This window comes from Schistocerca nitens, chromosome 4 (assembly GCF_023898315.1).
Source record: "Schistocerca nitens isolate TAMUIC-IGC-003100 chromosome 4, iqSchNite1.1, whole genome shotgun sequence".
Taxonomy (NCBI): Eukaryota; Metazoa; Arthropoda; class Insecta; order Orthoptera; family Acrididae; genus Schistocerca; species Schistocerca nitens.
In genome coordinates, this window is record NC_064617.1 from 873,550,004 (window position 1) to 873,622,092 (window position 72,089).

At 40.7% G+C, this 72,089-nt stretch overlaps 1 protein-coding gene across 1 annotated transcript; it reads left to right on the forward strand.

The window, feature by feature from the left end:
• The first annotated feature begins 7,583 nt into the window (after window positions 1–7,583).
• Window positions 7,584–34,544, forward strand: LOC126252630 (putative ankyrin repeat protein RF_0381). The gene is made up of 5 exons (XM_049953531.1): window positions 7,584–7,695; window positions 16,310–16,494; window positions 26,103–26,303; window positions 33,430–33,724; window positions 34,387–34,544. The coding sequence occupies exons 1-5, from the start codon at window positions 7,584–7,586 to the stop codon at window positions 34,542–34,544; spliced, it is 951 nt and encodes a 316-aa protein (XP_049809488.1).
• Window positions 34,545–72,089: the final 37,545 nt, after the last annotated feature.

The following is a 72,089-nucleotide window of genomic DNA, read 5'->3' on the forward strand; positions in this document are numbered from 1 at the left end:
CTGACTGTTTCTGGGTCTCTTCAATTGGTTATCTTGCCGGACTTGGGTCGGTCCTTTCCTGGTGCAGGGATGTCAGTTAGCCAGTGGGCTTGTTTCCTCTGCACGGTTGGGTCCGAGCTAGTATTTCCGCTGTTGTGTGTTTGGCATTCAGTTGGGAGATCAGTCAGGACACAGAAGTCAGTTGGAGATGGAGCAGCAGTGTAGTCTTGACACAGCAGCAGTGAAGTTGGGGGACGGAGTGCCAGTGAGACACCGACAACCAGCGCTTGCCGAACGCTGGCAACACACATGAACTGTCCGATGGAGGGAGATTGGAGCAGGACAACCGTTGGTTGTTTATTTGTTTGGTCATCTCATCAGCCGACGTATATTTGGTCCTTTCACCGTTTCCGAGCCTGAGCAGTTGGTCGATTGGCGTGGAACAGCGAGGAAACCTCCACGGCACATAGTTTGGCCGGGCCCACTGGCAGCCTTTATGCGGTCAGAGTTTGTGGTGCTGTTCTCACTGCTATGAGGTTCATGGCTCACTGATCCTGGACATGAAAGTTGAGTTTTGACTTTATCAACCAGCAAGTCACGACTGCTCACATTGTGTCGTTTGGAGTTCATTATTGGCTGTTGGGATATCCCCGCAAGCAACAACGTGTGTTTTCCAGTTGGCAGACTTTAGCCACCCTCCTGTGGAGTTTAACTGTACTTGGTTATTTGAACTGAAGTGCACCAGCGGAACCTTCTGCCTTGTGGCCACTAACATTCCAGTTACCTGCCCTGGCCATTGACGTAAATTCAGGCAGTGTATTTTCCTCATCATGTTGTCACTGTCTGGCACAGTGTGTAGTTTGACAGCTAAATGTGTAATCTGTTGTTGACGCTGATACCTTTTGCATTGTTCCATTGAACTCCCTGTTGCGTGCTGGTCGAGTGGAGTGGAAGTTATCCTGTTGCTTGGTCCGTTGACTGTCTGTCGGTTGGGTTGTCGTCAGATCGACAATGGTTGGGCCAACTGCCTGTCTCACCTAAGCGAGCATTAGTGTTTGAATTCCACGCCGACCTTCGGAACTTCTGAGCGCCCTTGGGTGTACTGTCTTTTCTTGTTGTTTGTACTTGTATGGCTTCTAGCCGATTTTTAGATGAAGGTTGTTTTGCCCTTAAGGCATCAGATGGTTTGGGCCTTCAGCCTAATTTAAGAACTGTTTTACGTAAAGCCTTTGGCATTTTTAAAATTAATGTTATTGAGTATTAAGTGTTGTGCTTTCAGCCGATTCTGAATTTAAGTTGTTTGCTCTTAAAGTGTCAGTTTCTTTGGGGCTTCAGCCGATTTTAAATTAAAGTTGTTCTGCTCTTAAGGTGTTAGATGGTTTGGGCCTTCAGCCTAATTTAAGAACTGTTTTACGTAAAGCCTTTGGCATTTTTAAAATTAATGTTATTGAGTATTAAGTGTTGTGCTTTCAGCTGATTTTGAATTTAAGTTATTTGCACTTAAAGTGTTAGATTCTTTGGGCTTTCAGCCTAATTAAGGAACTGTTTTAAGATGAGGCCTTGCCTTTTAAATTTCTGGTTTTGGTTGAGCTTTAAGTTATTGGCTTTCAGCGATTTTTAAATTGAAGTGGTCTTGCCCTTAAGGCATCAGATTGTACGGTGCATTCAGCCTCTAATTAAGATCCAAAACTAAAGCTGTGTTTTTTTTTCATTAAAAAAAACACACACACAAAAAAAAAACATCTTTTTCTTGGCTCTTGTAATGTTTGATCAAATAAAAGGTTGTATGTTCGAGTGTAGCTGACAGTCGCTCATTTTGGCCCCTTTCCACAACATAAACTATCTGACCTGTCCTGCAATTTTAGCAGGGCATTTTACACACTTTCCTAAAATTCTCCCAATAAACCGAAGTTGACCATTCACCTTCTCTCCTACAGTTCTCACACGTTCGTCGCATTTCATATCACTTTGCACATAACACCCAGATATTTAAATGAAGTGACTGTCTCAAGAAGGACACTATTAATGCTGTTTTCAAACTTTATGGGTTTGTTTTTACTGCTCATTCAAGTTAACTTACATTTTTCTACATTTAAATGTACTGCCACTCATCACACCACCTAGAAACTTTGTCTTTGTATCCAGCTACAGTCACTCAACAATGACACCCTCCTGTGCACAACAGCACCATCAGCAAACAACAGCAGATTGCTGCCTTCCTATCCATGAGATCATTGATGTATACAGAAAATGACAATGGTCTCATCACACTATCCTGGGGCAGGCCTGACCATACCCTTGTCTCTGATGAACACTCACAGTTGAAGACAACATACTGGGTTCTGTTAGTTAAGAAGTCTTTGAGCCACTCACATACCTGTGAATCTATTCCATATGCTTGTATCTTCATTAATATTTGGCAGTTCGGCATCTTGTCAAATGCTTTACAGAAATCTGGGAATATGGAATCTGCCTGTCGCCCTTTTTCTATTGTTTGTAGGATCTCACATGAGAAAAGCGCAAGCTGAGTTTAGCACAAGTGATGCTTTCGAAAACCATGCTGATTTGTGGACAGAAGGCTTTCCCTATCGAGGAAATTTATTATATTTGAACTTACAATATTTTCAAGAATTCTGAAGCAAACCCGTGTTAGAAATCAATCTGTCATTGCAGTCCATGTGGCTAAAGGAACATCATCAAAGTGTTCAGCAAATGAATCTTCCAGAAAATGCAAGTAATTCCATCCTGTCATTTGTTCATCTGAAATGACTAGATCTGTCAACATGTTACCGATCATGTCAATCCAAGCATTGATTGAAAACTGAACTTGGAAATTGGTTTCAGCTGTAGTGAATGGATTTTCCTGCCACCATAGTTGATTACTACAAGTGTTGTTGATTCCAATCCACATAAATGTGGCTTCATCGGTGAACAATATTAATGGAAACAAATTTCAATTATCATTTAAGTTGTGTGGCATCATAGGTGATGTGAAAATTAGGGACACACTGTATGTGAGATGGGTACAAGTTTTCCACATCTAATGTTAACCATATATGTGTTTGTGGGCACTGATATATGCAGAAGGTCACTGTGTGCTGGTAGTATGACTATGCTGCCCCATTTCAGTAATGTGTTGCTATTCCTGTACAGACTGTTGAACTACATGTTCAGAAGAAAAATGGGACCATGAAAGGATACCTGTCCCACACAATGTCTCAAAAGCTCTATTAAACTTTCTACGATCAGAAATTTGACGCATCAAAAAGTGCTAATGGTATTCTTCTACAACAGCAGGAGCACTACCATTGCAGAAGTTGTAAATATACACCATATTCACATATTCTTCATTAGTGTAGATGTGTGCATTTTAGCCAACACATGTACAAACATATTCTTCATTAGTGTAGATGTGTGGCATTTTAGGCAGCTTGTGTATAAACATAATTAATGAATGCTTCCTTCTGATACATTCTGTCTCTCATCCCACTTCAGTCACAACTTACCATGGACAATTCCATACTCAGCGGGCTAATTCAATGGCAGAAAGACGTACCAAGTGAAGAAGTTGAAAGCAATGAGGTGGGTTGGGATAGAATAAAACGTTGAACAGACTGAGTGGATAAGGCACATGCATCTATGCCAATAGCCCAAAAACCAAATGCACATTAAATGTGTCCTATCTCAGAAACCATTTGGAATAGAGCATCCATACAAAGTGGATGATCACTCATTCCGGGACACACTGTACATAGGACATACAATTCATGAGAATGCACATAAAAAAGTAACAGGAAGAGCACCATTTGCTGTGGTAGGCTAATCAAAACCCAGCATATGATGCCATACAATAGTTAGTTTTAGTTTGTAGGGAGAGGGAGGGGGGGTTGGAAGTGAGCTAGGCTTTGGGGTATAGAGTATTTTGGAAGATGAACGGTGACTTGAAGTAGCCATAAAAAAATCTTCAGTTTTGATCTGTTAAAAGCTTGCATAAAAATACCAACTTTTAAATAATTTTCTTGAAATAAAAACACCTATCTACACTAATTTGCCTGAAAGCTGAGGTGCACGAGAGGGGGGGAGGGGGATGGCAGCCTTCTTGCCTGCCCTTGGTACCCAGCAACATCAAACAAAGAAATCCATATCCTCCCCAATCTCAGTGGATAACTACAAGTGAACAAATGAAAAACAACCTAATTCTCCAGCAACTTGCTCCAGCCATACCCGAGTATTAGACTTAGTGCAACTGATCAGCTCACTTCAGTTTCTCTAAAACCGATGGCAAAAGTTGTCCAGAGCATAATGCAATGGCATGTGGGTAATTTAGATCCTATAAAGTCTCACCTGCTACATCCAAATACAGGATTTCTCAGTCTGTGCCATCCCTGAAGCATATCTCCAGCCAATGGAGGACTTCAATTTCCCAGATTACTATGTCAATAGAAGCTACAGAAACAATGGGTATAGAGGAGTAGCTACATTTGTCAAAGAAAATATTCCTTACAATAGTATTCAACAAAGCTGCACCAACCAACACATAGAAACCACAGAAATATCCACGCAAAACTTGGAATCCGACCTGAATGCTTTTGCTTCTACAGGCCACCTAATACTCTCATTTTTGGCACCAATATGACATTTCTGTCACAACAATTTGGCCATCCACTGCATGTGCTGGGAGACTTCACGTGCATTACACATCATGGGGATGCAAGAATGCCAATTGCAATGGTGGACTATAAATGACCATTGTAGAAGATGAAAACCTAGTGCTGCTGAATGATAGAGCCACTGCAAGCATAACACCACAGTTACAGACAAGATCAGCGACAGACCTCAGCTTTGCATTACCTCATCTGGCACTAATAACCATTTGGGAAGTAAAAGTAAATTCCTTAGGATCTGATCACCTGCCTTTTGTTCCAACTTTACCTGGCACAAAGAAAGAACCATGCTGGATCAGCCCTTCAGATGGAAAATAGAGGAAGCTGACTGGAATAAATATGTTTACAGAGTAAAAGAGAGCCTTCCACTGTCAGAGAGAGCTCACATAAATATCTCTTTGTTTCAACAACCAGTCTCTGCAGACTTTTCTGTCATCTTCTGGTCTTCAAAAGTTTTTGTTACAAAACATGTTCATTGTGGATTGGAAACTCATGCCTCTAATATGACAACTTCGCATGAGATTCCAACTCCCAATGAACACGTTTAGTAACAAAACTTTTTAAAGACCAGGAAATGACAGTGAATTCTGTTAAAACTGGCTGTCAAAAATAAAGAGGTATTTATATGATCTTGGCTAAAAAAAGTTTTTTACCAGTTCCCAACTAACACAATGCATTGCTGAGGCCACCGTACAGGCAGTTCCTAAACAGGACCCATTTTGCATTAGAAACAGAACCATTCCTGTGTGGGCTGGCCGGAGTGGCCGAGCGGTTCTAGGCGCTACAGTCTGGAACCGCGCGACCGCTATGGTCGCAGGTTCGAATCCTGCCTCGGGCATGGATGTTTGTGTGATGTCCTTAGGTTAGTTAGATTTCAGTAGTTCTAAGTTCTAGGGGACTGATGACCTCAGAAGTTAGGTCCCATAGTGCTCAGAGCCATTTGAACCATTCCTGTGTGGTGGGATACCAAATATCAGAGAGCCATCAATGAACATTATGTGCAAGATGGCCTGCCATTCTGAGGATATTTATGGATTTATTTCAAAAAAATTTATTTCAAAATGTAATCCCTATATTTCACATCTTCTCCCAGTAGAACTTCACATGTGCCTGCCTGTTTAGGTCAGAGGCAGTTCCATCTAGTAAAAGTTGTTGGCTATGACATCACACTACTTTTATGGTGTCTCTACTGAATAAAATTGTGATTCCACACCACAGTTTAGCCAGTAGGGAACATGGGAGGCACAGTGCTTGCATGATCGTTGGAGGGTCTTGGGACACAGAGAGCAGTTGTTTGTCTCTCTTTTGGTTTTCAGCACTCGAATGGAGCAGACGTCTTCTGACTAGCCTTTGTCAAGGGTAGACGGCTTCAAGCTGTTGGCCTCTGACTTTCTGCTCACTAGGAGTGGCCACTAGCTGCATAGACATGAACCACCACCTCTGCCATGCCTTATTTGTCATTATTTAGTCCCCAATTCTAGACTGGTAGTCACTCTTCATCTTGTCCCTTGTGGTAAGCCTCTGCAGTATACCACAAGTGCAGAATATACCATGCATTTCCTTTAGTTCCCTCACTCAGTTTCAAACCAGCCTCCCTTCTGTCACTCACAAACCATTCTGCTCTGCATTCTGTACAGTAAGGCAGCACTGAAGAAATATAAGACCCAGAATACCCAACAAAACTACACCAGCTTGAAAAAAATACATGTGGGAACCTAGAGGTTTTTTGAAAAATAAGAAGACAGGTTGGAAAAACCTCTCCAATTCTGTACTAAGGACACTAAAATGTTATATGTGTGTGGAAGAAGGTGGAGAGCTTCAAGAAATTGTCGACACCTCACCACTAAAATCTGCTGCCTACAAATTGTGTTGCGGAATAGTCATTAAAAAAGTAGACACCTCCTTCCATCAAACACCAACCTAGCACAGAGAGTCCAAACCACTGTGAAAGTCACCCACTTCTACAGCACTCTCAATGTCAAGTTGCAGAGAGCTTTTGTCATTGTAAAAAGAGTGCCCCATATCTGAGATAATATCCCCTACAGTGCTCTGTCATTTCTGTCATATGAAGGACAATAGTGTCTACTCCATATTCAAAATAAAGTGTGGTATGAACATTACAATATTGAGCCCTTAAACACAGTCAGGATGATTCCTGTGCTCAAACTAGAGAAGGATCCTGGTTCGGTGGCATCATTCCAGGTAATAATGTTACTGCAATGTCTCTACAAAATGTTGGAAAGAATGGTCAAATGCTGGTTACAGTGGTAGTCTGAATACCATGACCTGCTCTCAAGTAATCAGGCAGGTTTTCGCAAATGGAATGGTACTGAAGATATTCTCATGCATTTGGTGAGTAACATACAGCTCTGTTTCAGCTGAAATGTGCATCTAACAGGTATGGCAGTGAAACAGGTGATTTGACAACCTTGGAAATAGCACATTACATTAGGAATGAGAAAACAGGGAGTGGTACCATCTGGATAACAAATCTGTGCCATTGATTCTGGTATCGATATTCAATCAAGATGGCATTGACTGGTGAATAACGCACTGTTGCCATGAAGGCACCGAGCGAGGTGGCGCAGTGGTTAGACACTGGACTCACATTCGGGAGGGCGACGGTTCAATCCCGCGTCCAGCCATCCTGATTTAGGTTTTCCGTGATTTCCCTAAATCACTCCAGGCAAATGCCAGGATGGTTCCTCTGAAAGGGCATGGCCGACTTCCTTCCCCATCCTTCCCTAATCCGATGAGACCGATGATCACGCTGTCTGGTCTCCTTCCCCAAAACAACCAACCAACCATGAAGGCATTATACAAGAACAATGACAGCTGCGTGGCCACAAGTCTGTATGTCATGGTCATTACAAACTCACACATGATGTCCCAGTCCTGTTGGAACATGTTATGAAAGTGTGGGCACAGAACTTTGAGGAAATGGGTGATACAGTACAGAAGAGGGGTGGAAATGCAAAATGCATGGCGCACCACAGAATGTTGCAAGAGTGGAAGAAGCCTTCGGCCCAAGCCTCAAGCATTCTGCATGCAAGTATGTCATGCAACTTGACATATTTGATCACACTGTGCAGTGAATATTGCACGAAGAACTGTAATACCACCCTCACAAAATTCAGATAGTGCAAAAACTAAATGTGGATGATCTCCCAAAGAGATTACGCTTTTGCCGAGAGTGGTTGGAATTCATGAACAACAACACAGGCCTGTGCAAAAATCTGATCATGAGCAACACAGCCAGTTTTTATGTATCAGGCTTTGTTAACAAGCAAAACTTTAGATACTGGCCATGTGCAAATCATGAAATACTTCATGAAATGTCACTTCACAGTCATAAAGTGGTATTGTGGTGCGGTGTATCATCATTTGGAATCATAGGGCCTTATTTTTTTTAAGATGATCACACTAATGCTGTTATTATCAATACAGAAGATTATGTTGACATGCTGAACTATTTCGTAGTGTGACAACTTGCTGATATCCCTGTAACTACAAACACATTCTTCCAACAAGGCAGGACCACATACCCTACTTCACAACATACCGTGAAAACACTACAGAAAATCTTTCCTGATCATCTCATCTTCAAAACTGGGATATTTCCTGTCCTTCAAGACCCATTGACCTTTTAATGTGTGATTTATTTCTTTGCAGTCATTTGAAATCTCAGATCTTCCAGTGTGAACCATCAGAAACCATCCAGGAACTGAAGGATTAAATTCTGGAGGAACTTAATCGAATTCCAGTGCTTGCCCTACAAGATGTGGTAACTACTTTCTTGTAAAAGGCTTGAAATGTGTGTGAAGGAAAATGGTGGCAACCTATGTGATGTCATTTTCAAGTGATAGGCATTGTAAATTGCAAGCATTGCAAATTCATGTTGTATTTCTTTTATATTGTTGTGAATGAATTTTGTATTACTTGTGGAGGTTTCAAAATTGTAGTTTCATTGCCACACCTGTTACTAGGCTTTTTATCTAAACAGTACCAGTGATAACACATTACACCCAGTGCTAGCCACAAAACTAAAGGAGCAATGCATATCCACACATTTGCAGAACACGTGTTATGTTTTCTGTCTGAATGAGTGCTACTAGTTGTATGTGAAGGATGTGTGATAGGACCATGAACTACGAGTATAGCACTGTCAAAAGGATTTGTTTTGGCACCTCTTCTGTTTAATATCCATGCCATTGACCTACGTAGGATATTCCCAGAAAGGTGAAACTTGTGCAACACACAGCCAATATATGTATTTACATGGAAAGAATGTTCTGAGAGGACTACAAGTCACAACTGACAATCGCAAAGTCTGTACTCTAACAGTGGCTCAAGATAAATGGACTGGATATACACCAAAGAACCAAAGAAACTGCTACACCTGCCTTAGATTGTGAAGGGCCCCTGTGAATATGCAGAAGTGCTGCAACATGATGTGACATGGACTCGACTAATGTCTGAAGTAGTGCTGGATGGAACTGACACCATGGATCCTGCAGGGCTGTCCATAAATCCATAAGAGTATGAGGGGGTGGAGATCTCTTCTGAACAGCAAGCTGCAAGGCATCCCAGATATGCTCAATAATGTTCATGTCTGGGGAGTTTGTTGGCCAGCAGAAGTGTTTAAACTCAGAAGAGTGCTCCTGGAGCTACTCTGTAGCAATTCTGGACATATGGGCTGTCACATTGTCCTGCTGGAATTGCTCAAGTCTGTCAGAATGCACAATGGACATGAATGGATGCAGGTGATCAGACAGGATGCTTACGTATGTGTCATCTGTCAAAGTCATATCTAGACATATCAGGGATTCCATGTCACTCCAACTGCACACAACCTGCATCATTACAGAGTCTCCAACAGCTTGAACAGCCCCTGCTGGCATGCAGGGTCCATAGATTCATGAGGTTGCCTCTATACCCATACACGTCCATCTGCTCGATACAATTTTAAACAAGACTCGTCCGACCAGGCAACATGTTTCCAGTCATGAGCAGTCCCATGTCAGTGTTGATGGACCCAGGTGAGGCCTAAAGCTTTGTGTCATGCAGTCATCAAGGGTACATGAGTGGGCCTGGCTCTGAGAGCCCATATGGATGATGTTTCATTGAATGGTTCACACACTGACACCTGTTAATGGCTCAGCATTGAAATCTGGAGCAATTTGTGGGAGGATTGCACTTATGCCACGTTGCATGTTCCTCTTCAGTTGTCATTGGTTGTTGCAGGATCTTTTCCAGATGCAGCTATGTCTGAAATTTGATGTTTTACTGGATTACTGATATTCCGGTATGCGCTTGAAATGGTCATACGGGAAAGTCCCCACTTCATCGCTACCTCAGTGATGCTGTGTCTTATCACTCGTGCGCTGACTATAATGCCACGTCAGACTCACTTAAACCCTGATTCCTTCCATTGTTGCAGCAGTAACTGATCTAACAACTGTGCCAGACACTTGTTGTGTTGTATAGGCGTTGCTGACTGCAGCACCATATTCTGCCTGTTTACATGTCTCTGTACTTGAATATGCATGCCTATACCAGTTCCTTTGGTGCTTCAGTGTATATCCACGTCTAAGTTAAAACACATTAGTGTTTTGAAGACACAGAGTGAATCTGCCAGATGTAATAGCACTAGGCTCATACAACTTCCCTTTGAAGATGCAAGTCCAATACCTGGGACTAGAGATGGTTCGTTTGTGAACTAACAGGTCCAAAGGAACGGTTCATCAAGATGAACAGAACAAGTAAGGAACGAATTCTAAGGAACAGTCTTTCATAGTTCACTTCGGTCACGGCTTTCTACTTATAGTTCCCGGGAACGGGAAACGATCGGTCTCGTTCCCGCAACAGCATGTCAGCTGGTCTCATTTCAGCCTTGGTCCTGTTTCCATTTGTCTCAGTCTCGGTCATGGCTTTCTACTTATCATCCCTCGGAATGGGAAACATTGGTCTTGTTTCCAGAACAGACTTGGTCCCGTTCCCTTCTGTCTCAGTCTCGGTCTCGCTTGGGCGGACTCATCATTCTTCGCGTGGACACTCATCACATTTCCAATGCCGACTGCTCATAGTTAGTTCAGTACATTTCGTTCACTGAACATGCCCATTCTAGATCTGTTTCAAACCGTTTTTGAACTCTGAACTTCTGGTTCTTTTCGTATTCTATTCAGCAGCCATGACCAGTATTTAAAATGTATTTTATAATTACATAAATTACATAAAAATTACGTGCTATGTAATACATACGTCTTTTCAGGTAACAAAACAGCTTATCAACTTACTTCACTATTTCGATGAACAGCAGAAGAAATATCTGTAAAAAGGCTAAGTTTTTTGTTGTTACACATGCAAAGGAAGTCAGCAGGGCACACATGAGTGGCCATTTTCTGTGGTTTTTTTTTATCCTAGGTAAAAGAGCATGTTCATTGTTATGGAAGGCAGACCGACTTACAACTGAATGAAGCCCGCCCTCCATAATTGAGAGTCTGGTGTCACATTTTGTAAAGAAAATATGATAACTTCTACAACATTATTTCAGTGGTACAGGGTGGCACACCAAAAATCTGCCCCGAGTACTAGACTGCTCATTGTCACCCACCAATCATCATCTATTGTTTTGAAGTTATTGTTTGCATTAGCTTATTTCTTATTTCTTCAATGCCTAATTATTACATGTTTATCTATTCTGTGTGTAGCAGTCAACAAATCATGTGTAATTGGCGAGCAGTGTGTACTCAGAGCTGGTTTTTCATGCACCACCTTACATTATTTCACTGTGATCAGCCACATAATGCTACAGTTGCCTAAACGAGAGGTTTTACAGAATCACAAAAATTACAAGTGTGTGAGAATTTTGTTATGAATAAAAACTCTGTACTTGAGGGGAGAGGCAAGTGCCCCTTCGTGGCGCCTTCCATCTACCAAACACAAATGAATGGTGAATGAGTAAAAATGAACGGTTCCCAAAAAAAGAGTGATCACCAGTGAACTAATTGCCAAGGATGAATGAGTTTGCCCATCCCTACCTTGGCGAAGAAGTATGAGATGGCTGTCAGTATAAACAGAGCTATGAGAGGATGCAAGTGAGGCTTGAACATCAGTACAGTACTAACACTTTACTGTACATGGTATGTTCAGTTATTGATTATGGGAGTGCTTGTTGTGAGCCTGCAACTGATGGTCTACAGAATTAATCAATGCAAATATAAAGCACTGAGAACTTTTTCATGAGCAATGTGCTCCACCCCTTCCAGTGCATTCCTGGTTGAAGCACAAGAACCTCCAATCTATCTATGCCAGCAGTATCTCTGCGCCAAATTCTTTCTTAAAAGGAACCAGTAAGAATCCAGCAAAGTGAAACCTTTCACCTCAGATGTAACCATAAAGTGCTTTACCAGATGTTTCTGGATCACTAGAACGTCCTCCTCTAGTTCAAGGATATGTAGATTCTTGGGAGATTTCATGGAAGATCACTTAGTCAGAGAAGCTACTGTGACATGGCATACCAACTGGGCTGCAATCCGTAGTATGGGCTACTGATATGCCCTCCACAGATGCATGTCAGAAGACCAGTAACAGGAATGGAAGAAAGCAACAGCATACAGAGGTAGGATGTACACATCATCTCTCCCATTGGTTATTTATTCCATGAAATCTGATACAAATTCAATGCCTAGGCCCTTCGCCTCTCTAATAGCTAGTCTCAGATTTAACCATGGATGTTTCTGTAAAACTCTTCACAGGATGGGCATCATGGAGCCACCCTCCTGCTCTTGTGGAGTATAAGAGGACACAGGTAATCTTTTCCTTGGGTGCCCCAGACTATGTGGAAGTACGACAATCATTTTACAAGAACTTGTGAAGCTTGGCCACCCATTGCCAACCGGTGTGATGGCTTTGTTAGCTACATAGAATCATAGACTTTCCCTGCAGTGCACAAATTCATTGTTGCCACACATCTCTGCATCTGCAACAAACAGTTACTGACAATGATCTTCACAAAAGTGCTTTGTAAGATTTTACTGTGATTGTACAGTACTAGTCTGTCTGTAACTAATAGGATGTGCAGAAAAGTAATGATTTTAAAATAAACCAACATTATTAACATTCCACATCTTTGTTCTTCATGTCTACATATTTGAAGCCCTGTGCTGTTAGAGGACTCTTCTCCATCAGCATGATAATGCTAGACAACAAACAAGTGCAATGATATCTGCAACAAATTGACAGCTTGGGTTCACTGTTGTGTGTCATTCTCCATACAGTAATGACTTGGCCCCATCCGATGTTCATCTATTTTCAGAACTTAAAGAATACCTTCAACGATTTCATTTTGACAGTGATGAATGAGTGCAAGCAGAGGTGAGGCTGTGGCTCTGGCAATGAAGTCAGACATTCTAGTTGATGGTATCAACAAATTGGCCTTTTGTTTGGAGGAATCTGTTTGTCACTGGGATGACTATGCTGAGAAATAAATATGCAGACATGAAAAATGACAATAACATTTGTTTTATTTAAAAAGCTTTGAGAATTTTCACATAAAAATTTTTCGATGGCATTACTTTCCAGCATGCCTTAGTATGTAAGTGCATCCATGCAAACAAATAAATATTTGAACACTAATTTTCTATCAGTAACTGTATATTTTATGTAAGTATGAGCTGGCTGTATGCTGTAAGCTGAAGGCCAATAAATTAAATAAAGAAGTGTGCTGAATGGAATCCAGTGAAACACTTGTGCCTACTCTGTCACCAGATTTGCAACAGATTGCCACCTATTCAGCTTTATAGCATGTGAAAGCCTCCATCTTCCATGTTCTATCATTAGGTGTTGATGTCCAACACTGTGTTGCTTGGTCATGGTTTCACCATCATTCAATCACTCTCCATAAATACTCTCAACATCAACATGCGAACAGCGAAAGAGCTCCGCCACTTCTGAGATGCTCGGTCCCAGGTGCCAGGCCATAACAACCTGCCCTTGGTCAGAGTCATTTATGTCACTGGGTTTCCTCATTTTCAGCTCGTATTGCTGCTCTAATGATTGCCCATTTGTCTCTGCTCTGCTTAACTGAGCAACATCCCAACAACACCATCAGATGGCATTGTCTTGCAGTGGGCAGTGGTCATAATGTTTTGGCTCATCAGTGTGTGACAGTCTTTGTAGTGAGAGTGCACTGTGTTTGGTCCATCATATGATGGGTCTCATAGCATTTGTTGCGTGTCCTTCAATACTTAGATGTTAGAAGCCTTCAGTAGGAGAACTGCACAATTGCTGCTTCAGTCACTAAATAAGAATCCACCATCTGATAAAGCAATGACTTTACTTAATGCATTTTGGGTAGAATACATCCTCAGATTGTAATGAATGTCTTGGTGACCAGAAATATAAAGACAATAAATAACATACAAAGCTGTCATGGCAAACAACTGCATGATCTTCCATGGCAGCTTTGTTTCTTAAATACTGTCTTTATTTATCTGATCACCAAGATGTTTATGACAATTTGAGAATTGGTTCTACCCAAAACACGTCAGATAAAGTCATTAGTTTATCAGATGGTGGCTTCTTATTTAGTGACCATTACAGCAACTGTGCAGTACTCTGTTGATTTGCAATATGGTAGCATTTTTCCTGCATGAGTTTATGTTGCAATTACAAGCTCTTGATGTATTGATTATGGGGACTTGACTAAACACACTTACATTTTGAATTAGTAGTGCCATCTTGTAAGATTCATTTTCTTTATCTGCTGATGACACTATGCACAACACATACGTCAGGCACATTGCAGCGAGCTCAGTCCCAGCAGTCCAGACAACGTAGGACTTTGCAATCCCCGTGACTCAGTGGCCAGGCCAGCAGAGGGCATCAACCATGCTCTGTCGGGCCACCAGAAAGCATACATGATGACAATAGAGGTCGCTGACAAACTGCATCTCTTCATGTATCTCCTGTGTCATGTGCAGAAACTAGGCCCACAAGTGTCCATCCGTGAGGCAGCTATTTAGGCCAGTGTATGAGCTCAAGACAGCAGCTCCATTGCAGCCAGCAACCAGAAGACCTTCACCTATGCTAGGCCAAGGACTCAGCTGCTGCCATGAACAGCATTCCACCTCAATGACCCTGGGACTTTGTGTTCAGCAAAGTGTCATTTGGGGAATGTATCATTTTTACTGTTGTTCCACTGACTGACAAGGCAGTATCAGTCTCACAATTTTCTGTCCGTTTCAGACTTATAAATTTCTGTTACTGTTGGACTGTTGATGCTTCAGCAAGTGAAGTACCTATATGAGATTTCATCAAGTGTTTGTTCTTTCTATAAACTGAAGTTGGTTGCAGACTTGTGTACTAAAACAGAGGTGAGGAAAGCTTTTTTCTGTTCAAGTTTAAGTTCTGAATATTGCTTAGTTTTGGTTTCTTAAAGTGATTGACTGTCTCAAGCAATGTGTAATTTAATTATTTATTTTGTGAGCTTGGTGCTTTAAATTAATTTCTATGTTGAAGAACTTTCATTTGTTTTGTTTTTGGAGTCTTTTGTGCTAATCAGACTTACAGAAACTTCAGAGGCCTTGGAACAGTGTTTATCAATAAATTTGCGTGATTGTGATTACTTGTCTTATATTGTGGATGTATCCCTAGAATTGGACACATCACTGTGTTTAGTTTGTTTGATGTCTTTATTTTTAACTGTTCCTCAAACCATTGTTCTGTTGTTATTTAATGATCTCACATTTCACTGTAAAAGAACATTAGTCTTGTTTTATTGATGAGCGGAGGTTAGTTGGTAGGGATGTCATGACTGCCTTCTCTAATTTACATCTACATATACATCAATGCTCTGCAATCCAGATGGTGATGTGTGGTGCAGGGTACTTCTGGTACCAATAACTGATCTCCTCCTTTCCATGTAAAGAATGATTGTCTGTAAGCCTCTGTATTAGCTCTAATTTCTCAAATTTTCTAGTTGTAGTCATTCATGAGACGTATTTGGGAGGAAGTAATATGTTGCCCACCTCATCCGGGAAAGCACTCTCTTGAATTTTCAGTGGTAAAAGTCTCTGTGATGTGCAATGCCTGTCTGTCAATTGAGTTTATTGAGCATCTTTGTAATACTCTCACACAACTAAATGATCCCATGATGAAATACACTGCTCGTCATAGGATCTTCTCTATCTTTTCTATCAGTCGTACCTAAGGGTCCCAGAGTAATGAATAATACTCAAGAATCAGTCAAACAAGGGCTTTTTAAGCCACTTCTTTAGTGGATAAGTTATATTCCTGTAAGATTCTGCCTGTGAATCTGAGTCTGACATACGCTTTTCCTACTATTTCTTGTGTATAGACATTCTGCTTAAGGTTGATCTGGACAGATAAATTCAGTGATGATATAAGGAAGAAATTTTGTTGTAAAAGTAAGTTTGTCCTGGTGTTCTTGTGGTGAGATGAAAACTTACCATCCCAATATTTACATATCTCTGAACAATAAAATGCTTTGCTGAAACAGGAGATAACTTGATTAAATTCATTTGTCTTTCGGAAGTTTTGGTTGAAATACGGAGGAATCTACATCTGAGTAAATCATGCATATTGGGAAATAGAGACATGTTCATGTAATGTAAGCTATTTGTAATATATTTTGTTTGTTTCAGAAAGAGACAAACCATATTTTATGTTCTATTGGTCTCTTGTTTGGCTTTCATGTATTTTCCTTGCTTCACACTTATTTTCACTATTTTTTGGATCAGGTACTCCACTCTGCACAAAAGAGGAAATGACTCAAGAGGAAATCAGTGTAAGAGCTATGCGGCAGGCAGTATATAATGGAGATGTTGATGTGAGTACTCAGTTTTTCTTGGCGTTCATGGGGTAGGCAAATATAAGTTAAGTTTTTTGCAAGTTGTGCTTCACATTCATGAATTCCATTTTGAGAATGAACAAAAGCTGCAATTTATCTTTATTCCTTTGAATAGGTTTGACCAATGGCCATCATTGAACTGATGCGTTGCACTAGTATATAAATGTAATAAGCTAAAAATAATGAAATGAAATGCATCAAAAACATAAAGTTTTACAAAGGATCTTTGAAAATAAATTTGATGTGTACCTGTACGCAGACCAATATTAAAGTTTGCCAGATAATGGTTGCTGATGAAAACTATCTGCAGAACTAATTAATAATATAAAATATCAATGTCTAATGGTTCGCAAAATGTCATTAATGAATTATTAGGTGTTAATATGGTTTAAACTATTGAACCTTACCTGCTGGACAGTATGAACTGAATCCCCTGAAAACTGTTTTCTTTGTTCTTATTTGTCTTACTCACATAACAGGTTGCAATGGAACAGACCTGGTTTTCAAAATTGCTGGTACCAGACTCGATCACAACTAAGCTGAAAATCTAATTGTATGTGCGATGTGTAACAAAGCAGGTGGATCCATTTCAGATGTTGTGTTTTTCATGCCCCCAAAACTATTTTTATTTTTGTCAAATTCTCGGAGATCTCCAATAATATTTTCTAAGACATGCACAGTACTTAAAATCCCAAATATTGACCCAGGGCTTATCCAACTTAACTTTATAATCTGTTATATTCCTTTGGCTTGTCTAAAGACAATGCTAATTATGAAATATTAGAAATCTCAAACTTCATTATAATAATAATTTCTTAGGCTTTCCTTGCGATTTTATGACATCTCGTTGAATGAGGTGTACTGCCAGTGGTCTGTGTTTTTCTAACACAATATTTTGGCATCATACCTCGGCGTCTTCATCAGGTGCTTCCTGTGACCGAACAACAGGCTGACCATGACCCATATTTATGTCTGGACGGTGTCTGGTGTTCCCTACGCCGTCCGGTCGTACTGCAACCATGTCGGTTGGTCACTGGATGTTCCGTCTTCCGTCCATGCCCACTTCCACTGTTTTCCCCAGTGGTGGCCGTTTCATGTCATTCCCTACTAGGGCGCACTCCTCGCACTGTCGACAGGCTGTGTTTGCTGTTGGTGACCATTCCGACTTTCTCCAGTGCCCCTGTCATTCTCCTAGTCTTGTGTTTTCTTCCATTGTTTTTGTAATAGATCCAAGGCTGGATTCCACTCCATGCTGAGTTGGTATCCAGCTTCCTGGTTTATCAAGTTCTCTGTCATCATGATTTTGATCGATTCAGTGATGATGATATCCCAAAATATGGGGGTCTGAGATAAAATTCTGGTTTTATCATATATAATCGTGTGTTCAAGTCCCAAGCAATGTTCTACTATTGCCGATTTAGTGGCTTGTCGTAGCCTGGTATGCCTTTGGTGCTTTTTACATCTTATGTCCATGGTCCTGGTGGTTTGGCCAATCTAAGGCATACCGCACTCACATGGTATATGGTAGATACCAGGTTTTCTCAATCCCAGATCATCCTTAACCATTCCAAGAAGCGCCCTGATCTTGTTTAGTGGGCAGAACACACTCTTGATATTGTGCTTTTTCAGTATTCTGCTGATCTTAGCAGGTATAGGTCCTGCATATGGTAGAAAGGCTACCCTCCTGGTCTCTTCTTCTTGTTCTTCTCCCTCAGTATCAGGTTGTCTGGAGGAATGTAGCACCTTGTGGAAGTCCCCTGTTGAGTATCCATTGTCTGCGAACACTTTATGTAGGTGTTGTAACTCTGCTGCCAAGCTGTCTGAGTTGGACAGTGTTTTGGCTCAGTGAACAAGTGTTCTCAGAACCCCATTCTTCTGTGCCGGTTGATGGCAGCTGTCAGCTTGTAGATAGAAGTCGGTGTGTGTAGGTTTTCTATACACACTATACCTAATGTGCTGTCTGTCGTCCTTTTCGCAAGGACATCCAGGAAAGGAAGTTGACCATTATTTTCTAGTTACATTTTGAACTTAATGCTGGGGTGTCTCAAGTTCAGATGGTCAAGAAACTCGTGCAGTTTTTCCCAACCATGTAGCCAGATGACAAACGTGTCATCAATGTACCTAAAGAAACAGGTTGGCTTGTAGGCAGTGGTCATAAGTGCCTCATCCTTGAATCTCTCCATAAACAGATTTGCCACTACCAGAGATAAGGGATTACCTATCGCCACTCCTTCAGTCTGTTCATAAAATACCTACAAGTTGACAGCTGCCATCATCCAATACAGAAGAATGGGGTGCTGAGAACACTTGTTCACCAAGCCAAAACACTGTCCGACTGAGACAACTTGGCAGTACAGCAAGTGTTTGCAGACAATGGATAGTCAACAGGGGACATCCACAAGGCACTACATCCCTCCAGATGAACTGATACTGAGGGAGAAGAACAAGAAGAAGAGACCAGGAGGGTAGCTTTCTACCACATGCACCTATATCTGCTAAGATCAGCAGAATACTGAAAAAGCACAATATCAAGAGTGTGTTCTGCCCACCAAACAAGATCAGGGCACTTCTTGGAATGGTTAAGGATGACCTGGGATTGAGAAAACTTGGTATCTACCATATACCATGTGAATGCAGTATGTCTTAAATTGGCCAAACCACCTGGACCAAGGACATAAGATGTAAAGAGCACCAAAGGCATACCAGGCTACAACAAGCCACTAAATCGGTAATAGTAGAACGTTGCTTGGAACTTGAGCACACCATTATATATGATAAAACCAGGATCTTATCTCAGACCCCCAAATTTTGGGATATCATCATCACTGAATCGATCAAAATCAAGATGACAGAGAACTTGATAAACCGGGAAGCTGGATACCAACTCAGCACGGCGTGGAACCTGGCTTTGGACCTATTACAAAAACAACAGAAGAAAACACAAGACTAGGAGAATGACAGGGCACTGGAGAAAGTCAGAATGGTCACCAACAGCAAACGCAGCCTGTCGACAGTGCGAGGAACGTGCGTGGTGGGCACGGACCTAGTAGGGTACACCATGAAACGGCCACCACCGGGGAAAACAGTGGAAGTGGACACGGACAGATGATGGAACATCCGGTGACCAACTGACAAGGTTGCAGCAGGAGTGGACAGCGTAGGGAACGCCAGACACCATCCAGACATAAATATGGGACACGGTCAGCCGGTCATTCAGTCACAGGAAGCACCCGATGAAGACACCGAGGTACAACGTTGAAATATTGTGTTAGAAAGATGCAGACCACCTACTGTACACCTGATTCAATGAGAGGTCTGTTATCATTGTTCATATGTAAACATATACCAACTGCCAACTTCCTGACAAAATCTTTAATTGTAATTTACGAAACTTTAGTGAATAACGATAACAAACCTCAGTTTAATTGTTGTAAATTTACTAGCTTAAATTTATTGTACACTTATTAGAAGAAAATTTGAGTCAATCTGTTCAAAATGGTTCAAATGGCTCTGAGCACTATGGGACTTAACATTTGTGGTCATCAGTCCCCTAGAACTTAGAACTACTTAAACCTAACTAACCTAAGGACATTACACACATCCATGCCCGAGGCAGGATTCAAACCTGCGACCGTAGCAGTCGCGCGGTTCCGGACTGAGTGCCTGAGTCAATCTGTGGTGAGTTTGAAAGTCGCAAGACCTATGTCAAAAAATATGGGATAGTGTACTGCAGACAATGTAATACAAATTACAATTTATAAAATGTACTGCATTTTATCTAAATTTCATGGCTGGAAGTTTGATAATTCAGTGATTGCAATGATTAATTGGACAGAGAATGTGTAATTGTTGTCATGGACTGTGTTATTCCATATTACATTACTGATCAAAAATATGCAATATACAGGGTGAGTCACTTGACTTATCTTCATTCACCTTGCTGAACTGAATATGGTGCATCTTTCTGAAATCAAGACTGAGGCCATTTGCAGAAAACAATCAATAATACTTTTAAGAATATTGTTTAATATTTCTTCTGTTGCTGTTTGTAAGTTGGAATTGATTACAATGATTTCTCTCCACTTAGAAAAATTTCCTCGGTTTACGTTTGTTGAAATAGTAAATATAGACTTCTGCATAATTTTTGTTAGATATGACATTAAATGCTGGTGGGCTATGCTGCTGATTCCATAAAACCTCCATTTATGTATGAGGACATTTTGATTCACATAGTCAATAGCCTTAGGTCACAGAAAATACCACCCAGTGTTATTTTGTTATTTAAAGCTCATAAAATTTGGTGAGTGAACGTGTAAATGGCATTCTCAGATGATCAACGCTTCTGAGTTCCAAAGGGTTGGCCTGCATCAACTTCTCAAAGATTTTGGAAAGTGATGTCAGTAGGGAAATGGGTGAGCTCTTATTGAAATTGATGGGTTTAACAATGGCATATTTCAAATATATCTGGAAAAATGATCAGAGTTAGTGATGCATTACATATTTCAGGAAATAGAGGAGTTATTATGTGGAAACAAGTCTTTACTGCTCTGTTGGAAACATCATAATATCAGGAAGAGCTCTTATTTTTGACAGAAAATACAATTTTCTTAATTTCATAAGGGGAAGTGGGTAAATGTAATCAAATTTTATGGGAGTTGCTTTTTTTAACATGCTGCTTTGATTACTATCTTGAATTGCTTGGTCCTATATTTTGTAGTACAGTCAAGAAATGATTATTAAACATATCTGTTAGCTGTGACTGATCGTTTATAGCTCTACCATGCAAAACAATCATGATTTTATCATGTTCTTGTCAAATTATTGATTTCTGACATAATGTGCATGTTCCTTGATGTTTTAATATCTTTCTTGGTAATTTTGTGCAGTTTTTGTAATGAGCAACTAGTGCAAAATCTTTACTTGCTCTTGCCAACAGATACACTTTCCTTTTGTTTCACAAGATACTATAATCCCTCTACTGACCCATGACTTTTTACATGACTGTGTAAAGTCTTTTCTGATCAACTGATGAGGAAAGTTATTTTCATATATTGATAAGAATTTATCATGGAACAGATTAAGTTTTATGTCAGCATTTGAGGAGCCCAGATGCAAAAGCCGTGAAATGAATTTTTTGTCAATTTTGAGTTGAGTTCTCTGCCATATAAATTTTTTCCAGCACCTATATGATGGAATAAGTTTCAGACTGCAAAACCCACTATAAACCATAGAAAGTAGCTTTAGAAAATCATGTTCAGTTGCAAAAACTGCCATCTGCATGTTCTCTTTGGGTGCAAAGCCCACTAAATGTCCAGTGTTTGCAAAACCCGCCAAGTTCAAAATGCCATATCAGGATGCAAAGCACCCCAACTGACATCAGACTTACCAATCTAGACATTTTAAGCTAAATTTCAGTTTGTTAGGATTAGAAGGGATATTTTTCTTAGTCAGAGTTAGGTTAGCTGCGCTGTAGTGAACACTTATGCAACAGTGAGCCTCTTACTGCTGACGCAGTTTCGAAATAGATGCCGGTAAGCACAGCTCGGGTGATCAGCTGTATGTGTGTTGAAGTATTTGCATGAGTGTTTTGAATAAAATAAGTGATTTAATGGGCAGTTTAAATGCAGAAGATATTAGAAATGAAGTGGGAGTAATTGAAATGTAGGAATTCTGCAAGAAATAGAATCTGTAGTGGTAGTAGTTGAAAATGACGAGAACAGTACCAAGAGCAACACCTCCCAGAAAAGGAAGTGGTGTTCTGATCAATGGAAAACAAGTGTTTCCAAAAAAGGAAGGTAAGAACATGAAAAGTATTATTAAAGCAATGTTATCCAATGAAAACCGTGGTGACACTAATTGTTATGACATATGCGGAAGGCTTAGTGAAAGTGACTTGTAACTGGCATTTCCACATTCAAAAAGCAAAAAAATTCATATTCATGAAAAGCAAAAACAAGAATATTTGACTTGTTCATGGAGAGCCCTTCAACAGTTTTGAAGCTGGACATGGTAAGAGTGTCCTGACAAGAGGAAAAAATTTCAGCAAAGGAAATGGCCCAACACCAATCACAGCAGGTACACAACTTTCAGAAGGCAAATTTGGAGACCTCAAAAAGCTGTTGTAGCTCTACTTTCGTGTGAACCCTGTTGGTTCACTATAAATTTTGTCTCAGGCCATCTTACGTAAACTATTACTAAACATATATCCTAGAGTCATTAATTATTGTAACTTACTTCCAGTGCGGGGAATATATCTGTAAGGCTCTATCTTATTTATCCTAATTAATTGTGCTTCATTGTCTGAGAGAGAATTTCTTATTGGGTATACAGTTATTTTCTTGCTTTGGGTTTCATCAAAGAAAACATTATCGATCAGAGTTATATTGTCTTCATCCACTTGTGTTTATGAGTTAACTTCTGAGAACAAATTGTAGGATGCAAAACAAGTTGCCAGAGCATTTTCCATATCAGAATCATTTAGAAAATCTATGACGAAACCACCACAGACTGTTAACTGCTTGTTGTTATCAAATAGATAGCACAGTAAGGACTCCATGTGACTCATACACTTTAGGATTTCCCAGTTGTGACAGGTATACAGTTACAATTAAAAGTGAATATTTTTCAGTATTAATTCACAAGCACACATTCTATGTGCTTTTCTCTACAAAATCTCTTTGTTTCAATGTTTTTGAACTAATGTTCTGTGTTTATATACTGCCTGGCAAAATCGTCCTCAAGCTACAACACTATACATACACACGCATTAACTTCCTGCACCTTTGACCCAGTCATCGGGTCACTTTCATAACACATTTTATGCCAGTCACATGGAAGAAGACGATTTCTCAATTTGTGCATGCATGTTCCTTTCTGACATTCTCACAGCCTAACTGCCAGCACTACCTCAGTGTACCTGAGAGCCCGCGGCCCACCGAACATTGGTTGGGGTGAGGAAGCACGCTTCTGATGTTTGAGCTAAGTACAGCTATTGACATGGTACACACGTACCATTTATTTTACATTTTATGTGAGTCTTTTGCCCTTTTGGGCATTCTGTATTAATGTTGGACCATGCCTCTTTAGGCATTAGTGTGTTCCAAAGAAGGGGTGGTTATCTGCCCTGAAACCTAGGTTAACACCAGGTTTCTATTTGCAATCAAGGTGGATTCTTTATAATCATTAAATTATTCGCGATTTCTGACATGCTGCAATGTTAAAAGCTTACACCTGATGTCTTCCCACAACATCACTGTGACTCTCCAGTGTTGAATATTTATGGCTGATGATCATCCAGGATAATGCAATGCCCAGAGTCACCACTGCACACAATTTGATGCCATTCATCAGCAGCCCATGCTTCCTAGCCATGATATCACTCCAAACACAGCCATTTGCGTTGTGTTAATGGCAGTCTATGCATGGGACAGTAATTCCCTAGTCTGGCTACTGCTAGTCTACAACAAATGGTGCACAAAAACATAGAATGTTGCAGGGAACCCATTACTTGTTCTCAGATGGGGGGGTGCAGATGCCAAGAGGTTACGATGTGCTTGGCACACAGTATGGTGATCTCCCCTTGTGGATTTAATTGACCAGAACTTTGACAACAAGTATGCCTGCCCTCACACTCCTGTGCAGTCCAGCATCAGGCCATTGTTTATCTGAATGCTCCACAAATATGGATATGCAGCTGGCTAGGTGGACACCCACAATGACACTCATTTATAACACTGTCAGGTGCTGATAATGCTGTCTCAAATGGGTATGCAGCATCTCCATGTCCTTCACAGTGATCTGTCAATATCTGATGTTGCTCAAGCACCTTATATACCCTACCAGTCCTGGTAACATTAAAAAGCACAAACAACTCTAATGCATCCTGGTAACTGGTCTACCTGTCACAGAGAACGGCAACTCTGATCATTTTTGTAGCCTCCGACAGTGTGCATATGTACAAAGTTACACCAGCACCCAGCCATATTTTCTGAGTACTAAATTTTTTTGTCAGGCAGTGTGTATGTGATGACTCATGGTTTTCATGTAATAATTCCCAGTGAGAAAGATAGTAGAATGTAATCAAATAACTTCTCTAACCATCTAGCTCTGTGGTGCTCTGATAGGCACAGGATGTGTAAGTTATCTTTCCAGAGTTCTTTAAAGTTTCCAGACAAACAAACTCTTCTGTTTTATTACTCAGTCCCCTGATATTCTGATGAAATAAGCTAACCTTACTTTTTTGTTCATTCTTAATCATTCATGAGCCTTTTCTATTTTTGTAACTTGTATCACAAGAGGCTGCCTGAAATCTGACACCAACCTAAAAAAGAATAATAATATACGAATATTAACAATATGAAAAGGATAGACAGCTACTCATCACATACAGGAGGCACTGAGTCACATGAGCTAGGCACAAATGCAGGAACAGTGTGTGGTACTGGATTCTGGCTAATGATAGAGAGACTTTTCTGTATTGGTGCAGATGGAAGGAGCAAGGATCCATAGTGTAGGTGTAAAAAACCATAAAAATATGTGGGGAAAATCACAGAAAGGATGAAATGGATGAGGTATGGGGAAAAAAGGTGAAACCTGAGGGAGTAGGGTCTATAGTGAAAGGCAAAAACAAACTAAAATCTATGTGAAAGCATTATGAGATCAAACAGAAAACAAACAGAAAGATAATAATAATGGGACGCAGACAGGAGGTGTGCTGTGTGAAGAGAGGGGCAGCAGGTGTAACTGGAGTAGGTGAGTTCACTACGTGTGTCCTGTAACAATAGAACAGAGAGGGAGAGACGGGGAGAGAGAGAGAGAGAGAGAGAGAGAGATAGAGAGAGAGAGAGAGAGAGAGAGAGAGAGAGAGAGGGGAGGGGGCAGTTGTTAGGTATGGGGTTCAGCAAGGTACATGTGGCACAGGAAGATATAGAAAATCAGAGGAAAATACATCTGAGGTAGGAAGGGTGGTCAATTTGGAGGTCCAGGAATAATAGCATCACCGAGTATAATGTGGGACATGGAACACTGGGCTAGCAGTCCATGATGTCACGAAGCTGTGTGTTGCATTTGGATGATATCATTGACACATGGTGACTCAAAATTCAAATTGTTTGTGGTTTGGAAGGTGACAGTTGGTTTCTGTCTCTTCAACGTAAGTGCTGGCCAACTATTATGTCTCATTTTAACAATAACATGCAGTTTTTTCCTTCACTCAGAGAACTATTTCAATCAACTGATCAACTAAAGTATTTATTATTATTATTATTATTAACTCTGTCCATGGAATTTTAAATTTTAAGAAAGTGAAGCATACAATACACGGGAATAATCAAGCTCTGCGAACTGTTATATCCTTCTATCCTTATTTTTGTGGCGAAAATCACTGACTGTAGCACTAGTCAACAAATGAGATAAGGTAACGGTAATGGTAATGGTAATTGTGTTGTCCTTCTCTTTTTTTTAACTACCATCATTTCTTGTAAATACAGCTTATGTTAATAATTTTGCAATGATTGTCATTTTTACAGCATTTTAAGACTCATTTATTATTTATTTACTGTGGCCTTTGTTGGTTTTTGCATGTATAGGCATTAAAAGAACTGATATCAAAAGGTGCCAATTCAAATGCAGAAGTTCGCAGTGATGAGCCACTGCTGTTATGTGCTGCTGTCTACAATGAAGTGGAAATCATCAGATATCTGCTGAAAGATGCCCAAGTTCCAATAGAATCACGTAATAAACGTGGTCACACAGCGTTTTTGACTGCAGCATCATGTGGAAGTCTGGATGTGAGTTCAATTAGAAATGATATATGTTATCATCTTTGATATGGGTTTATTTATTTTTTATTTATGAGGTTAAGTTAATAAGTATCTGGACTTCTGTTCTAAACATCTTTAGGTGGGCAGTACTGCTTAGCAGTACTGCTAGATGTCACCATTCTCTTCACTTGTGGCTGTTCCAGTATTGTCACATTAATTTGTTTTGTCCTTATGTGAAATAATGTGACTGTGCCACCCTTATTTGCACTGATGAAGAAAAATGTTATATAATCAGTTTTTTTGTGGTTGGAATGTATACCAGAAGCTGAAACCTATGGAAGACGTACAGTACAATAAGGGAGGGGGGCAATATTTTATTGTGGGCAAGTTTTATCAGTGGACTGAACAATTTAAAAGTCACATATAGGATGGGGAAAGAGCAGGGAGTCCAGTAATATCCACTACTGATGCCAATATCAAGCAGGCCCCTTCCATTTTTTTGAATAATCTATGAGTGACTGTTGATGAAATGGCACCAAACGTAAATTAGTCATGGTGCTTCAAATGACATCGTCCATTACAGGTTAAATCATCATAAAGTCTGAACGAGACTCAATAAAGAGTGTAAACATAAGTGTGTGAGAATCTGACAGTAACTATTGGACTGTCATGCTACTGAAGATAAAATGTTTTTATAAAGAATCAGCACAGAGAATGAAACATGGACTTTTGCATTTGAACCAGAGAGTGAACATCAGAGCATGGACTAAAATGCTCCAGATTTCCAGTCAAAATGAAACCTATGAGTCAAACCTGTGCAGGAAATGTGATGTTCACAGTTTCTTGTTGTGCACAAGAGCCTATTACCTGGAAAAGGGATTAACAGTAAATGGTGAACATTACAGTGATATAGTTTACAGTGAGTTGAAACCTAGATTTTGAAATGATTGCTGTGATTTATTGTTTGTTGGAATTAATACGTGCATCCTCATACCACCACCCACACCATTCATTGTCTTCAGAATTTGCATTTTTAGGTGTACTGCCTACAATTAGGAGGTAACCCCATTAGATATTCATTTTTCTAGTGTGCTAGAAGATGCAGCTGATTCACTTCTGAAGAAAAAGTGCAGGAGGTGGTGCATAAGTGGCTGGTATACTTCTGATTTTTTAAAATGATAATGATGTTGGAAAGCTTGTGCAATAATGGGCTAAGTGCATAAAAATTGGGATGACTATGTCAAAAACTTATGTCACTGTAAATTTTGTAGTACTGTTGTAATAAATTAGAAAAATGATGTGCAGAACTTTGTGACTTTCCTTCGTATGACTTAGCTGGGTAAGTGCAAGAGACTGTTGTATTTGCATTGCAATGCATTGCTTCACAACCCTTCAGCAGATTCCAACTACATGACCCTAACCTGTCCTTTACAGAACTCTAGGCCCTCTGTTCCCTAAAAGCTGATGACCACATCATTATCCACCCATCAGACAAGGGAACTACGTTTGTGCTACACGACCAGTGCGAGTACGTAAGAAAGGGGCTACACCAGCTGTCTGACACCTCTACATACGTCATCTGCCATCAGGATCCCATCCCTGTGATACAAACTGATGTGCAGTCCCTCGTTAAAATCTCTGGCCCCTCACAAAGACTAACCGAGCAATCTGTAGGACTTCTTTCCCCACGCAATCCCAGCAACACCATCTTTTACTTTATTCCTAAGATCCACAAACCCTATCACTCTGTGCCAATATTGTTATGGGTCACTTGGAGGGGGCTTTCCTAGGATCCATAAGCCTTCAGCCCCTTGTTTGGTTTAGATACCTATGGACTCATGGTGAGGCTGACATGATAAAGTTCTTGGAACTTCTAAATATGTTCTCGTAATTAAATTTCACAAGCTCCTACTCCAAATTCCATGCCACTTTCCTTGATGTTGACCTCATCCTCACCAAATATCAGCTGTACTCTTCTATTCACATTAAAAATACTAACAAATAACAGTTCTTACATTTTGACAGTTGCCTTCCTTCCCATGTCAAACATTTTCTCTCATACAGCCTTGGCATTTGAAGCTAATGTTCTTGTTCAGATGCAGACTCTTTACACCAGTACACCACCTCAGCCTTCACTGGACATAATTACCTCCCAGCCCAGTTCAAAATCAGATTTTCCAGCCCATCACATCCTATCCTGAAAAAAACAAAGGAGTACACCTCTTGTCACTGAGTATTATCCTGGTCTTAAATGTATTAATCAGCTTCTTCAAGACTCAGACATCCTAAAATTATGCCCTGAAATGAGGTCCATTCTGTGTAACGTATCGCCCACGACACCTAGAGTAGGTTTACGTTACCCTCCAATCTCCACAATATCCTTGTCCAACACCGTGCTCTTTCTGCACTCATATCCCTATCCTATGGCTACTATCCTGTCATCATCCCTGTAGCAAGATTTGCCGTATGCACCCTCCTACCAATACCTCTGCCAGCCCTGTAACAGGCAAAACATATACTATCAAAGGGAGAGCCACCTGTGAAACAACACGTCATCTACCAGCTGTTCAGCCTTTTACATTGGCATGACTAGCACCGAGTGATCAGTTAGGATGGATGGGCATAGGCAGAGGGTGTATACTGGCAACATACAGTATCCTGTCTCAGAGCATCCTCTACAACATGATAGTTGTGACAGTGGTGCCTGTTTCACTACACGTGCAATCTTTATTCTTACTTTGGACACCAGTTTCTCAGAACTCCTCAGCTGGGATCTGACATTACAACATGTCCTTGGTTCTCGCCACCCACCTAGGCTTAATTTATGTTAGTTTCTTTAGTCTCAGCATTTCTTCACACTAACTATTGATTTCTTCAGTGCCTTTTAGTTTTATATGTCTTTCATTTTCTTACCTGTCTATTCCCACCCCCCCCCACCCCCTTTTCCCTCACTCCTCCCCCCCCCCCACCTCCCCCACCCACCTCTATCACATAAAATGCACTTAGCTTTCTGCTCTTATTAACTTGTGCACAAAGTTTTGGGAATAATGTCTGTCTTCCACCTTTGAGCTCTCAGGTTTTTGAAATTTTGTCTGGTACAGTCCCCAACAATCATTCTTTCCTTCTCAGCCCATCTGGTAAGTCTTTCCTGACTGAGGGTTCTGGGTGACTTTTCCAAACTCTCTCCATTTCCTAAACCTCAGCAGTCTTATTCCTTCACTCCTCTTCCTTTCCCTTCAAACCTTCTGCTAGAAGAAGGAGCCACTGACTCTGAAAGCATGGAAATTAAAATACCTTTATATGTGTGCTATCCTGCCACTACTCGGTGAGTAGATTTTTTATCTGTTCAATTACATTATATTTTCTTAATGCTGTCTGTTGCTCAATGTTTTTCTTTTTTTAATTTTTAAATTGGTTCAGAGGCTATTCAATGTCCATCACATGGTTGAAATATGACTTCCACAACACAGAGAAAGATTGGCAGTTGGTATCACAATGTCACTTCTATTTTGGGAGATGCACAAAATTTGTGCAGGTGGCCACCCCTAAGAGCAAGAGAGAGAGAGAGAGAGAGAGAGAGAGAGAGAGAGAGAGAGAGAGAGATGAGGCTTGTTCCCCCACCCTGTTCTTCTCTGCTTGGGTGGTTTAAACTTTTGTTTGTTTATGCTCATGGCAGATTGCCACATTATTGTCCTCAAACTTGACTGTGTTTTAAAGCTTCTAGCTTACACTGAGTGTTGTGTTCATTGTTATCCATTTTACATTGTTTTCTTTACTATTATGTATTATTTACTTTGTTTGGACTATGATGAAATTGGCTGCACGGATAGTGATAAAAGATGAATGAATAAACTGAAAACCATTTTAAAAGTATTTGGCGAATTTAAAAATATAGCTATTGTTGACAGTTTACTGTCCATCAGATTTAGTGAACTATTTAACCACTCATATATTGTTTAATATGTTGATTTTGCCTTTCTGAACCCAAGTTGATACGGCTGCATATCTGTCATAAATGGAAATCTGTGAGGACTTTCATCATTGTTTTCATGTGAGATTTTTTGCCACCAACATAAAATGTGATGCTAGTTGTTTTGACTGTACTGCCATTCTCACTGTCAGTATACAATCTTGGAAGAAAGAGTATCTAATCTTGAAAGTTTGTGTGGGTTCGTTGATTGCACAGTAAGGGTTAGGACAATATTGACATTCAGTTTACAGTAGTAAGGCTATAATTATGTCAGAAGACCAGATACAGTTAACCCTGCTAAATCAGTTTAAACAGTCAGGAGGCTATGTAAACAACAGTATTATAGAAAGGATAGATTACTGCTCACTATAAAGATGACACATTGAGTTGCTGACAGGCATACTGAAAAGCTTTCAGCAGTAGCTTTCTTCAGAAAAGAAAAATGCACACACATTCATACAGGCAAACACATCTCACACACATGGCACAGTTGTTCACCATCTCCAGCTGCTCCAGTGACACTCTGGCCAGAGTGGCCAGAGAAAGGTCATGTGTGTTGAGATGTGCTACCTTGTGTGAATTAACATGCCAGCTTGTTGCATACATTATCTATCAGGGAGACATCTGTGTATCTTGCTGGCCACAGGAGTACTTCATCATCACACAAGACAGTTAATAGAGACATGTTCCTCGTGTGGATGAGCATTTTCCTGTTGAAAAATGGCACCACAATACTGCTGCATGAGGGGTAACACAGGATGATGCAGGACACGCATGATGCATCTCTGTGCTGTCAGAGTTCCTTCAGTCATTGTCAGCCATGACCTGAAGTCATAGACAGTGGCTCCCCATACCGTGACATGAGGAGTAACGCTGCTGTGCCTGTACAAACCATTGAAAGTTGGGGCCTCTCCCCAGGTCACCACCATGTTCACTGATGATGGTTATCAGGAATAGTGCAGAACCATCATTCTTCACCAAACTCAATGCAATGCCCATCCATGCTTGCCATTCATAGTGCCATTCCAAACACAGCTGTTTACGTTGTAGTGTTAGCAGTAGCCTGTGTGGGGCACACTTCAGCTACTGCTGGTCCCCAAACAGTGGTGTGGGATGGCACAGAATGTTGCAGGGAGCCCGTTACTTGTTCTCTGATGGCAGGAATAGGTGTGAAGGTGTTACAATGTGCTTGTTGCATAATACAGCCATTCACCATTGTGGTGGACAGACGTGTTCAACTGAAACTTTGACAATGATTATGGCTGCTGTTATGTCTCCATGCAGTCCAACATTGTGCCACTGTCATATTAGACTCCTCCGCAAATCTGAATATTGGACAATTTGACCAGTTGATCAAATGAAGATCCTCAATGAAGCACCTTTCAACTCTGCTAGGCGCTGATAATGCTGTCTCAGATGAGTATGTGGCATCTCCATGCCCTGCATAGTCAACACTCAATGTCTGATGCTGTTCACATCCCTTATACACCCAATCAAGTCTGTTAACAACAGTAAACTGAACAACACTAATGCACTCTACGTGTTGCACACAATTGCAGTTCTAGTCACTTACATGCCTGCTGATGGTGTGTGTGTGTGTGTGTGTGTGTGTGTGTGTGTGTGTGTGTGTGTGTGTGTGTGTGAAGTTACATTGACATGCAGCTATGTCTTCTGGCTGCTTCACTTTTTTTTTTTTGTCAGTTGTGTATTTTCATATTTTCACTACCTTCACATGGTGCATGTAAACACCAAGTTTCTATCAATAGTTCCTCCTCTCAAACTTTTAAAATGTGCTGATGATCTGTCTCAATAATGATCTGAATGGTGACACGCTCCCTACAACTGACACCCCCACCCCCTCGATACCTACTTCATTGCTCACATGTTTCTTTTACTTCATTATCCAATAGCTCTCAATGTTCAGATTGTGTGTTGTGTAAACTCATATCTCAGTGTATATGTTACATGTAATAATTATTTTGCCTGTTACTGAGGCCATTAAAAGTGTCTTATAGATTTACAACAACAATATTATGAAAAGAATAAATTACTACTCTCTGTAAAGACGACACATTGAGTTGCAGACAGGCACAATAGAAAGACAGTTACACATTTGGCTTCCAGCTGAAGCCTTCTTCAGCAAAAGAAAAACACACACATTCATTCATACAAACAAGGAGACCTCATGCACACATGACTGCCATCTCCAACAGATCAGTCTGAAATTCAAATGTCATGTAGAATGCAAGCAGCAATCTAGAGGGGTTGGAGAGGGGGAATGAATAGCAGGGTAAGGATGGTGTGTGTGTGGGGGGGGGGGGGGGAGAAAAGAGCACTATCTGGTGGAGTGTGCAGGGACTAGACTGCCTACAGATGCAGTGTTGGGAGACTATTTGGCAGAGAGGTGGGGGTGGGGAGGAAATGAAGAGCAGAAAAGGAGCAGGAAGAAGAAAGTGCATTGGCAGAGTGCAGCACACAAAGAGGTTGAGGGGATGAAAATAGGGTGGAGGTGACTGTACAGAGAGGGCAGAAACTGTTGGGTGAAGGGTGTGGGGACAGTGGGTTACCACAGGTTGAGCCCAGGATAACTTCTGAAGTGGAGAATGTTTTGGAAGGTTAACTCCCATGTGCACAGTTCAGAAAAGCTGGCGGTGGAGGAGAGGATCCAGATGGCCTAGGTTGTGAAGCAGCCATGGAAATCAAATGTGTTAAGTTCACAGCATGTTGTGAGACAGGGTGGTCTACTTTGCTGTTGACCACAGTTTGGAAGTGGATGTTCATCTTGCTGAACACTTGATTGGTAGTCATACCAATATAAAAAAAAGACTGTGCAACGATTGCAGCAGTTTTGGTACGCGACTTGGTTGCTTTCACAGGTGGCCTGGCCTTTTATGGTGTAGGATAAGCCTGTGACAGGACTGGAATAGGAAGTGCTGGGTGGGAGGGTTGGGCACGTCTTGTGTGTTGGTCTTCCACTGGGATATGATCCTTATGGCAAGTGGCATAGGGATGGTCTAGAAAATTGTGGAGGTTGGGCAAGTGACAAAACTCCACTTTAATAGGGATGGAAAGGATCTTGGGCTGGATGTTCCTCATTTTAGGGCATGATAGGTAATTGAAGCCTTGTAGATCTATTTTTCAGATATAGTGCTGCCATTCTGGAACAAAATTCTTGTCATCTAGGCTGTGCGGTGCATGCTCTCAGTTGGCGCTGACGTCCTGGCGAGAACTGCACTGGATGAGACAGCACTGCATCTCTCTGCACGCACTGAGTCAGTGGAGACTTTCAAGTTTCTCCAGGAGTCAGGAATTCCTGTGGATGCCCTGGACATTCGTGGCAGGACTGTCCTCCACCATGCAGCTCAGTATGGATATCCAAACATGGTGGAATGTATCCTGCAAGGGGGATGGCTGCCTGTTGACTGTCAAGACAAGGATGGACAAACACCACTGATGTTGACAGCAGACTTCCCAAGGAGTGAGGTACATGATTATCTTTAGTCAAGTTATCATTATGTGTAATAGTTAAAAGTTATTTCTATTTTATGTTAACTGTGTTACCTGTTTTATGATGCACTTTCACATACTACTTGATACCACTCTATTGCTTCCCATCCTTTTCTATCCTAGTAATTGATCCAAGGACAGCTTAGATATATCATTTTGGATATACTATGTAATACCACTGAATAAACACTATTAAATATACTGAACTTTCTTTGATTTATTATATATTTTCTTAGGAGCACATACAATAACCGTTCATCACAAAACAGTGTCCCAAAGTTCTCAGTCCTTATATATAGATATCACATTGTATTCTGAGTTCATTACTTGATTCATATCTATTCCACCACATTAGTAGCCCCCCCTCCATTTTTGGGAAAGCTGAAGAGGGCAGGGGGCTGACAAAGTCGACACGCAGTCTCTCAGAAGGGGTGGAAAAATCAGAAATAGGAGCAGCCATATGTCTACTAGTTTTGCTTGTTTGGCATTTGATGCATTCCCTCACTCAACTGTTGCAATACTTTGGTAACCCAGGCCAGATGGTTTTTTCTGTTACTAAACGCACAGTCACTCTTACCCCTGAGAGAGCCAAAGAGTTAAATGAATTATAAATTATTTGATGCCACTTTTCAGGGATAAATGGATGTATTTTTAATCCAGAAACATCACACCAAATACCATTTGCGAAACTGTCCAGGGATAGGCATTGCCCATTGATTCTGGATGCAGCTGATATTGGAGGAAGAGCGGGTCTCTGTCCTGATCTGCAGCCACTTTTACCCAATCAATAACAGTAATCGTTGCACAATTGTGAGACAGACAGTCTGCTATCACATTGTCCTGCCCCTAAATATGCTGAATACCTGTAAAAAATTGAACTATGAAATCAGCCTGGCATGGAGAATTTAGCTCTGTGACATTTTTGAAAATGGAAGTTAATGGTTTGTGGTCAGTATTTATAATTAAAGTCTAGTCTTCAGGCCAACGACAAAAATATTTTATAGCAAGACAAATGACTAGCAGCTGTCTGTCAAAAGCTCTCCAAGAATGTTGCCATTTTGACAAATTTTTAGAGAATAAAGCCAGAAGTTCCCATGCTTGAGAAGTATGCTGCTGCACTACAGCGCCCATGGTAACTTGACCAGCATCAGCAGAAGAGCAATGGAAGCTTAAGCTGTGGGGTAAACTAGCAAAGAAACCTGAGCAAGTTTTGATTTTGTCCTTGACAGCTTTAAGTACCCTATAATTCTAAGAAATATTTCTCTTGCCTGAAGTGTTCTTTCCTTATAGCAAGATGTTAAGAGATTCTTTACTTCAGCCAGCATGGGACGGTGTATGTGATCACAATTTAATGAGCCTAAGAAACGGCAGTCATTGGAAAGTCTCAGGGTGAGGCATTTTTTTGAATATTCGTAACCTTATCAAGGCCAATGGCCTTGCCATAGTGGTAACAAGAGTTCCCATCAGATGACCAAAGTTAAGCACTGTCGGGCTGGGCTAGCACTTGGATGGGTGACCATCCGGTCTACCGAGTACTATTGGCAAGTGGGGTGCACTCAGCCTTTGTGAGGCAAACTGAAGAGCTACTTGATTGAGAATAGTGGCTCAGGGTCTCGTAAACTGACATACAGCCAGGAGAGCAGTGTGCTAACCACATGCTCCTCCATATCTGCATCCAGTGATGCCTGTGGGCTGAGGATGACATGTTGGCCAGTCGGTACCATTGGGCCTTCCAAGGTATCTTCAGACAGAGTTTAGTGTAGTTTAGTTAAATCTTATCAGGCATAGGAGAAATACGTTTGCTAGACACCTTGTAGCTTAAGACAGGAACCTCTTTCTTCATGAAAATACACTTGTCAACATTATTGATCCTCCAATCACTGCATGTAAATATTTCAAATGGTCCTCATGTTTAGCAGAGAAAATTAATGTGTCATTGACAAAACAAAAAGCAGATGCAAAATTCTGAAGAACGTTGTGCATGAACTGTTGCCACGGTTGGGCTGTATTATACAGTCCAAAAGGCAAAACATTGTGTTCAAATAACCCAAAAAGTGTAGTAATAGCTGTCTTAATTTTGTCTTTGGAAGCCATAGGAACCTGTGCAAAAGCCTTAGCACAGTAATGAACATTGAAAAAATGTCCACCTTACAAGTTACTGGTAGAATCGGAGACATTAGGGGACAGTGTACCTGTCAGGGATGTATGAGAGCTCAAAGGTTTGTAATCCCCACATATGCTCCAGTTTTCATCTCTTTTTTTAATCATCTGTAAGAGAGAAGACCAAGTACTCTTAGAATGAGAAACAGAACCATCACTAATCATCCTGTCAAATGCTTGCTAGGCAGCATGCAGCTTTTCTGGAGACAGGCAACAAGTGATCTACTAAGCACTGGCAGTCCTAGCGTAGTGTTGATATGATGCCTCTTTGTTGTGATTGTTGAAATGGTAAGTGCTGGAAAATCCTTCACTAATAGCTGGCCGAGATCATTGTCTGCCATCCAGGTGGTCTCAGGTGAGGGACATGGGGATGCCAGGTCTTCGATCTGCATGGCAGCCACTTCATGTATGTGTTGTAATTGCCAGCATGCCCAGTTCAAGGCCATAAGCACCTGCTTCACCTGACCTCACAAGTGCTGATTTCACCCTAGTAGATAGGTCATCGCATCATTTTCTTCATGCCACATTTCTAAACATTTCTCAATTTGAGCTGTAAGTGTGGTGCACTGGGCATTCAGCTCTGAAATTTGTGTCATGGCACATGCAGGAGAAAAGGATGTCTTGTTGCATAATGCACATGTGTGCATTCCACAAGCAGACGTGTGTAGCTCTGAGATGCATTGCACTTCACGGGAAATGTGGTTGATTCAGAAATTTGTGTGGTCCATGGCATGGAAATGATGCCAATCATGGCCCAATGTGGTAGGGAGTTGAGCACATGGATGTCCTTTCATAAGACACTTATTTACCAAGTCTGGTACCAGAGAAAAAGGACTCAAGAATCAGCACCCATAATAGGTCCAGAAACATTGGCAACAATCAGACTCCAAGTAGGTGAAAAATCATTCTCCACTGCCAATGTTAACACTTGTTTACCAAAGGTTTTCATTGGTTAATTATTAGCTGCTGTTAAAATAGGCATTTTAATAACTTGTTTAAAAGCACTTGCAGTTAGAGGAATAACACTAATTCAGTATCAATCAAGAACACAGCTTGTGATAACTTGTCCTCGATGAACAGTCTTGCAGAAACAGCAACATCAGTAACTGTGGCATTTGAGCAGTAATGTACGTGCTGTAAATGAGATCAATGAGCAGGTGTGCCTATTGGCACTCGTTGGTCAAGTTTGGGTACAAGCAAAGTTTGGTACCTTACTTTACTGCTATTCCAAAACACTGATGATATCGACACCAGCTGTGAATATATTGAAATTTGTTTCTTACCTTAGGAGTAGACTCAGAATTCTGTCTGTTTAACTTGGCATTTAGACGTGCAAGCTCGTTCATCAAACTCGCCACAGATGACTCTGTCAGTGTCTCCTGTAACAGGGATGTATCTGCATGGCCCATAGCATTCATGAATGGTTTGGGGCTGCAATTCACAACCTCTTTAATGGTGCCACATTTGTTACTGTCAACACTTTCAGCTGCAGTTGTAGTTGCATCAGCTTTCTTAGCCAGTTTGTCAACAGACTGATCAGTAAAAGCTGACAGAACTGCCTTGACATTATGTGGGAGCCTGCGCTTCTGAAAGATATTTAATGAAGCGTCAGCTAGCAGTTTGTTACTTGTATGCATGTAAAGTGCTTGAAGAATTTCAGATGGTGTCACACACGTGAAAACAAAGCATTGGAGCACTGTCTCTTTGAACACACGAAAAGACTGCAAGTGCAGAATATCATTGACCTGCTCAATTGCATTAAGATCCTTTTGTGAAATGGCCAAGGAAAATTGGTCTGAGTCTGACATGAGGGCTTACAACATAAAAATAGCATCAACCTGGGTAAGCCATAATTGTGCACTTGTAGGACAAAAAACAGGCAACTTGATGTTAAAATACCTATTGGGGTCATAGAACTGGTGAAACAATGTTGCCAGATGTGGCTGTGGATGAAGATGCTGACTTCATGACAACATTTTTTATAGTATCCATTATGCCTCTCTGAAGACATAAAATATGCAACAAACTCACTCAGTATCAGGATCACCACTTTAGGTATCCTATGTAATACCACTGAATGTTGTTGTTGCAGTCTTCAGTCCTGAGACTGGTTTGATGCAGCTCTCCGTGCTACCCTATCCTGTGCAAGCTTCTTCGTCTCCCAGTACTTACTGCCTCCTACATCTTCTGAATCTGCTTAGTGTATTCATCTCTTGGTCCCCCTCTACGATTTTTACCCTCCACGCTGCCCTCCAATGCTAAATTGGTGATCCCTTGGTGCCTCAGAACATGTCCTACCAACCGGTCTCTTCTTCTTGTCAAGTTGTGCCACAAACTCCTCTTCTCCCCAATTCTATTCAATACCACCTCATTAGTTATGTGATCTACCCACCTAATCTTCAGCATTCTTCTGTAGCACCATATTTCGAAAGCTTCTATTCTCTTCTTGTCCAAACTATTTATCGTCCATGTTTCTCTTCCATACATGGCTACACTCCATACAAATACCTTCAGAAATGAGTTCCTGACACTTAAATCTATACTCGATGTTAACAAATTTCTCTTCTTCACAAATGCTTTCCTTGCCATTGCCAGTCTACATTTTATATCTTCTCTACTTCGAACCATCATCAGTTATTTTGCTCCCCAAATAACAAAACTCCTTTACTACTTTCAGTGTCTCATTTCCTAATCTAATTCCCTCAGCATCACACGACTTAATTCGACTACATTCCATTATCCTCGATGTTCATCTTGTATCCTCCTTTCAAGACACTGTCCATTCTGTTCAACTGCTCTTCCAAGTCCTTTGCTGTCTCTGACAGAATTACAATGTCATCGGCGAACCTCAAAGTTTTTATTTTTTCTCCATAGATTTTAATACCTACTCTGAATTTTTCTTTTGTTTCCTTTACTGCTTGCTCAATATACAAATTGAATAACATCGGGGAGAGGCTACAACCCTGTCTCACTCCCTTCCCAACCACTGCTTCCCTTTCATGTCCCTCGACTCTTATAACTGCCATCTGGTTTCTGTACAAATTGTAAATAGCCTTTCACTCCCTGTATTTTACCCCTGCCACCTTTAGAATTTGAAAGAGAGTATTCCAGTCAACATTGTCAAAAGCTTTCTCTATGTCTACAAATGCTAGGAACATAGGTTTGCCTTTCCTTAATCTTTCTTCTAAGATAAGTCATAAGGTCAGTATTGCCTCACATGTTCCAATATTTCTACGGAATCCAAACGGATCTTCCCCAAAGTCAGCTTCTACCAGTTTTTCCATTCGTCTGTAAAGAATTCATGTTAGTATTTTGACCACAGAATAAACATTATTACATATACTGTACTTTCCTCAGTTTAATATATACTTTTTTCAGAGCACATACAATAACCATACATCACAAAACAGTATCCCAAAGAACTCAGTCCTTATACATAGATATCATGTTTTATTGTAAGTTCATAACTTGATTCAAATTGATTCTGCCACACCTTTCTGAATTTCAGCTAGTTGATGAGCTTGTCTTATCTTAATTAATTCAGTAATACTTACCTAGTAGGAGCCATTGAGTGTCAGGCAGACACATTTCAGGAGACAGCTAGAGATGTCGTACTGTAACCACTGTTAAATCCAATTCCCAAAGTGGGGTAGTTAATGAAGTACAAACTCAGCACCAATAGCATACTTATCTGAAACACCAACATACAGAGGCAGCTATACTGAATGGAGAGTGTTTTTCTTTATACAAACACTGATGATTCCTGGATATGCTAATATTACAGACATAGGAAATTTAGAGAACTTTCCAGAAATAATACATACTTGTATGCTGATCAAATTTACTGGTAACAAATCCAGCAGCTTACCTTTGAATTGCTTCAATGTCTTCTTTCAAACTAACATGGTGTGGACCCCAAACACTCAGGCAGTACTCAATAATAGGTCACACTAGTGTCCTGTGTGGTGTCTCCTTTGTAGATGAACCGCACTTTCCTAAAATTCTCCCAATAAACCAAAGTCGACCATTTGCCTTCCCTACCACAATGCTCACATTCCAATTCCATTTTGTATCACTTTGCAATGTTGTGCCTAAATATTTAAACACTGTGCCCGTGTCAAGGTGGACACTACTAATGATGTATCCAAATGTTGTGGGTTTGTTTTTCCCCCTCATCCAAATTAACTTACATTTTTCTACATTTAGAGCCAGCTGCTGTTCATCACATGAACTAGAAATTTTGTCTAGGTCACCTTGTATCAATCTTCAGTCAGTTACCTTTGGCACTTTCCTGTACACCACAGCATCATCAGTGAACAACTGCAGATTGCTGCCTATCCTGTCTATCAGATCATATATGTATATAGAAAATAGCAGCGGTCCTACTACACTTCCGTGAGGCACTCCTGATGTTACACCTGCATCTGATTAACACTTGCTATTGAGGACAACATACTGTGCTCTTTTACTTAAGAAGTCTTCAAGCCAGTTGCATATCTGGGAGTCTATTCCATATGCACATACCTTCGTTAGCAGTCTGCAATCTAGATTCCATGCCAATTGCTTTTCGGAAGTCTAGCGACATGGACTCAGCCTGTTGCCCTTCATCCATAGTTCGCAGAATATCATGTGAGAAAGCAAGCTGGGTTTTGCATGAGTGATGGTTTCTAAAGCCTTGCTAATTCATGGACATGAGCTTTTTGGTCTATAGGAAATTGATTACATTTGAACTCAGAATATGCTCTAGAATTCCTTAGCAAACCAATGTTAAGGACATTGGTCTGTAGTTTTTTGGGTCTGTTCTTTTAATCTTCTTATACACAGGTGTCACCTGAGCTTTTTTCCAGTCGCTTGACACTTTGTGCTGGTTGAGAGATTCGCGATAAATGCAAACTAAGTATGAGGCCAATGGCATAGAGTACTCTTTGTAAAACCAAATTGGGAATCCATCCAGACCTGATGATTTATTTGTTTTTAACTCTTTCAGTTGTTTCTCTATGCCAGGGATGCTTATTACTATGCCATGCATACAGGACTCTGTGGAATGCCCAAATGATGGCATGTTTGTATGATTCTCCTGCATGAACAATTTCGTAACTGTGTAATTTAAAACTTCAGCTTTCCTTTTGCTCTCTTATACTGCCAAACCAGACTGGTCAACAAGTGACTGAATGGAAGCCTTAGACCCAATTAGCAATTTTACATATGGCCAGAATTTGTTCAGGTTCTCTGCCAGATCTTTAGCCAAGGTGTGACAATGGTAACTGTTGTATCCTTTGCGCATAGATCTTTTCACAGATGCACGAATCTCTACTACCTTTACCTGTTGTCATTTGTGTGTCCTCTTTTGAACCAAGAGTGCTACATCCTTTGCTTCCTCAGCATTTTCTGAATTTTGTTATTAAACCACACTGGGTCTTTTCTATCCTTAATCCACTTAGAAGCAACATACTTGTCCAGGGCATGATTTACAATATTGCCCATAGTTCCTCTATGGCTATCATTCTGGAATGAAATGATTGCAGTTCATTGTCTAAGTGAGATGCTAACAACAGTTGTGATGAGTATGCGGTGGACACTCGTATCTTCCAAAATGGGAACAGCCATGATTACAGGGTTGCACATATATATTCCTGATTTGGGGAGCACTCTGGTTTCCTACTGCACCTTCACTGGCCTGTTAAATCACTCAGTCTTAATCCCATATGAAGACTCTGGTTGATACCAAGGATCTTTTCCCATTTTGAGCCAGAACAATATTGTTGGCCTCATGGACAGTAATAATAGTAAAATGCTCTGACTGTGAGTGTACATTTTTTGTGCTTGATCTTGGAATTTCCACTTCTGATATCCGGTAACTACATGTGTCTATCATTTGGTGATATCAATAAACTGTATATAGCTTCTAGGTGTGTCTCTGTTAATGTTTACCACTGTTTCCATGTATCATCCAAAGTACCTTAGAGAGCTGCAGAGTATTTCTCTGTTTCTTGGTTCTTGAGAGTTAGGCATAGACCATTAGTCATATGGAAAGATATGAAGATTATCCACAGAAGATTAAAGTATGTTGCTGGTTATTATTCATTATCTCAATTTAATGCAAAATTTCTAATGTTCTTGTTAGCAGTTTATTGATGAATAGTTTATTCACTGCAGACTTGCACCTCCTTGCAGATTTTAAATAGTCATTATCTCCTCATCCCTATTATTATTCAAATTAGTATTAATCCAAAGGTATCTGAGGGCTCTTGGCTTCTTAAACAGCATGCTTCCGATGTCCAGTGTTCCCTCTGCTTCTTCTACATCATCCCTAAGTTATTACAGTACATTCCATTTTCTCTTCATTTTTGTCTCACTTGTTAACGTTCTATCAGTTGTTTTTAGTTTGTTTCCCTCATCTACTATAAGGACAGTATTGTCAGCAGAGGCTAACAGTTTTATCTCATAATGTATGCTCACACCTCTAACAATCAATGTTGTCTTTTTTAGTGCCTTCTTCAATAACAGGTTAAACAGACCGGGGAAGATGGTAGTGTGCTCACTTTACACCAATTTCCACCATAAAAATTCAGATTACCTGCCTTAATACTCACTTTAAATGGACACTGACACTGAGCAATTAGAAAAAGGAAATTACCACAGTTTTAAATAAAATGCTAAGCAAGTTTCTGAACCATTCTCTGAGCATGGAAGATTTAGAAAAAAAAAAACTAGAAATAAATGCACTATACAATGAACTGGGTATGACAGCATAAATAAGGAATAGAATAATTTAATGGTAGGAACATATACTGAGAAGGGATGGTAAAAAGAGTGCTATAAGAAAACCCCAAGGAAGAGACATCTTGGCAGGCCCAAGGCAGTTGACATATTACATATACAGCAGAAAAAGAAAAACAAGAAGGTAAAGTCTGTGGACACAGCTTTTATGTCTTATATTGTCACCGAATGTATTTGGATATCATCTGAGAAGAGATTTTGCTAAAGTGTCACAAATGATACTAAGAGGGAAATGTAATTGGAAATAGATGTAGTAATTCAGTTACATCTGAAGCAGACCCTACAAAGTGTGCAGTTATCTACTTTATGCAATATCCTTGATGGTGACTTCTGTTTAATAAATAACCACCTCTGCAGCCAAGATCGCTGACACATACCTGCGCTGTGTGAGTTGATGTGGGAGTATACATATACCAGCATGAAGTTTCACCCTCTCTTTTAGTCTCACAAAACAAATGTGACATCAGAAAGCACACACATCCATTATAATCACCTAAGCTCAAAATATACACTTAAGGCAAAACCTTCAGATGCCATTAGGGAAAGGGCCAGTGTACATAGCAGAGGAAGCCCCTTTACAATTAGATAGCCGAATCTACTCCCACTCCCAAGGGTCTCCCTGCCAACAGTACCATCCAGCTCTTTCTTTATTTTTGTAAGTGATTACTTTATTTGCTATTGTAACTATGGACTACCTTTTTCAGCTGAGTTTATGGTCTTCTTTTCAGAAAGATAGAGTCACACATAGCCACTGGTTTGCCGGTTTAGGAATTAACAAGGTAAGCATAAGAAAGCACTGAAAATTTTAATTATAGTTTTTGAAGAGTGATGGACTGCAGATCTAGAGTTCTGTGTTCAAAACTGCATGGTTTCCGTTAGGTTGCAACTAAGTGTTAGGCTGTTTCCTGAAAGCCATATGCTGATGCTACCAACTATTTGTCAGCTAGATCATTTACATTCCATTCCATGTCTTTCACAATAACACTTGCATCATAGCCGAAGAACAAAATTATTGAATCATCTGCCCTGTTTAGTGTCAGATCATTTATGTATACATCGAGAAAAGCAACAGACCCAGAAGACAATCCTGTGGAACCCTACTTTTGGTGGCTCTACTCCAATTGAAATCTCTTCTCTGTTTTTTGACACTGGAGTACAGCCTTCTGCTTCCTACATACATATAGAAAGTGAACCATCATTGAACTCTTCCCCTAATCCCCCACAAAGTTCACAATAATCCAGAATTCTTGCATAGTCTGTATTACCAATGCATTAGTTAAATCAAAGAAAATCTCTGTTGTCCTCAGTTCTTTCTGTAGCCCTGCTAACACATCATGCACAAAATAATAAATTCCTTTTTCTGTGGATACTCCTTCCTTGAAGCCAAGCTCTGAGCCTGGCAGCAAATAATTGTTACTGACCTGTGCCACTGCTCCCTTATACACTGTTTTTTCAGTATCTTTGGAAAACACTGGTAACAAAGAAATTTGATAGTAGTTGCCTGTGTTATCTCTTTCACCCATTTTATAATGTTTCACTAGCATGTCTGTCAATGTGCCAGGAAGATGATCACACATAAAAGAAATGTTGCACAAAAATATAAGGAAAAACATAGATTGCTACTCATCATAAAGTTGACACTCTGAGTTGTAGACAGGCATAACAAAAAGCCTGTTACACATTTAGCTTTTGGCCAAAGCCTTCTTCAGGGTAGGAAAGACACACACATTTGTTCATACTAGCAAGTGCAGCTCAAGCACACATGACTGCCATCTCCAGCAGTGTTTGGACTGGAATGTGGTTATCATGCGAACAAAAGCAGGTATCTAAATACTGAGCTAAAATATGGGCACTGTTCTTGATAACCCTAAAAGATATTTCATCATATCTGTTAGATGCCTTACCCTTTCGATCAGTACAGTTTATTTATTTACATGTTAACAATGTACATTTTATGGACTTAGTCCAATATTTATAAAAAAATGTAGACACACAGTACAATTTTTCAGCCAAGGCTGGGTACAATAAAGCTTGTTATACTTAAGTTATTATTTATTTATTGATTTATGTATTTGTCCATATAAATCTCTTTTTCAGTACATGTGTCGTACACAGGATATTGGGCAGAAAACATTTTTATCTATTGGTTTTTCAGTCATCAAACATACATTATTTAAATTTTTATAACAAACTGGATCTATAAAGTTAATAATTACAATTTTAAAAAAATACTGTATATTTGTCACTTATTCCTACAATTAAAGATACAAATTACATTTTTTCTTGCATGAGATACTGTGAGATTGAGTAGCAGCAGTTTTTCAGAAGGTGGGCTATCACAGACTTTTAAAGCTCTATAGTTCAGTAAGGGATTTTATATGTCTTGGTAATCTGTTGTATAGTTTTGTTTCTGCATTATATACACCTTTTTGGCATGATGTGGTGTTACAATGACTAACATGTATGTCACTGTCTGACCTGGTATATCTTAATCATGGACACTTTTGTATTGAGGAAAAAGTTTTTCTTTTCCCAGTATGCTTTTTTATGTGCATGACTACTTCCAGTATATAAATGCAGCAAAGGGTAAGACCATTAGATCTTCAAAGAAAGGTTTGCATGGTTTTCTTCTGCTCACTTGTTTCATTATTCTTATAATTGCCTTTTCTTTCCTGAAAACTGTTATGGCCTGGTGTACATTTCCCCAGAAAATGATACCATACTTCAGTATTGAATATACACAAGCAATATATACAGCCCTTACCGTTTCTGCACTAGTACTGTTGCAAAGAATTCTTTCTACACGGCTCATTTTTGCTAGTTTTGAATTTAGGGATGTGATTTGAGTGCTTCATTTAAGATTTTCCTGGATATGACAGCACTAATGTTTTGATTATCTATACATATTACGGGTTGTGCCACATTTTTATTTTGATCTGTGTGGAAATTCATGAGTAATGGTACCTTTTTTGGGGAGGTTAATTATTAGCCTGTTTCTGGTAAACCATTCAGCCACTTCTTTTGTAATATCTTTTGCAGATGCAGTAAGATTTTCTTCTTTCTTTCCTACAATCAATAGACTGGTGTCATCTGCAAACAGTACTTGTTCAGAATCTCTAACGTGTGATGGGAAATCATCAATTTATGCCAAAAAAAGAAAGAGACCTAAAATAGATCCCTGTGAAACACCACGACTTAGTCCACATGGTTCTGAATGGTGGACCTGGAGTTCATTTCCTTCCATGTACTTAATCTCAGTTACCTGAGAGCAATATTCCAAATATGATTTAATCCACTGATTTGGCACACCTCTTACACCATACCATTCAAGCCTTCTCAGGAGCACAGAATGATAAATCACATCAAAAGCTTTTGTTAGGTCAAGAATAAACCTGAGATTTTTCTGTGGTTGTCCACTGCATTTAAGACATGGTTTATCAGGTTGAAAGTGGCTGTTTCAGTTGCTTGCTGTGGTCTGACACCATGTTGACATGCAGAAATAATATTATTCTTGTCAAAGAATGTAGTTACTTGTGAAAGGAACATTTTTTCAATAATTTGCAAAAGCCCTGACAGTAGTGACACAGGCCTATAGCTACCCCTACATTGCTAGCTACCCAATACATCGCTAGTTACCCATACATTGCTGATCACCTTTTTTATATAGGGGCATTACTTTTCCCATTTTCAGTTGCTGTGGGAAGACACCACATGAAAAGGAAAAATTGCATGTGTCTAATAAAGGAGAGAGTATGTGTCTTGCTGAAGAAGAAGAACACTTATGTTGCTTACAGGAGATTTATATACATATAAAATAATAGTTTTTTTAGACATTAACTCAACAGCTGTGATTTCAAAGTCTCTTTCATAACTTAGTTTGCAAACAGATGCTATACTCTTATAAGCTACATTTTCTTTTACATTCTATTCTACAAAAGCTGTTTGCATGGTTAAAATGCAATATTTTAAACTAGTTTGCAAACAGAGGCTATACTCTTATAATCTACATTTTCTTTTACATATGTACAAGTTCCCCCTTGTTTTGATTCTATTCTACAAAAGCAGTTTGCAAGGTTAAAATACAATATTTTTACGCATTGGAAATACTCATTTTGTAAACAATGTTAACAAAACATAAAACTGAAACATCTTTTCATTCACTATTGAGGAATATATGTATTTCACCAACTTTGTTTGTTAACGACTGAACATTCTGGTGTACAATCTTTAGTGTGTATTTGCAATTTAGTTCTGCATCACTTTTTTTTTGATACAGTACACTTCCCTAAAAATGTCTTTCATCCTTTTTAAAAGACATTGCATCTTTCTTTATGACCCATTTGTCCAAAGCACTTTGGACTGCTTCTATACTATGCCTGTTGTGACTCAAATTTGCTAAATGACAGATTTCTTCAAACAAAAATTGTTTCCCACTGTGATTTAAATGAAGGCCGTGGCTGGTATGCATGGATCTGTCTAACGTGCTTACATTTATTAAGTTCACATATGGAAATTTTTTGGTTATTACACACCCATCTCTTTGTTTACTCTTCCTATTAATTTATTTGTGGCGTCAACAGGTCATATCAACCATGAGCAACATAATCTTTGGGACTCAGATTGCTTATCTGAGCCACCATGTTAATTCAGTCTGTTCTTATACCTTGTACTGTGTGCACGTGTAGATCATGGCGAAATACATATATGTCCAGATATTAATGGGGGCAGTTTAGTCCTTATTCCAATAATCGTATCCTGTTCCCATACTGGTGATCCCGAAGTTTCTACATCTTCCATGACTTCCGTGCCGGGTGTTGTAAACCAACAGGTTATGCACACACCGCCATGGCCACCTCACCCGACACTTTGTTCGAAGATTTGGAAGCCCAACAATGATCACCAGACATCTTTATTCCTTTTTGAATGTCCAGTTCTACATTAATTCACAGTGATTCATGATCTCCAGCCACATTAACTTCAAACTTTGTCACTCTACAACGGGAACACAAACAATGGACTGAGGTTTTGTGTCGCCGGACTGTGCTCACCAACATGTTAAATGTGAAGTGAATAATATTCAGAACTGTGTACCTACCAATCGATCGTATAATGTTCAAAGCGATCTATATTCGCACATGTACATTGACTGTCAACGGGCCCCAACAACAGTTACTGTCATGCCGAGTGCAGCACCGCCATTATTGCTAAATGCACCTGGCCACTATCAACTGTAACCTGTTCTGGTTTTGCCTCATTGGCAAACTAATTAAGAACATTTTAGTGCGCACAATTCTCCATGCTCATTTAAGAAGAACCCCCCCCCCCCTCCGCCTACCGCAACCCCCTCCCCCCTTCCCCACTGCACTCATAGGGGGCCCGGGTTCCAGCTGCTCGCCTCTCCCACAGGGTGGGTCAGTTCAAATCAGTGCTTGTAGCCTACAGCTCAGTTTATGGGACACCAATGCCTACTGCACAACCGCTCATTCCCATGGTACTGACTGTGTTAGCTACATTGTGTTTCCACAACACATCAAGGACAATGCAACCCACCTTTGCTATGGACGTTTTCACCAGATACACACCTGCGCCTACTGCACCGGCTTGTTGTATAGCCTCTCCTGTCATGGGCCAGCCAGTTTTTCAAGAGACACCAAAGTCACCTTTGTCCCCTCCCTCAGGTCATCTGCCAAGGTTGCCACCTTTACACGAAGACAACCCAGTGTCATGGTTTGAGCTTGTCATGCACCTTTTTTAGTTGCATCACATGTCTGATGACAACTCTAAATTCCTGTGCCTCATCACGCACCTCCATGATCATTCGGACTTGGTTTGCGATCAACTCCTCTCGCCACCGCCTCCACCAAAATACGAGTTCGTGAAGAAGATGCAACTGAACTCGGGCTCGTTTACTACCTATTTTTCATGTGGCTCATCTGTAAAGGGGGTTGGTAGTAAACTGTTGCATTTGCGCCCCTATTATTGAGTCTGATATTGGCTGGCTTTTTAAGAGCAGTGAATTGAACTATACACGTTCAGATTGAAACTTATTTATTCAAAAGAAACACTTTAACGTTGTGGCCATGCATTTTTAAGTTCACAAATAATAATCGGTGCAATTCGTACACTGTTTGTCTCACACCCACACACTTTCACTTTGTTCCTTCGCATACCTTGCCGTCCATGCTTGCACTCGCGGCACTTTGCCACTCCCAACTCACCACCACAACGGCCAACGACAAAAGACCACGATTTTCCCGCTCATATCCACAGTCCTGAGTCGGGTCACATGACACCACAGTAGTCAAAATAATCGCTAAACATGGCCACAATTTGTTTACAATATTTTATAATATTTAAATACTTAAATCTAAATACATTATATAATTTTACAAATTATCACCACACTTATATAATTCGTTGCAATTAAAGGAAAACCAAAACACTATCCAATGGAACTACAGCGTCCATCAAAACACAAAACAAGTATTTTTCGGTCTATTTTGCCCAGCATATTATCTCTGCTGTTGTGCTTTAAATTTTAAATTACTTGAAAGAGTTCCATATTATCCCCTGTTACCTTACAAAGATGATCATAGAGCACCTTGCCTGCTCACCACAATAATTAAAAATCATGATCTTGTATGAAGAACATCTGGGAGACCAAACTCCATCACGACTCTGGCGTCGCCTTTGGTTACTTGTGAATGAGCATACCTTCTGGTCATCACACTGTGGGCGGTGTGGTCTGCCAAGCTGTCTACTGACCTACAGATCCACCTGCTACCGCACTCCTTTGGACCAACTGTATTCACTGCTATGACAATGCCAGCCAGCTCACCACTCACCGCCTGTTGGCACAACTACTCCCACTTACTGGCCGTCTGCTGGCAGAGGCAGGGCTCACTTCACCTCCACAGCTTCTACATCACATGGCAGCATCCGCTCACTCTCTCCACCATCCGAGCACTCCAGGATCATCCACGCACCATACGTGCCGGTTTACATGCCGGAATATATCAATGAGGCCAAGCCTCCTCCGCTGCTGTGGTCACCACCACCACCACATTCGGCTCATCCGTACTGCTTGTACCACAAGATTTTCGGCGATAATGCCAAGAAGTGCCAATTACCTTGCCAGCACTCAAACGCCGACTGCAGGACCTAAAAGATGCCAAGTCCTGCAGGGAACCTCTCAGACGTCCTCATACATTGCACTCCATCCACTCGCCCACCCGACCGAGCGGTCATTTGTACATGACTGACATTTCATCATGGCTCGTTTTCCTAGTTGACACTGATGCTGATGTGTCTATCATACCTACATCGATGGCTCCCCCATCTTTTCATTGATGAAGTCACTTCTACGAGCTATCAATGCATCAACATTACAAATCTCAGGCTCTGTCAAAATTACGGTGCACCTATCTCCTTCTCTGTCTTTTCCGTGACTTTCTACATTGCTAACATCGATGAACCAATTCTTGGTATGGATTTTTTGTCCCATTACAAACTCTCCCCGAACGCAGTTCAGGGCTCAGTGCTACACCATCCCACTAACACTCAGATAATGTGCTCCTGCACTTATGTTCCATGATCTGTTTCTCTTGCAACATGTGAGTTTGTACACAAGTGCTCCACGCTCGCAGACGACATTGTGACATCACTAACCTACTGTCAGAATATGACTCGGCGGCACATCTCCGCCGGGAAAACGAAGAGCTGAAACAATGCATAACACACACTTACAACGAGCTCATCACAGCTCGTACCTCGCCGTTGAAACTGCAGTCCTCATATTCACCACCTAATTGAGCTTCTCCAGCAGACACCAGTTTGGACACTCATCAGGTTAATCCAAAAACATTAATTGCGTGTGGCAATTTGTGTCCGGTAGACTCTGCACCCCCAACGTGCTCGCCACATTCAGTGCCATGTGTTTCAAACAGTGCTCCTAATGACAGTCGCACAAGCAATACGACCATGCCCACCACACAGGCAGCCGCCCCGTGTGTTGATAAACATTGGCCCTCTCTTGCGCCAGCCACGTGACTCAGCAGCCATCACTGTTCCACATGTGATGCCAATGATCCTCTCACCTGTGCCGCTTACCAAGTGCAAGGTTGTCAGCAGACAGTCGCCGTGTGCTCCGACTTGCTTCACACTGTGCACAGCCGCCTCTCCAAACAAGCAGATGCTCACATACTAGGCATGTGACTTTCGTGCTACTGTTTCCCACTCACACTTACGGCTACGCCCTGTAGTGCCCTACTCATCCAAAAACTTCGAGTCAGCACAATGATCAGTCTGGTGTGCAGTTCTCGCTTTCTTCAATCACCAAATAAATGACACACAAGATAGTTACCATTTCCGGCCCTCCTATTGGGCACAAGGTTAGGCGCCTCATCCCTATTAAGTTGCGTGCGGCCCACAGCAAATTAACAAACTTTTGGAGGCAGTTCTCCTGCAACCGTCAGAGAGCAACTGGTCTTCACCTCATCCTCAAACATGATGGTTCTTTCCAAATGTGTGGTGATTACAGACATCTGAGCACTCGTATCATCATGGACAATTACCCCATGCCTAAGATAAGTGATTTCACTCAAATGTTATCTGGTGCTACAATTTTCAGTGTTATTGACTGTAGATGTGCCTACCACCAGATTCCTGTAGCGCCAGAAGACATCCCTAAAACAGCTATTATCATGCCACATGGTTTGTTCCAATATAACTTCATGCCATTCAGCCTAAAAAACACGGTGCAAATGTGGCAGTTTTTCATTGACTTCATCTTACGACAGTTCAAATTTTGCTTTGCATATCTAGACAACATACTCATTTTCAGCGAGTCAACTGAGGAACATGAAAATCATTTGTCCATGGTCCTCCAGACCTCGAACTCCAATGGCGTCGAGGTCAACAATGACGAATTCCAATTGCGTCAGCCTTCCGTCACTTTCTTGGGTTACACCGCCTCCACTGACGAAATACAGTCTCCCAAATCTCGTTCACAGTCCATCACTTCACTGCCGCCCCTGGCTACTTACAAAGAACCCCGACGTTTCCTGGGCACAATAAATTACTACTGTCATCACCTGCCTTCTGCCGCTGCCGTGCAGGCCCCGCTGACTGACTCGCTGCCGGGTAAACAGACTTCAGGACTCAAACCTGTTCGCTGGACTGCACCTATGCTGGAGACTTTCAATGCATTAATGACTTCTTTAGCTCATGCCATGACGCTTGCCCACACTGACCCCTCAGCAGAATTGTTCATCACTACGGACGCCAGTGACATTGGTGGTGGTGGTAGTTAGTGTTTAACGTCCCGTCGACAACGAGGTCATTAGAGACGGAGCGCAAGCTCGGGTTAGGGAAGGATTGGGAAGGAAATCGGCCGTGCCCTTTCAAAGGAACCATCCAGGCATTTGCCTGAAACGATTTAGGGAAATCACGGAAAACCTAAATCAGGATGGCCGGAGACGGGATTGAACCGTCGTCCTCCCGAATGCGAGTCCAGTGTGCTAACCACTGCGCCACCTCGCTCGGTAGTGACATTGCAGTGGGAGCAGTACTACAGCAACACAAGGCAGACACGGTTTCCCCTCTTTATTTCTTCTCTAAAAAACTATCGAGAGCTGAGAAAAAATACTCCGCTTTCGATAGAGAACTCCTTGTGGTTTACAAGGCCGTCAAACACTTCTGCGCTGACTTGGAGGGTCGCTTGTTCTTCATCCTCATAGATCACAAACCACTCGCAGATGCTTTCTGCAACCCCCCCCCCCCCACCCCCCGATGACCCGCCCCCTCGGCATTTCTGCCTCTTTGATCTAGTCTCCCAATTCACAACCAATGTTCGCTACATTAAAGACATGGACTACATCACTGCAGATTTTTTCTCATGGATCAATATTATTTCACGTGTCATTGACTTATCCAACCTGGCCACCCTACAAGCCTCTGACGAGGAATTTCAAGCTCTCCTCACGGACCCTCAAATAGCTCTTGTGTTTACTAAAGCTAAATTCCCTGGCATTGTGGATGAGGTGTGGTGTGACTTTTCTACCGGTATCTTACTCCCATTACTTCCACCCCCAGTGCCGGCAGACCTTTGATGCTCTGCATAACCTCACTCACCCTGGCGTCCATGCCACTACACAGCTCATCTCCGAGTGTCTTTTTTGGAAAAATATAAAATGGGACTTTAAGACCTGGGCACACAGCTGCATCTCCTGCCAATGCAACAAAATCAGCCGCCTCCCCAACCCACCACTGGGCATCCCCCCACAACGATTTCAACATGTACATATCGATCTTATCGATCCTCTTCCACCGTTGGAGGGCTTAAGATACATTCTATCCCCAATCGACTAGATGTGCCACTGGGTAGAGGCAGTTCCCTTACCGAACATCACTGCTGAGACCATGGCCAAGAGTTTTATCTCCTCGTGGATTGCTAGGTTTGGTTGTCCAACCACCATCACCACTGACCAGGGTCGGCAGTTTGTCTTCCCTGTTCACCATTTTATGTAACGTCTGTTGCATAAAGAAAATTCACACCAAATCCTACCACCCACAAAGCCATGGGTTAGTGGAACAGTGGCACCACTCTCTAAAAATAGCACTCAGGTGCCATGACTAGCTCTGGTCTGAAGCACTTCCACGGGTGCTGCTTGGCCTCCATTCAACTTTCAAGCCCGACTTACAGGGAACTATCTCAGAACTCGTTTTCATGGAGAACCTCGTTCTACCAGGGGAACTCATTCAGCCTCAGGTACCCAAAGGTTTCCCCCCTCCTCGGATGTCATAAGTCGCATGCGCACTCACTTCAAAGAGGCACGCCTGCACCCACCTATCAGCCACTCCCTGCCAGACACTTACATGCCAACCTCCCTCAACACTTGCTCCCATGTAATGCTGAGAAACGATTCAGTCTGACAACCTCTGCAACCTCCTTATCTCGGCCCCTTTAAAGTCCTCTGGTGGGGCGATACATCTTTTGACATCATTGTCAAAGACAGTCCGCAAACTGTTTCGTTACACCAACTCAAACCAGCATTCATGGACCCCAACACCCCTCTGCTGGCTCAGTCTGATTCTCCTAATGTCTCTCCCGCCAGTCTCCCTCTCGCCGTGGAGACCAACAATGTTTCCTCTCGGGCCACCACGCCGATTTGTTTACCCGATGCCTCCCCGTCGCCTTTCGCAGGTTTCTTAGACACGTCCCCCTCCACCCCATGTGTGGGTTTCGCTGCTACCTCATCAACTACGGAGACACCCCCTCCCATAGTCACCCTGCTCTGCAACATACCCCCACACTGCACGTACAACATTTCAATCATCACTCTCGACAAACGAGTTCTCATCCTACTCACAGACACCGTGGCCTCGCCACCCAATGACCAGTTAAACGGCAGTGTTGTGCATAGCCTCACCCACCCTTGTGAGTGCGTCCTGACGACAATTTGCGCCTTCATCTCGCTGGACATCTCGATTAGCATCTGGGCTTGCCACACCTACAGCCCACCATACGCCGTTCCGCCCACCTGCTCTTCGATGGCCGCCACATCGCCACAAGGACTTTGAGGTGGACCTGCCTCCTGTCGCTCTGCCTCCGCACCCCACCCTGGTCGGGGGTAGGGTCCCAGTCGTGCATCTGCCACCTTGTACAACCTCCAACAACAGTCTCGATGCCCACATGGTGTTCCCTCTGCAGTACTCCATACTGCTCGGGAGGGGGGAGGGGAGGGGGGGGGAGCTGTATGGCATTGATAGGTCATATTCACCATGAACAACATAATCTTTGGGACTCAGATCACTCATCTGAGCCACCATGTTAATTCAGTCTGTTCTTATACCTTGTACTGTGTGCATGTGTATGATCATTGTTGAAATATAGATATGTGCAGATATTAATGGGGACAGTTTATTCCATATATCGATACTTTCTTGAGATGTTAATTTGTGAATTCTGAAAGTTGCACAGCTTGGCAGCACCACTAATGCTTAACTTTGCTGCTTGCTGCTTGTTGGTACTAACCCACTTGTCACTGAACATTCCTGTGTTAATTAGCCCATGAATATAGTAGTGCCTCATATCAATGTGTTTTGTTCAGGCATGACGCACACAATTGACTCAGTGCAATGGCACCTCTATTATCATGGGACAGAGTTACTTGTTTTTCACAATGGTTATTACACAAGCCATGGAGCAATCCTTGAAGGTATATTGCTTCTTGCACTGCTGTTGCAGAGCCATGTAGTCAACTTCTGTAGTTGATAGAGCAATCATGTAGTGCCACTATGAATTCCATGAAACTGGTGCTCCAGCTGGCTTGAAAATATAGGCTGTCATTGATTGCCACTGACTGAGATCTGATACTTAATGAGCATCATAGGAGCCCTCAATTTCAGTTGGTCCACTTTTCCAGAAAGTTAGTCATATATAGGTTTGTTGTTGTTGTGGTCTTCAGTCCTGAGACTGATCTGATGCAGCTCTCCATGCTACTCTATCCTGTGCAAGCTGCTTCATCTCCCAGTACCTACTGCAACCTGCATCCTGAATCTGCTTAGTGTATTCATCCCTTGGTCTCCCTGTACAATTTTTACCCTCCACGCTGCCCTCCAATAGTAAATTGGTGATCCCTTGGTGCCTCAGAACATGTCCTACCTACCAACTGATCCCATCTTCTAGTCAAGTTGAGCCACAAACTCCTCTTTTCCCCAATTCTATTCTATTGGTTATGGCTTTGATATATCTCATAAAATGTTTGGCTGCTTTCCAGTGCTCTCTCTCTCTCTCTCTCTCTCTCTCTCTCTCTAATGCTCACAGCCTCACAGCATATGCAGTGTGCGGTCTTGTGCCTTGAGCCAAATATAGAAGTGACCCATGGTTTGCTGACAAGGAATATAATGTAACACAAGTTCTTCCTCATCTGTCAATTTTATTTTTTATTTTTTTTATTTATTTTTTCTCTTCTCTCTCTCTCTCTCTCTCTCTCTCTCTCTCTCTCTCTCTCTCTCTCTCTCTCTCTTCCCCCCCCCCCCCCAAAGCAGATGTGCAACCAGGCTGTGATCCTTCATACTAAATTTATTGAGTAAGTTTGCTGTACATTTACTCTGATCAATGCTAATCATCCCTTGTTTTCTGTTTTGTTTTATTCTCATGCCAAGCAAGACACCAACTGAGTTCACCAACATTTCTCACCTTAAATTGATTTGTTAATTCTTTCTTCGGTTCTCTTTTTACCTATTATCAGGTCATTTCCATAAACAGTTATAATGAGTATATTTTGCTTCTCCATTCTGTAATAAATGCAGGGCTCACATTCTGACTTCTTTAGGTTCATTTTATGTTGTGTTAGATCTACCTTCTGATACCAAATACATGATGGCTATTTTACCAACAATTGCCTTCTTCAGCTTGCAAACCTTCATCTCCTCCCCCTTCTAATTTTCAGATTGAAAAATAGACTTTTTTATCAGAATTGTCGTATAGGAATACAGTCAAACATCCTCATTTTCAGTGTCAAGATCAATTTCAGCTGTTATACCTAACAGGATATGAACTGTAGAATGATCAACATATGCGAACTTTTCATCAAAGTCCACTCCTAGTGTCTTGGAATAATCTTTTGTGTCAAAATGAGCCTCATAACATTCAATTGCACAATTTGATCTTTCTTTGACTTTGAAAACCCATTTCAAAAAGACTGCCAACCTGCTTGGTGGTAAATCAGTCAAAATCTGTGTCTCATTTTCAAATAATTACTTACATTCATCATTTAAGGCTTCCTTCCATGTTTTTCAATCGTCATGACTCCTTGCTTCTTTATATAAATTAGTTTCAGAAATACCAGCAACATGAGCAAAATCACCATTAAAATATTTAGTATTTGGTTGTTTCACGTGATGATTTTCTAATTTCTGACTGCACAGTTTCACCAAGCGAGGTGGCACAGTGGTTATCACATTGAAATCGCATTCAGGAGTACGATGGTTCAAACCCAAGTCTGGCCATCCTGATTTAGGTTTTCTGTGAATTCCCTAAATCGTTTCAGATGAACGCTGGGATGGTTCCTTTGAAATGGCATGGCTGACTTTCTTCCTGATCCTTCCCTAATCCGATGAGACCAATGACTTTGCTCTTTGGTCCCTTCCCACAAGTCAACCAAACAACTGCACAGTTCCTGTATCTGACTGATCAGTGTTCCTGTGTACATTGCCATTCACTGTCTGCTCAGTGTCATCTTGGGCCAATTCAAGAAAGCTGCATTCCTGCCACCGTGAGCATGTTGTTGTCAGTTCCATAGCTTCATCGATGATATTATGTGCTGCCACCGGTTGAGCAATGCCCATACCACTGCTGTCAATAGGCTTATTGTTCATGATGCTGTTTCCACAGTTTCACTTTGAATTTTCAAAGAATTGCATCTCACAGGCCTTCAAAATTGTCTTTGGTAAATTTGGATCAGTCAGACAGTAGGCTTTAGAATCTTCACAATATCCAACAAAGATAAATTGATTGACAAAATCCGTTCCATTATTTATTCAAAGTATTTCAATCTTTTGACCAGTTTCATTCTCTACTCATGTTTTGAACTCAATGACTTCAGCATGTAACTGAATGCTTTTCTTGATATATCATCCATAAAAGTGAAAAGATAACTTGCTCCTTCCCATGAAGCCATGCTCATTAGTCAATGAACATCAGAATGCACTATGTCAAGTAGACCTTTTGAATTTCTACTTGATGTTTTAGGAAAAGGTTGATGAGACTTTTTTTCTTTTAACAATATTATGGGTAGGAAAGTTGCTACTCAACGTATGGTGGAGATGCTGAGTCACAGAATGGCACAACAAAAAGAATTTCACACATAAAGCTTTTGGCCAATGCCCTTTATCAACAATAGACACACATACACAAACACCCACACACGCAAATGCAACTCATGCACCCGACAGCAGTCTCAGGCAACTGAAACCATACTGCGAACAGCAGCAGCAGTGTATGACTGGAGCGGTGACTGGGTGGGGGAAAGGAGGAGGCTGGGGCGAGTAGGGGGAGGGGTAGTGTGGTGGAGATGGCGGACAGTGAAGTGCTGCAAGTTGGGCGGTGGGCAGGGGAGAATTGGGGATGGTGTGGGGGAAGGGGGGAGGGGAAGTAGTGGGGGAAAAAATCCACCATCCAGTCAAATCTGCCGTCCCCCTTCGTCTCACTTCTCCACCCTCAGACCTGCTAACCACAGTAATACATATATTTTTTATCAGTTATTCTTTACTTTTATGCTTGTGACTTCTCGCCAATTTTAGTGAGTGTTGCTAATGCCGACTCCCACAAATTTCATCTTGTTTCACCCTTTTGAATCCATTTTGTCCTTTTTGTATGTTTTCACACTTATGTGGGTGTATTTTTGTGAAATTTTTCGGATGTTATTCTACATATTTACGTAATTTTTTGCATTTTTCCGCCACCATGGATTTTTGCTCCTTGCCTCTGCATCAATGCAGAAAATTCTCCTTATCCCTAGCCAGATACCAGTCCCACATAATGTTCTTGCGTTGTTGCTTGGCTCATGGAATCCCCCCCCTAATGGCCTTAGCATCAAATTATCCATCTCTGGCTGCCACCCCTCCTTCCACAATGACTTCTGCCTGTTCAAATTGCTCCAATCCTTAGCCCTCACCGTCATAGTCCTGCAAAATCATATCAACCAAGCCCACACCTCCTTGCAGTACCTTCTCTCCATCCGCAAGATTCTCCTGCTATGCAATCCAAAATTCCTGGAACCCATAATACACATTGAAACTCTTGCCCTGCAAGGAACTTGATCAACATGCACGACACCACCTCAAAAAGCTCTCCATCCTGCTCACTTCCTACTCTTGCCTTGGAGTGCCACTGTCCACCACCGCTACAACAACCTCCAAACCTCCCCCATGCCCCCTCATAGCTGACAAACCCTGTCTTGCAGACCTGTTACACTTACCTCACCCTCTAAAACTACCTCCCACCATCACATAGAATCCAGAACCTAAACAAACCAGAGCACAGTCATGAACCTTTCCTCCAGAAGCCTTGGCCCCACAGAAATATCAGTCCTTTCCAAGAGCCTCAGCTTTTGCCCCACTCCCAAATTCAATCATGCTGGACTTGTTAAAGACCTTCTCTCCTTCTCCTGGCCCCTACAGTGGAAAGACTGTTTTGCGACCAACCCCACCAATCAGACTCAACCAAAGACCAATATTGAACCTTGACTAACTCAGTTCCCTACTTCATCCAACCATGATCCACCCTCACTGTCCCCAAACAACCTCCTGTTAACTTTCCAGAGTTTCTTAACCTCAAACCTTGCCTTGCTATCAATACCGAAATCCCTCTCAAAAAGAGGATGGACAAACATAGTGTAGGCAGCCTCTTTAGTAGATCTGTTGCATCTTTTAAGTGTCCTGCCAATAAAACGCAGTCTTTGGTTCACCTTCCCTACAACATCTTCTATGTGATCTTTCGAATTTAAGTTGTTCATAATTGTAATTCCTATTTTTAGTCGAATTTATGTCCTTTAGATTTGATTGATTTATCATGTAACTGAGGTTCAGTGGATTCCTTTTAGCACTCATGTGGATGATCTCACACTTTTCATTATTTAATGTCAATTGGCAATTTTTGAATCATACAGATATCTTTTCTGAAATGTTTTGCAATTTGTTTTGATCTTCTGATGACTTTACTAGTCAGTAAATTACAGTCTTACCTGCAAACAACCAAAGACTGCTGCTCAGTTTGTCTCCTAAATTGTTTATATAGATAAGAAACAGCAGAGGGCCTATAACACTACCTTGAGGTCTGCCAGAACTCACTTCTGTTGTACTCAGTGACTTTCCATCAATTACTACAAAATGTGACCTCTTTGATAAAAAATCACAAATCCAGTCACGTAACTGAGATGATATTCCATAACCACGTGAATTGATTACAAGCTGCTTATGAGGTATGGTGTCAAAAGCCTTCTGGAAATCTAGAAATATGGAATAAATTTGAAATCCCTTGTCAGTAACACTCAACACTTTGTGCGAGTAAAGAGTTAGTTGTGTTTCACAAGTATGATGTACCCCAAATCTGTGTTGACTATGTGTCAGTACACCATTCTCTTCCAGGTAATTCATAATGCTCATATATAATATATGTCCCAAAAACCTGCTGCATGTTGACATTAATGATATGGGCATGTAGTTTAGTAGATTACTCCTATTGCCTTTCTTGAATAGTGGTGTCGCCTGTGCAACTTTCCAGTCTTTGGGTAGGAATCTTTCATCAAGCAAGCAGTTGTATATGATTGTTAAGTATGGATCTATTGTATCAGCATACTCTCAAAGGAACAACACCTGGAAAAGTGCCTGTCAATGCAAATTAATCATCTCATTAACATTAATGTTAATTACTAATGATTTAAATATTTCAGCTTTGTTAATATAGCCTCTCACTACCTGTATGTACTTTGTCCCACCATTATGAAAGTAACCAGCATTTGCATTAATATTTTCTACAACTTGACAGCCTGTCACATCATCATTCACTTTGTCTACAATTTTGTTTACTACTTGCCTGCACACTGGTTCAGCATCATCAAATATATTAACATGTACCTTAATAATTTCCTGAACTGCTCTCAGATTCTGAAATATCAACAGAATTTATTTGCTTTATATCAGAAATCATTTCATTATCTTCATTACAAGATCAAGTTTGCACTATCTCTGTTAACTTGGCCTGACAAGAATCACCAACAACGACTTCAATATCTTCATTACATAGGTTTTCAATTTAATCTCTGCTAGACTGAATATCCTTGCACTTTTCTTCTTCCCTATACAGTTTTGCATTGAATTTAACTTACTACTTACATTGCTCAAATTTGGCAGTACACTCTGAATTTCATTTTTAATATCACTTTTAAAATCACTGTAAATTGTGTCTATTTTTGAACTTCAACTGCCATGACTTTCTTGCCATGATGTAAGTATTTCCCCACATAGTTTGTCAAGCCCACTTTTAACCACCTTCAATACCATTTCACTTTCCTCATCACCCCTCCAACCACTTTGAACCTTTTGGTGCCCCTTTTGCTAATATTGGATGAACACTTAGTACTAAACACTTTTATCTTGTATTGTCCTGATATCACTTACTGTTGCCAATAAAAATTGTTATCTGCCTTTCATATTGCACATCCATCTGCAGTGTTAACATCTGGTTTCCCAGTTTGTTCCTCATTGGTTGCTCCAGTCTTTATTGTCTATTGGCTGAAATTTCTCTCAAAGATGGTGCTGCTTCCTAATTTTGCATTAGCTAAATTCCAATTTGTTGCCTTTTTTGCCACATTCTTCCATGTCATCTGTAAATCATCAAATTAACTCTGTCTTTTCCGTTATTATCTTATGCTCTCTTATTTTCTGTTTTTATGTGTGTTGTGACTATTATGCCACACAAAGTTTTGTTTGGACACTGTCCACTGATTTCTAAGTTCTCTCTTTATTAACCTCAGTGCTAGTTTCAAATAGTTCTTTGTTATATTGTGCTTCAACAAATTCATAAGTTCTTTTGTCATTGCAAAAAAAGGAATGGATCCTCATGTGGCAGCACCAAATGGAACAAGCCAACCTGACTTGAGCCTTATCTTCTTGGTCTTCTCTGTAGCACATAAGGTCACTGTCTCGAAACTGAAAACTGTTTGGGTATTGAACTGTGTTGTGTAATAATGGATGCAATATAACTGTTTTTTAGTTTCATTTGGTTACACATTTATTAACTGTAAATGGAACTGTTGGATAATGACCAGTCTTCTAACACTTGTAATCATATAATCAGAACCAGACAAGACCACCCATGCAGTGACAGTTCCAGTGGCAATGCTGATCATGAAATTACTTATCTTCTAATTTACAGTTTATAGAAACAGACAACTGAACACAGCTCATTATTAGAATAAACATACACTGTGACACAAAACCAAAACGTTTACAAAGTGTAATCTGATGAGCATAGTCTATGTTAGCAACAGCTGAAGAAGTTTGCACAGATGTTTCACAACTGCATATTGTTGATGATCCATGTAATTTATCTGAGATATATGTCAGCAAACTGATTTTTATGGCTTTCAATTTATAACTTGATCCAAATAAGCACAGATTACTGTCAAACTATTAAAAGAGTACTTTCTATGACTAATTTTACTACATAATCACAGATACCAGCAGGAAGAGGTTAGTCTTACAGATGTTGGTGGCAGGCTCATTACTTAGATCTTATCTGTATGATTATTGGCCTCAGACTGAAGACACTTGGGTGATGGGGTGTATTTAAAAGCTTGTGTATGAAAACGATTGGACTTGGGGGTCCAGTATCTCCTTCCAAGCCTCTGGATTGATTTAGACCAAATTTGGTCCACAAACAGCAAATTTCACAAGTTGTGGGGGTTTAGACCTCCTAGCTCCAGTAGGAGTAGAGAAATAGGCAGAAAATTGTTTTTCAGCTGTACACATCAAAAAAGTTTTGCATCACCTCGGTTCTGAGACTTCCAGAGCCTGTACAGAAAACTGGAATAGAGATCAACATAAACATCATTTCTGCCCTTTTTATTGCTCGTGAAAACCACACATTGCATGTTGTACCACCATACAGCGAGACCTTCAGAGGTGGTGGTCCAGATTGCTGTACACACCGGTACCTCTAATACCCAGTAGCATGTCTTGCATTGATGCATGCCTGTATTCATTGTGGCATACTACCCACAAGTTCATCAAGGCACTGTTGGTCCATATTGTCCCACTCCTCAATGGTGATTTGGAGTAGACCCCTCAGAGTGGTTGGTGGGTCTCATCATCCATAAACAGTCCTTTTCAATCTATGTCAGGCATGTTTGATAGTGTTCATGTCTGGAGAACATGCTGGCCACTCTATTCGAGCAATATCATATCCTGAAGGAAGTCATTACCAAGCTGTGCATGATGGGGGCACCAATTGTCATCTACAAAGACAAATGTCTCGCCAGTATGCTGCCGATATGGTTACACTATTGGTTGGAGGATGGCATTCATGTATCATACAGTCGTTATGGCGCCTTCCATGACCACCAGCGGCATATGTCGGCCCCATACAATGCCACCCCAAAACAGCAGGAAACCTCCACCTTGGCACTTGCTGGACAGTGTGTCTCAGGCGTGCAGGCTGATTGGGTTGCCTCCGAACACGTCTCTGACGATTATCTGGTTGAAGGCATATGTGACACTCATTGGTGAAGAGAACGTGATACCAATCCTGAGTGGTCCATTCAACATGTTGTTGGGCCCATCTGTACTGCGCTGCATGTAGTGAATAGTGAATAGTGTTTTATTCGTCTCATAACATACAATTTCTAATCATGTGATTAGTGTACAGGAGACACGTCAAAAAAATGGATAACACTACTTAGGCCTAATTGGTACAAAGAATTTTAACATTCATATAAACTTTTATTTTTCTTTCCTCGCTTTTGTGAAGGACAGCTACATTTACACACAAGACTATATGTAAATTTATCCTGCTCAAATGTTCAGTTCACCCTTCATGAACTCCTCAACAGTGTAGTAGCAGCATTTGACAAGTATATCATATACCTTTGTTTCCAGTGTCTCTAGGTTCATACTCAGAACATTCTTTCCTTTTAGCTTGTTATGAATTTTCATTGCCATATACTGAGGAGACTGCGCATATAGGTTTCTCACTGTTTATACACATTGAAGTTTCACTGCTGCTTTGAGATTGTACTTTCTGAGTGCAGTTTTTATGCATTAAAGTTTCACTCTTTATACATACTGAACTTTCACTGCTATTTTGGGAATGTACTTTACCAGTGCAGTTTTCTCCCATCATTGTTTGCCACTTGTGTGCAGAGGTTGAGTCTTCTTGCTTCTTCAGCGACTCACGTTTTTCTGCATGAAGTTTCTGTATGTCCAGCTTTAAAGCACCGATTATCATTTGTAAACTGGATATTCATTTGTTTAGCTTCGAGATCTCGTCCTTACAATTTACACACGTATTCTTTTTACTACCGAAATTTACTTTTTTTCGCGGGGATACACAAATTACTTTTACACTCGCCGCCACCTTGTCCTATGGTGTTGTGGTTGCAAAGGTGGACCTCATCATGGATGTCAGGAGTGAAGTTGCACATCATGCAGCCTATTGTGCACAGTTTGAGTCATGACATGACTTCCTGTGGCTGCATTGAAAATATTATTCAACATGGTGGCATTGCTGTCAGCGTTCCTCCGAGTCACAATCCATAAGTAGCGGTTATCCACTGCAGTATTAGCCCTTGGGCAGCCTGAGCGAGGCATGTCATTGACAGTTCCTGTCTCCCTGTATCTCCTCCATGTCCGAACAATGTCGCTTTGGTTCACTCCGAGATGCCTGGACACTTCCCTTGTTGAGAGCCCTTCCTGGCACAAAGTAACAATGTGGATGTGATTGAACAGTGGTATTGACCATCTAGGCATGGTTGAACTACAGAGAACATGAGCCATGTCCCTCTGTCCTGATAGAATGATGAACTGATCGGCTGTTGGACGCCCTCCGTCTTATAGGTGCTGCTCATGCATGGTTGTTTACATCTTTGGGCAGTTTAGTGACACCTCTGAACAGTCAAAGGGACTGTGTCTGTGACTGTGTCTGTGATACAGTATCCACAGTCAACATCTATCTTCAGGAGTTCTGGGAACTGGGGTGATGCAAAACTTTTTTTGATGTGTGTACATGACAAATTAGTTGTTTGGGAATAATATTGGCGTGCCTTATTGTCCAGCTTTGCAGGGCACCCTATACATCAGGCACAAAAAAACAGTTTTCTAACATCCAAGTCTCCATGACAGGCATGTTGTGGGAGTAGTATCAGCTTACTTTATCAACCTGTTTTGCAATGCCTACAACTGTGGAAGGGAACAGCTAGAAAAGGGTTGAAATGGCTAGATGTGGGGATGGACAGAGAGAGGACACACTAGGGAATGGGCAGGGGGAGAATAGGGAATGGACAGAGAGAGGGAGAACAGGAGGGGATGGACAGAGGGGGAGGTGGAAGGAGGAGGTGGATTGGACAGGGAGATGGGACCAGGAAGAAATGGGAAGAGAAGTGAAAGAGGAGGAGATGCATAGGGAGAAAGGGGGAGGTGGAGATGGACAGGAAGAAGAGGGGAGGAAGTGACGGACACAGTGAGTGGTGAGGAGGAGATGTGTGCAATAGATCTGTTGAATGTGTATGTGAGCAAAGCCATGGGGATAAGGCTAGTTTGTTTATAAAACTGGGCTATAAGATCAAGCAACAAAATAGGTGCCAGTAGTTAGTTAATAAAGTAAAAAAAAATTACAAAACTTTTTTTTATACCTACACTGTGAATTAAGAAAAGGATAGATAGCTACTCACCAAATAGTGGAGATGCTGAATTGAAGATAGGCTCAACAAAAAGACAACTAAACATGTAAGCTTTCAGCCTGAAGGCATCCTTCCAAAATAAACAACATACACGCAGACATTCCCACAGACACAGCTCATTTGTAGGAGCATACAGGGGTGAGGTGGAGAGAGTAGGCCAGCTCCCACAAACAGCACTTTACCCCCCCCCCCCTCCCCCTGTGCCCTCCACCCATACCCTGCTGTCCCTCCCCCTCCCTACCCAATCTACCTGCACCACCCAGATTGCTTTTCCCATCATGCGCAGTTGCTCACAGTCTGGCCTCAGCATCCAGAGACAGTGGTCATGTGTGTGTGGGCTGTGTTTGTGTAAATATGTACGTATATATTTTCTATTTTGGAAGAAGGCTTTGTGGCTGAAAGCTTATATTTTTAGTTGTCTTTTTGTTGTGCCTGTCTGTTAGACAACATCTCCACTATATGGTGAGTAGCAGTCTATCCTTTTCATAATACTGTTATTATTCCATCCTAGATTTTCTGTTATTTGATTTTACACTGTGAATTATATATTAATGAGTGCAGATGCATATGTAGAATTAGGATAAGTTATTCAAATCCTTAAATACTGGCTTAATTGTTTAATCAGGTGTGTCAATCAGTCCAGAAAAATTAGGGCAACAAAAGTATAGTTGTAAACTTGAGAATTAAGAGGTATAGTGGCACAAAAGGCAACAGTAATTTAGGATGTACCCAGACTTCAGTACTAATTATCTGATAAGTTAATTTGTTTCATAAAAATTAAAACATGTTACTGTAAAGTCTGGAGTCATATCTTCCTAATTTTGTATGTCAATATTTCCAAAACTAATTATTAGCTCAGTCAAAATCTATCATTAAATGCTGCAGCATAACTTTCAATTGTCCACTACTGGTACTTTTAACTAATAATATTTCCAGTAAAACTAAACATACTCCTGTAATCAGGACCTTGAAAATTATATTCTAACTAATAAATTTGTGTTGAACATGGTCCGAATAAAATTCAAATGGATTTTATAACAAGAAAAGCTAATTATAAAGGTGAATGTGAACAGCCTATCCCACTAATGTTAAATTTACTAATTTCATGATCCATTTCCTCAACGACTACTTCATGCAACACTTGCAGATGACTAAATGAAATTATAGCACCTTATTAACTTCAATACTTGACACCACAATAAAAAAGTTTGCATAAATCAGTTGATGAGAACAGACTGTGGCAGTAGCTCTTCATCAAAGATAAAAATGCACATACAAGATCCTTTCTCTACACCATAGATGTAGAACTGATGTCTTAGAGATTGTGAAGAGAACCACTTGTGGGTGTTGTGGAGTAATGTGATGGTATTTGTTGTTGGCTGTATACCATGATCAACCTTGAAGATGTAACATGCCAAGCAGTGCATGGCTGGACTGTTTCCACATTGACCATCAAGGCCATCAATGGCAGTACCCTTAATTCTGTAGGTACCAATTCAGGTTGGGCACAGCCCAGAGGATCTGGCCATAGTGAGAGCTGTTGGTGTGGTCAGCATCACTCAAGAGGGAGGATGGTGATGTAGTGTTGACTGTCTCTGCAGGAGAAGAATGGTGCTGAAATACATCATATAGCATGTATGTTGCTGGTAGGGCATTTTTTTGAGGGATGGGAAATCCCTCATCTATCTCTGGATCATGTAGCAACCACGCCAGTTTCAAACAATGGAAGGAAACTGTAGAGGACTTCCCATTCAGTAATATTTTGAATGTCTGTTCACCTCAGTGCATGGACCTGTGTGGTCTGGAGTAAGGCAGTTGTAGAGCTGCCACTATAGCATTTTCATGAAGCATGACATGCTCACAATTCTTCTATGTTCTATGAATGAACATTTGAAGCAAGCCATGAGTTTGAGGAGGGAGTGTATGAGTGTGAACAATATGTTGCTTTACCCATTTAATCAATTCAAGTAACTCAGTGTCAGCTTCAGGTGGAACTGTAGCCATGAAATCTGCTGGGAAAATGAGGCAATCACTTTACAAAATCTCCATAAAGGATGTCTGAAAATCATCTTTGTAGGCTGTTAGTACTCCGAGCAGCACCCATGGGAGTGTTTCTGCCCATTGGGTGGAATGGCACATGAATGCTACCTTAAGAGTGCAGTGCCAATGTTTGAAAAGGCCTTTACTTTGGGGGTACATCATGAACTGCGTGATATAGTCTGTATGATGGAAACATTGAGAATTGCAGTCCTTAAGTAGGTTGTGTACAGCATGCACTGGTGGGCGACAATCAGTGAAAATCATTAGTGGGCATCCTTCGTAGGCTGACTACTTCTGTTGTTACTCTGTGAGTTTCTGAGGAAAAGAAAACAAAGTGTCTGTTGTTGGCCTTCTTATCCTTTACTGTGAGACTGCAGAAACACCAGCTTTAGTGGTGTCAACTTTTATAGACGAGTACACTGAAATTAATGGGTGTGTCACTGTAATAGCTCAGTGGAAGTAATCTTTGACTGAATCAGAAGCATGCTGCATGCCATTAGTCCACTGCAGACACTGTTTGCCATGAGCATTCTTATCAGCTAAGGTATTAGTTTTTGGTGCCTGAATCTCAGCTGCCAGTGTAATGTGGTGATGATGAAAGTTTATCATCCCTAGAAATCTCCATGGTTCATGACACATTGTTCATGGCATCTGTTTGGTGAAGTCTGTACATTCTTGAGTGGGACAAATACGTTAATGACTATTTTTGTGTGTCGAAGATCAGTTGTAGGTGCTATTTGTACTGTACACTCAAAGAGCACAAAATGAGAAATTTGTCCAATTACGGAAACAGAAAGAGAACTTACTGAGGATCCTGTCAATGAATATCTGTAAAGCCTGGATGGTGTTCAACAATCAAAAGGGCATGAATAGGAATTTCTATGGGCTGAGTTGTGTAGTAATTAATAACGGCAATTTTGGATGTATCTTCTGGGGCCATTGAGATCTGTAAGTACACCTTGTGATAGTCAAGCACACTGGAAACTAAAGCACCAGCTAATATGTGGGTATCAACTATCGGTCTTGTGCCATATGGGAGTTCAGATCCCTGTAATCTCCACATTACATGCATGAGCCATCCCTTTTAGGCACCAGGTGGATGGGGGAAGCACAAGTACTATTTGGTAGTCACACAATATAGAGTCTAATAGTTTCTCAAGTGCTGCTTTGTGAAAATCATGTTCAAAGAACAGACTGAGATAACAACTCTGCAGCACAGGTAAAAGAAACAAACAAATGGATCATTTTCTGTGATCACAGATGCACACCAAATACAGAGCACACTGTTCCCATGCATCTTACTGTAAAGTTTGGAGCCATATTATGACATTCACCTGCTTTATTTCTTCTCTGATAGTCTTCAGTGTCGACATACTGCGTTGTTATACTGGTTGAAAAATTGGGGGGGGGGGGGGGGGGGGGGGGGGGGGGGGGGGAGAGTTCAACACTGACTACTGTAAATGATTTAGTTGACAGGTGCACATTTGCATTTCACAGTTCCTTACTTTCACTGGTCACAACCCCTCCAATATTACACATTTAACATGGCCAGTTAACTATTGATTAACCTTTGTTAAGCCTCATTAATAGTTTGCAAGCATATGCCAGCATACTGCTACAATAGTTTGCTGTTGAATATTTATGAGCAATAAAAAGCCAACCACACAGTTCTTGCAGAATAATACGGTACATATTGAACAAACATTGTCATTGTAACTCTTCAGGCTTTCCCGGCAATTTAATGACATCTTGGGTTGTCGGGTGTTCTGCCGGATATGAGCGTCGTACTTGCACGATATTTCGGTCACGTAGCTCGTAACCTTCATCAGGTGCAACCTGAGACTGCTCCACGAGTCAGGAATCGAATCATTCCCTAAAATACAAGCCTACAAACAACATCTATCAGAAATCAAAATAAAAGATTTTTCAAAGGAACTAGAAACACAAAGACAGAATGAAGTGTATAAGGAAACCAATGTGAATATGAAGTGCTCTAAATTCTCCACATTCTTTAAATTGAACTTTGAAAAGGCATTTCCAAAAGTATGCATGTCTGCATCAACATCCCACAAAAACAGGTGGATAACAGCAGGTATTAAGAAGTCCTCCTAAACACTTAAACACCTCAGTTCCATGAAAAAGATTTGCAGTGATCCAGAATTTTTAAATTTCTATCATAGATACAAAACGACCTGTAGGAAGGTACTGATTGCTACAAAAAAGTCATTTAATAACAAAATAATATACAATGCAGGCAATAAAAGCAAAGCAGTCTGGGATGTTATAAAAAAGGAAATGGGGAGAGGCAAACAAACACAGAATAACCTACTGATAAGGGAAGGGGATAAAGTAATAAATGGTCCACAGCACTTAGCAAACTATGTAAACGAACATTTTTCAAGTATTGCAGGGAAGTTACAGCAAAAATTCCCCCAAACTAATATAAAACCTGTAAATAATGTTGCACTAAATACAATGATGTTACTTCAAACCACAGAGAATGAAGTCAGTAAAACAATTTAAAAACTAAAAAATAAAAGATCAGTAGGCTCAGATGAAGTACCAATGTGTGTACTGAAACAATGCATAGGGATTATACAAGTCCCCTTAACAAATATAATAAATGAATCCTTCACATCAGGGACATTTCCAGAGCAGTTAAAACAGGCAAGAAAGGTAATGCAGAAGACATAGAAAATTACCGGCCCATTTCCCTGCTGGCAGAATTCTCAAAAATAACAGAAGCAATTATGAAAGGCAGCTGAATAAGTACAATCTTTTAAGCGAATCACAGTTTGGCTTCCAAAGTGACAAAAATACGGAGTCAGCCATAGTGGAATTCACAAAAGTTGTACTTGATGCTCTTGATAAAGATGAGTGTGTCACAGGAATATTTTTGGGTCTTTCTAAGGCATCTGCTACAGTTGACCACAAGATTCTATTAAATAAATTGGAAGCATTAGGAATAAGATGGGTAGCTAATGACTGGTTTCTATCATACCTAACAGATAGGGTACAAAGAGTAGAGATAACACATACTTAAGATAGATCCAAACATTTAGTAAAACACTTATCAGAACCAAAATACATTAATATAGGGGTTCTGCAAGGAAGCATATTAGGACCAATACTGTTCCTGATATACATCAATGACTTTCCCAGTAATGTTACTCATGGTGAAAAAATCCTCTTCGCTGATGACAGCAATATTATAGTCACAGAGGAAACAAGGGAACTCCTTGCCAAGAAAGCAAAGGAAACTCTCCAGGAAGTTTATGATTGGTCACTAAGTAATAAAGTGACATTGAACATAAAGAAAACTAATGCCATGAATTTCAGTTTGAAGAGGAAAAATGACAATGTTAAATTAAATGTAGATGGCACCTCTATAGACATTGTAACAAATGCAAAATTTCTAGGAATGGATATTGATTCTCAGTTGAAGTGGTGCGAACACACAAAGCTACTTGCAAACAGAATGTCATCAGCATGTTATGCCCTTAGAATCCTATCATCAGTGTGTAACACGCATTGTCTTTTACTCACATATTATTCATATCTACACTCAATTCTTAGTTATGGCATTCTTTTTTGGGGAAAATGCACAAAATAGATACACAATTTTCAAACTGCAGAAAAGAGCCATAAGAATAATAACCAAAAATACTAGTCGAGCTCATTGTAAAGATCTGTTCAAAACATTGGGGATTTTAACTGCTCCATGTGAATACATTTACCAGTCAGTTGTACACATCAAAACTTACATTGGTAATTACTGCACAAACAGCTCTGTCCATGACCATGTAACAAGAGATAGACACAACTTACATTTACCAAGAAAAAATAAAGATAAAAACTCAAAACAGCATTATCTACCTAGGAATAAAACTCTATAATAAATAACCAAAAGAGATTAAAGAAATTGCAAAAATACACTTATTTAAAAAGGCAGCTAAAAAGTACCTGTTTATGCAGTACATTTTATTCATTGAAGGATTACTTAGCTAAAACAGAGTAGGGGTTTGATAAAAAAAAATGTTATACAAATAAAAATAAGAATAATGATTATAAAATATCCAAAATTCCACGTAACACCTTCACTTTATGTTTTTTCCTTTTTTTTTTTTTTCCCTTTCTAGAAATACTTAACCCCAAGTTGTGCATGGCACAATACTGACACCTCTTCCTCTTTCTGAGCTCAACATCTCACTCATGGGGATGCTGACTCAGGTTCTCAGGACAGCAAATGGGAAGTTGTGGTACAGAAAATGTCCCAGAGATCACCAGTGTGTGTGTGCGTGCGTGCATGTGTGTGTGTGTGTGTGTGTGTGTGTGTGTGTGTGTGTGTGAGTGTGTGCGTGTGTGTGTGTGTGTGTGTGTGTGTGTGAGTGTGTGTTTGTGTGTGTAGTGAGTGAAGTGTTATGAAACAATGTGTGTATAGTGTGTGCAGTGACTGACAGTGAGATATGAGTGAACAATGTGGCATTACATTATTTACTAAGTTGTTTGTAAAAAAAGTATTGTATACCAGGAGTAAATCTAATGATTGTCTCTAACTAGAAGTCTGTAAACATATGTGTATATGAATTAGCTTATTTTAAATTGATCTAAATTTGTAAATACTTTGACATGTCTTATATCCTTGTAAAAAGATATCTACGGATGAATAAAGCTATTACCACTACTACTACTACTTCTACGCCTATTTGTCTTACACTTACTTCATGGTTAAGTTGATGCATTGTTGTTGTTATAACCTGCATAGGTTCCTCGTCTAAAAATAGGCTGCAGACTAACTGTCACAGGACGAAAAATCAGGCCTTTATATATCGTCACAATAATAGACACTGAAACTATACATTATTCGATGTTTAAGTTGCAGAAATTACAATTAAA

Excerpts from the sequence above, each read along its gene's own strand:
- LOC126252630 (XM_049953531.1), top strand. The coding sequence starts at position 7,584 with ATGGGTGATACAGTACAGAAGAGGGGTGGAAATGCAAAATGCATGGCG. Across the intron at positions 7,696-16,309 it reads CTCAAGCATTCTGCATGCAA|AAAGAGACAAACCATATTTT; the intron begins GTATGTCATGCA and ends TGTTTGTTTCAG. Across the intron at positions 26,304-33,429 it reads CATCATGTGGAAGTCTGGAT|GCTGTGCGGTGCATGCTCTC; the intron begins GTGAGTTCAATT and ends CTTGTCATCTAG.